This window comes from Trachurus japonicus, chromosome 3, assembly GCF_045865225.1.
Source record: "Trachurus japonicus isolate A0001 chromosome 3, Traja_1.0".
In the NCBI taxonomy this organism is placed as follows: domain Eukaryota; kingdom Metazoa; phylum Chordata; class Actinopteri; order Carangiformes; family Carangidae; genus Trachurus; species Trachurus japonicus.
In genome coordinates this window covers 6379630-6450495 of record NC_140909.1, presented here as the reverse complement: position 1 = coordinate 6450495, position 70866 = coordinate 6379630, and the positions used below count along the sequence as shown (strand labels likewise).

The 70866-nt window shown below is 40.3% G+C and overlaps 5 protein-coding genes across 6 annotated transcripts in view; 4 read left to right on the top strand and 1 right to left on the bottom strand.

The window, feature by feature from the left end:
* tgfbrap1 (transforming growth factor, beta receptor associated protein 1) overlaps positions 1-13923 on the top strand; it is a 24943-nt gene extending 11020 nt beyond the window's left edge. Inside the window, exons 5-13 of the mRNA XM_085773014.1 lie at positions 126-208; positions 629-809; positions 2020-2180; positions 2722-2779; positions 3641-3788; positions 4950-5089; positions 7806-7965; positions 9215-9708; positions 10839-13923. Coding sequence (XP_085629140.1) covers positions 126-208; positions 629-809; positions 2020-2180; positions 2722-2779; positions 3641-3788; positions 4950-5089; positions 7806-7965; positions 9215-9708; positions 10839-11030 — 1617 coding nt within the window. The 3' untranslated portion in view covers positions 11031-13923. The remainder of the gene's footprint in view (positions 1-125; positions 209-628; positions 810-2019; positions 2181-2721; positions 2780-3640; positions 3789-4949; positions 5090-7805; positions 7966-9214; positions 9709-10838) is intronic.
* Positions 13924-14731: 808 nt separating this feature from the next.
* On the top strand, positions 14732-18180 carry LOC146989468 (uncharacterized). The gene is made up of 4 exons (XM_085773013.1): positions 14732-14794; positions 15205-15999; positions 16135-16603; positions 17321-18180. The coding sequence occupies exons 1-4, from the start codon at positions 14766-14768 to the stop codon at positions 18107-18109; spliced, it is 2082 nt and encodes a 693-aa protein (XP_085629139.1). The 5' UTR covers positions 14732-14765; the 3' UTR covers positions 18110-18180.
* Positions 18181-20018: 1838 nt separating this feature from the next.
* LOC146989467 (F-box/LRR-repeat protein 3-like) lies at positions 20019-27570 on the top strand. Its single transcript, XM_085805793.1, has 6 exons — positions 20019-20285; positions 23105-23345; positions 24107-24271; positions 24378-24500; positions 25768-25939; positions 26757-27570. Exons 2-6 carry the CDS (start codon positions 23106-23108, stop codon positions 27395-27397), a joined length of 1341 nt encoding a protein of 446 aa, XP_085661919.1. The 5' UTR covers positions 20019-20285; position 23105; the 3' UTR covers positions 27398-27570.
* A 4792-nt stretch (positions 27571-32362) lies between these two features.
* LOC146989466 (LIM and senescent cell antigen-like-containing domain protein 1) lies at positions 32363-42803 on the top strand. Of its 2 annotated transcripts, none has more exons than XM_085805778.1 (10): positions 32363-32571; positions 34040-34196; positions 34360-34426; positions 36363-36483; positions 37467-37616; positions 37777-37927; positions 38938-39030; positions 40200-40248; positions 40350-40425; positions 40681-40837. In XM_085805778.1, the coding sequence occupies exons 1-10, from the start codon at positions 32543-32545 to the stop codon at positions 40817-40819; spliced, it is 1032 nt and encodes a 343-aa protein (XP_085661904.1). In that variant the 5' UTR covers positions 32363-32542; the 3' UTR covers positions 40820-40837. The 2 variants fall into 2 exon arrangements, with proteins under 2 accessions (XP_085661904.1, XP_085661894.1); XM_085805768.1 differs by lacking the exon at positions 40681-40837 and adding an exon at positions 41349-42803 and having other exon boundaries at positions 32364-32571.
* A 1882-nt stretch (positions 42804-44685) lies between these two features.
* On the bottom strand, positions 44686-57397 carry nkpd1 (NTPase, KAP family P-loop domain containing 1). Its single transcript, XM_085773078.1, has 6 exons — positions 57335-57397; positions 53208-53273; positions 49144-49260; positions 47145-47452; positions 45134-46573; positions 44686-45030 (listed from the first exon to the last, which is right to left on the bottom strand). The coding sequence occupies exons 2-6, from the start codon at positions 53224-53226 to the stop codon at positions 44728-44730; spliced, it is 2187 nt and encodes a 728-aa protein (XP_085629204.1). The 5' UTR covers positions 53227-53273; positions 57335-57397; the 3' UTR covers positions 44686-44727.
* Between the last annotated feature and the right edge of the window lie 13469 nt (positions 57398-70866).

The window sequence follows — 70866 nt, the reverse complement described above, 5'->3', positions numbered from 1 at the left end:
CTTTGTGAGGTTAAAAGTGCTATATAAATAATGATTATTATTATTTAAACAATAATATTGGTGTCATAGCAATTGATAATAACCTTTAACAATGAATGTTGTTGGTCTTATTTTGTCCCTGACAGGTTTTGCACAAAAGGATCCTCCAGCAGGCGGGGTTCATACACTTTGGCCAACTTGAGTTTCTAGAAGCAAAAGAACATTTCAGGTCAGAGTCGGAGACGCTGTTGGGTTGTTTTCCAATGTTTGGTCGACTCTGCAGCCGTGATATACTGTACAAGCTCGTTGTTTTCCTATGAATATGTTTTAGTATTTAATTCTGCTGTAGAGTCTTTATTTTTCCATTTATCCACCGTTACTGAGCGGCTTTTACCCTCACGTACTTGCACATTTTGAGCTTTGGTCGTTCAAAAATTTGAATTTAAATCATTGGTGAGATGAATTATAATAATATATTGCAATATATGATAATAATTGATGATATAATGAGGGAATTTGTTTTTGTTTAGCAATTTTAAGATGTTTTTTTTTAAAAGTATCAATGTATTTTCAAGGTTAAAATTATAACTAAAGGTGCCGTCCCTCCTCAGCAGCTTTTGTGACCTTTTTTTTCTCATTATATTTTCAGGAAGGGTCAACTGGATGTTCGGGAGTTGATATCTCTCTACCCGTTACTGCTGCCTGCTTCCTCCTCGTTCACGCGCTGTCACCCTCCTCTTCACGAGTTTGCAGATCTCAACCACCTGGCTCAGGGCGACCAGGAGAAAGTGCTGCGCTGCAAGAAATTCCTCATCAGCTACTTGGGAGAGGTAAATAGAGTAAAAAAAACAACAAAAAAACAGATTATTTATTTATTTATTTATTTATTTTTTGATCAAAATTTTATTTAATTCCTCAAAACATTAGGAAAGAAAACAAAAAACATAGTGAATAATACAGGGCACAAGGGAGTGTGATAGATAAACGATAGACAGTACTAACAAACAAGACCACAGTAAAAAAAATAAAAATAAGAAAGGGGAACAGAACCAGAGCAGATGCACACAGAACAAGATAAAAATAAATAAAGATAGAAAGAAATAAAAGAATAAGATAAATGAATAAATGTCAAAAATTGAATGAAGAATGATAACAATGATGACAGCAATAAAGTTGCAGTAAAATAATATAATAAAGTGTAAAAGAAAAAAAAGTCAGTCATATTAAAGCAGATATCAGTGGAATGTTTTTGTTAATATAAGTCCTAAATAGTCCTATTTTCCGTCAGCAATCACTTACATGAAGTATTTCAGCCTAAACACGAGTCTCTCCGTCACTCTGCTCTGCTGTAACCCGAGGAGAAAATTTTCCTTGTGGGATACAAGTGTTATCCAATGAGGGGAGAGAACGGCATGAAGGGCTGTGTGTGCAGCCAAGGGATGCGCGTGAATGTGGTGACGTAGCACGAGGACCAATTGATGCCTGACAAGGGCGGGGGCTGCTAACTCATGGTGCGTTCAAGGAAACTCGTACTTTGTGTTTTTCCTTCCTGTGAAGTCATACCAGTTCGATCTGGTACGAGTTCACGGGTCGGAAGTTACGAGTGGCCGTTATAGGGAACTTTCACAGACAACAGGACGGTAAAAACACGAGCTACGGGTTACCTGGAACGCTACCAAGTCGTAGTTGTGACTTGAAGCTGTAACTTACGGTTTCAAAAGCCTGCCTTGAACACAGCATTAGCCGAAACGGCCCTGCCACTGATATCTGCTTTAATTATATATTATAAATACACTAAAAAAAAAAAAAATTGTAAAAAGATGCTCTGATACCACACAGCAATAACAAATACTTCACAGACAAGACTCACATACACAAAAACAAAGACAACCACAGACAAACAAGACAAACAGGGCCTGTAGGGTTAGACAACCCTAGAATTTAGAGGAAGAGAGAGAGAGAGAAAAAAAAACAGATTATTTACATTGAATAAAACATTGTTTATGTATTTTTTTTAAATCTTTTTATCTCCACACACAGGTACGAAGCACAGAGGTGGCAAACGGCTGTAAAGAAGACGTGGACACGGCGCTGTTAAAGCTTTATGCTGAACAAGATCACGAGAGCCTTCTAGACCTGGTCGCTACGGACAACGCCTGCGTGCTGACAGACAGCGTCCCGTGGCTGGAAAAATACCACAAGTGAGGAAAATATCATCTTATGTCTTCTACAAGTCGGTAGAAAACAATTTAAATTGCTATTTTTCTACACGTTTACTGCAGCGGATAGATTTATACGTGTAAAGTGAAATAAAACGCACTCATTTTGAAACTGCGGCTTCATCATAAACGTGTTAAATATCTTAACATCTTTTAATGTTTGTATTTGCTTTGACTGATTAGACTTAATGTGTAGTTTCAGACCGGTCATGTCAGATCGTAGCCGCAGCTGTAATTAGAGGAGAAAATGAACGCTCTCGTGGGGATCGGTGTAATTTTCTCTGATTAACGTGGCCACAAAAATTTCCACAGGGACGACGGGGGGAAATGTTTTTCTCCTTTTCTCCTTTTCAGCCTCTTGTGGTTAATTACCACATTGTAAAGCCTTAATTTGGTGTCCAGTGTCATCAATGCAGTTTAATTATTTTGTCAAAAAAAAAAAAAATACATTATTGAGGGGAAGAAAAAAAAACAAACAAACCTTTTCTTCATTCAGTCTTTTTTTCTCCGTCTTTTTTTTTAGTTATTTTGCACTTGGGCTTCTGTATCACTACAACGGTCAGGACTCTGCAGCGCTTCAGGTACGTTCCACCTAAAAACTATCGACTCGCACGTACAGTAGGGATAATACGATAATAGATTTTTTTTGGTAGGATTATTGTCAGAGAAATAATCACGGTATTACAATTATCACGATTATTATGCATTAAATTCATTTTACAACACTATTAATGTGTAAAATCAAATATAGTTAAAATATACATTACTTTTTATTTTTTATTTTATTTGTGCAATACAAGTGACAGACATAAAGCAAACATAAAGACATGAGAAGACAAGCCATGACACAGCACTAGACGATTAAGAGTAGCTAATGAAAAAGAAGAAAGAAAAGGAAAGAGAGAGAGAAGGAAAAGGGGAAAAAAAGGGGGGTAGATATATTAAGGTAGCTTGTGATAAGAGAGAACAAAACACATGTCAATCAATCAATCAATCTTTATTTATATAGCACCTTTCATACATGGAAATGCAACACAAAGTGCAAAATATACGTTACTAAATATAAAATATTTTAAATATCTATTAAAATATGACCAATTATTGTTGTGTTTGAAATATTCAAGTCATTAATTGTCATTGATACCAAATGTTTAAGTTAATTTTAATCCTTTTTTTTAATTACAAATGACACTCTAGCATTTAAATTCCTACCAATTCAATGCTACGTTAGGTAAATGGACCATTATCTTGTGCATTTACCTTTACTTTGGCGCCACATCTGCCGATACGGTTCATACATAATCTCTTTTTTGGAAAGTGACGGTATTTAGGAATCTTTGCGATCAATTAATTGTGGCGTTTAATACCGCGATTAATTGTGAAAACAAGTAATTGTGACATCTCGAGCTGAACCTCTTAATGTCTTCATGTTTCTGTTGCAGCTGTGGATCCGTGTGGTGGACGGGGATCTGCAGGACAAGACGCGACCCGACCTCTACGAGTACATCGTGGACTTTCTCTGCTCCTGCTCCAGTCTGGACCTTGTATGGAAATATGCAGACTGGGCGCTGCAGAAAGATCCCACCGTAGGTTACCAGCACCTTAAATGGACCCATGAATGTAACTGCACTGGTCTGCCAGTCAAGGATTACTGGTGTCAGTCAGTCAGCGGGATGTGTTTTTATCAGCACTCAGGGCTCCGGACTGAGCCTAGAATTAGAATTTGAGACAGTGCAAGTAAATCTTTTCCTCTACTTGTGCATGTGCAAGCAGTAAATTTACCTTCTTTTCTTTTTAACACTGGTGAAATGTGGAAGGGGCAATTCATAAATCTGGTTTCTGTCATTATGGATGACAGGCCAATGTGTGTGAGGATCGTTAATGAAAAGTAAATGTGAATATTTGCCTATTTGCAAAGTTTTCTTTGAGCTCCTAGTAAAAAAAACATTATTCTGGAGCCGTAGAAAAGTGCTATAAAACATCTTTATTTTTAAATTTACATTTACAATTCACATCAGGTGACTGAGCAGACATCCAAAACAAGACAGTCTGGTTGGTGTCAAGATGCAATCTGCTATTTTCCAGTGCAAACAAGTCATTTCTTTAGTTCTGTATTTTTTTTTTCTGTATGTGTGTCTTGAATTTGAAAAGAAAAAATAGAAGAACTAAAATGTTCTTTAATGCAGATGATGATAATTATGATTTTTATTTATAAAACACATCAAAACAATGTTACAATGTTGCTTTACAAGACAATAAGTTTAGTTTAGTTTATTTATTTCATTCATTTATCGAGCATGAAAACAAAAAATAAAATAAAACTCATAAAAAATAATGACAATACTGTAACTCTAAGGGGGCAGAAAGAAGTGAACTTATATTGTCTACCCCTTGTTACAAAGAATTCATTCACAAATGAGATAATACCCATCCACAAAATAAATAACAAAGTAAGATAAAAAACAAAACAAAAACAAAGATCGTATCAACCAGGTAAAACAGAACAAAGCAAAAACAATCTAAGTCCAATGTAATGATGGCAAAACGAAAAGACGAAAAGAAAATAGAGGATAAAATTATTATGTATCATAGAAGGCCATTCAATAAAAGTGCTTTTTAGCAGAGTTTTAAAAGTAGACACTGATCAAAGTCTCTGTTTGTGTCGTATGTTTTCTTCATGCTTCAGTATTGATTTGTGTATTGATTTGATCAAAGTCTAAACCTCGTTTTTCTGGTTTTGTCTGCAGTTAGGCGTTCATATCTTCACGCGGCGGCCGCTCTGTAAGGATCTGTCGCAGCTGAAGCCCGACGACGTCATCACGTACCTGGGGAAGCACAGCCGGGCGCTGCTTCTCTACCTGGAGCACCTGGTGCTGGAGAGGAGGACACAGGTACGATGAGTCGACGAGGAGACACGAAGCCGTCGGCTGCTGTTGTGTAGAGCAGTGGTTCCCAACCTTTTTCTTAAAGGACAATTCCAGGCGAATTCAACTCTGGGGTGTATTTTCCTATCATTTTAGGTCTAAAAGAAGGAATCTGAAGATTTTCAGTTTAATCGCTCCTGTTTTGCGGTAGTTGTGTCTGTCCCCGCGTCGCCACGGCAGCAATGAATGGGAGTGGATGTAAGTTCCACTGTTTAGGCTGTTTCCATCCCTCAAAGCCGCAATTTTTTTCCACAGACAGCGTCAGATGGAGACTCAAACATGCACCGAGAAGTTTATTTACTTCAAGCAAGCCGACATGTTTGTAAAACTAGATCTTAATTCAAAGTCTCCCGGAGTCTCGCGCGAGACCCAGTTGCCGTGCTCGGTGTGTTCAGGTGCAGTGGGAAAAGCTACCGCTTGTGTCATAAACACAGGAATATCAACTCTTTACTTGCTTGAAGTGTACATTTTTTTCCACAGACAGCGTCAGATGGAGACTCAAACATGCACCGAGAAGTTTTTTTTACTTGAAGCAAGTAAAGAGTTGATATTCCTGTGTTTATGACACAAACGGGAGCTTTTCCCACTGCACCTGAACACACCGAGCGTCAACTTGGGTCTCGCGCGAGACTCCGGGAGACTTTGAATTAGATCTAGTTTTACAAACATGTCGGCTTGCTTGAAGTAAATAAACTTCTCGGTGCATGTTTGAGTCTCCATCTGACGCTGTCTGTGGAAAAAAATTGCGGCTTTGAGGGCTGGAAACAGCCTAAACAGCAGAACTTACATCCACTCCCATTCATTGCTGCCGTGGCGATGCGGGGACAGACACAACTACCGCAAAACAGGAGCGATTAAACTGAAAATCTTCAGATTCCTTCTTTTAGACCTAAAATGTTAGAAAAATACACCCCCGAGTTCGCTTGGAATTGTCCTTTAAGGGACCCATATTTTTACCATTGTAAACTTTGGTGACCCCCCCCCGATGAAAAATAAAATAAAATAAGGAACATCATAACTTCTTTTACATGAAATACTTTATTATATTTCAGTAATTTAATAACAGCATGGAACAATGAGGAGAACCTGTGTATGATTACAACATACAGTATTTCTTCAAAAACTTGTTCTTTTAAAAACAATTTTTTTTTAAACATTTTTCAATACATTACCTGCTTAAATGAATTTGAAAACCAAATAAGTTATAGACCTATATCACGAGGAACAGAGCGTGTGTGGAACAATGAGAAAAACCTGTGTAAAATTACAACATATTCTTTAGAACTTGTACTTTTAAAAACACAATTGTGAATTGTGAATATGTTGTAATTTTACACAGGTTTTTCTCATTGTTCCACACACGCTCTGTTCCTCGTGATATAGGCCTATAACTTATTTATCTATTTAAATACACAAATAAATGTTTAATGTGGCCCTTGAATTTAGTTGATTTTGTCACATATGAAGTAAATGCTTAGTCTACTCATTTATTTAACATTTTAATTACATTAAAATTATGAAACCCCTTAAAATCAAGAGGGCTTTGCGACCCCCCCTGGATCTTTGGCGCCCCCCAGGTTGGGAACCACTGGTGTAGAGAGAAGTGGGACCGAGAAACTGGAAGAAGAACTGGAAGTTGTTCAAATGTCGTCGGATCAAATCACTAAATCTGTGCCAGAGAGAATTAAAACGTGGTTTCCTACGTCAAACTTTGTGCTGCTGCGTCCATCCCAGAATATGTAGTAACAGCAGTTGTGGCACTACATTAAACTGGGTGGTGTCTGAAATAGAAAAACCTCCAAAGAAAGAGCATCTGTTCATTCAGACTGTGGCCGTTTGGTGGCTGCTGAAACAGATGTTCACTTTCTCTAAGGTTCCCTCCAATAACGTTACACTTCAATCACTGATCAGAGAGAAAGAACAGAACTGATTATTATAGGCAGTTTAAAAAAAAAAAGACACTTTAAACTACCTGATGTTTGATTATACTGCTCCGGAGACCTGGAATAATTGAAATCTGTGTATTTCAGATATAATCAGCCCAGATAAAGACAAACAATCACAAAAGGAAAAACAAGCCACATTCCTCAGGTGTCTGAAGAATAACTAAAAAGTTAGTTTGAGTCGGCACAGGATCAGGATCCAAACACAAAACCTGTGTGCAGGACAGGAAGCGTCATTACAGGAGTTTTTACTGCAGTTTCACTTCTCTAAAGTACCAAAAATACATTAACATGAACTGCAGCAGTCTGACGATTGACCACGTTTTAAAGATGAAAGTATTTTTTGATGAAGCCGACCACATGAGACGTTACAACTGCTCCGAGATTTACTCTAAAAAATATGAGACTTTAAAGGCCACGCACACTTTTTCATTTCATCGGTTTCTTCAGTTTTTAAATCTTAATTTAACCGGGATATTTTCACTTGGAGCAGAGCTGTTTTACAGACACTTTATTTATTAGACGCTCCACAGAGGCGGCTGGGAAATAAGAGCTGCTTGTCAGTCATCGTCAGTTACGAGTTGTTATGTTTGCAAACTGAATCAAGCTAAAATCAGGATATTACAATTCCCAGTCGGTGTTATTCAAAAGTTTTAAAGCCTAATGTCTTGTTTTAGAGGATGTTGTGCACTCTGTCAAGGAAAATAGTGAATGTGGAACTGTTTTTTTTTCTCTTGCAGAAAGAGAAGTTTCACACGCACCTGGCTGTGCTTTACCTGGAGAGGGTGATGTCGCTGCTGTCACCGTCGCCCACAGATGAGAAGAAGCTCAACAGAGCGAGAGAGCGGCTGCAGGCTCTGCTCAGGGAGTCCGACCTGTACCGGGTGCAGTTTCTTTTAGGTGAGGCGACGCTGATCTTTGCGTGTGTTTGTGTCTAAACGTACATAAATATTGTTGTTTTGCACTATTTCAACCAGATGCTTTGTAGTAGATGTACAGCGGGGAAAATAAGTATTGAACGCGTCAAGATTTTTCTCAGAAAATATCTTTCTAATAGAGCTATTGACATGATCTTTTTTACCAGATGTGGGCAACAATCAATCAATCAATCAATCAATCAATCAATCAATCAATCAATCAATCAATCAATCAATCAATCAATCAATCAATCAATCAATCAATCAAAATGTATTTGTATAGCACTTTACAATAGCCGGACGGTACCCAAAGCAGTAAGATAATACATGAAAACAATACATGAAAACACAAGAAAGTGCCACAGTGCTGCAAGAAGACACAAGAAAGTGCTACTAGTGCTGCAGGGTGTTAAAGGTCTAAAAGTGCATACAGCAAAATAAAAACAGGCAAAATAGGTACATATTAAGAACAGGACTTCCCTAGTCAGAGTTAAAAGCTAATCTAAAAAAGTGCGTCTTTACCTTCGATTTAAAAAGACTGAGGTCACAACCGAAGTAATGCACACATACAAAGAAATCCAAACATTTATGTCCATAAATTAAGTAATGTTTAATAAAGTGAAATGACACAGGGAATAAGTATTGAACACAGGAAGAAAAAGAGGCGCAAAAAGGTTTGGAAAGCCAAGAAAGCAGCTGGAGTCTGTCGGTATTTAGAAAGTAATCCTATCTCCTATCAGTGCAAAGTTATATCAGATGGTTTAGTCCAGTTGGCGCCTATAAAACGGTTTCTCATCACCAAGGTTTCACACAAGAGGCGTCTCATGACGGGGAAAAGCAAAGAGCTTCTCCAGACCTTCAGAAACCGATGTTGCAGAACAGACTGATGGCATCGGTTACAAACGTGTCTGAATGCACCGTTTTATCCGTTAGTGCCGTTAATCTGCAACTAAAAAGAACAACATTGAACCATAAACTGGCCTCAACCAGGTCCTCACAAGATTTCTGACAGAGTCAAAGGAAAACTAAGAAGAGTGGTCCAAGGATCACTGACAGAGAGCTTTAGACTGACCTGCAATTAGCAGATAGAGTTGTAAAAAAACAAAACAGTGAGTAATGCATTTAACCACCATGGCCCATGCAGTTCATTCAATACTTATTTTCCCCGCTGTATGTATCTATGTATTTGGTGCAGTGTTTTGACAGTTGGTGTTTTGTGTTGTGTTGTTCAGGTAAGATGGAGAACTGTGAACAACTGCTGCTAGAGCGAGCAACACTACATGGAAAACTGGAGGAGCACGACAAGGCGCTGCACATTTTGGTTCACCAGCTCAGAGACTTCCCGTCCGCGGAGGCGTTCTGCTTGTGGGCCTCGTCGTCTCGGGACTCTGCGTACCGGCAGAAGCTCTTCCACCTGCTGCTGGGAGTTTATCTAGACGGGAACCATCCTGGAAAGTCTCCGACGGGAACAGCAGCAGGAGGAGGAAGTGGCGGCAGCAGCAGCAGCGGGGGGGATCTGGAGATGGCAGCGGTGGACCTCCTGAACCGGCACGGAGAGGTGTTCGATGCCGTGCGAGTCCTCCGCATGCTCCCGGAGGGCTGGTCGCTGCAGCTGCTGAGGCCGTTCCTCGGCCGCGCGGTCAGGGCCAGCATGCACGGCTGCCGCACCTCCCAGATCGCTCTCGGCCTCGCTCACTCGGAAAACCTTCAGCTGCTGCACGACAGGGTGAGAAACGCACAGAGAAATAAAAGAAAAACGGGCAATTACGCCGGATACAAAGTCCTTATTTACTAGATTATGTCTTCTTTGTTTTCATTTTAATTTACTGCACAAAGCAGCATCAGTCTTAAGTAATAATAATGATAACATAAAGAGATTCTTATTATTATTTCTCGTGGAAAAATCCTATATAAATAATAATAAAACAGTTATAAATAGCAAAAACTGAAACAAAGCTGCAAATATTGGACATTAAACAATTGGTAGTCTGGAATTTTTTTTTTTTTTTTTGTATTGATTAATGGTTTGGTTTATTATACCAAATATTTGCTGGTTCCAGCTTCTCAAATGTGAGTTGATATTTTCCACTGTGATGTATTTGTATTTCTTTAGGAACGATAGATACAACATGGGAAAATGTGATGCATCTAGTATAAGACATCTAGCTATAGATAAAAGCGATAAATTGAGAAAATAATCAGCCTATGAATTGACAATGAAAATAATATTTAGGTGCAGTCATCAACAAAACCAGGTCAAATTTTCTAAAATTGAAAGTTTCAAAAGTTTTAAGCCAATTTTAGTTGATTTATTTGCACAAATAAACAATAAATGGTTCTTTATTTATCTTAAAGTAAAGTAAAGTGCCTTTATTTATCCCACGGTGGGGAAATTCACAGGGTTACAGCAGTAGTACATACATATAAACACATTCACACATGCCGTGCACACTGTGGTGGACTGGTAAAAAAAATATAAATATAGGGCAAACAAGATATTAAAAAGAGATATAAAAAATATATAGATATAAATATATAGTGCAGTTGTGGGTAGGGGTGGGTTATTGCACATAGAGACCTTAAAGCTTGAAAATGAACCATTTAAACCAGTAGATTTAGATATGAATATGATTTCCGTGCCTTTTGTCAAATTAACTTTATAAATAGCAAATATAATCACATTTCTCAAAAAGTTAAACTAATTGACTCTACAATAGAAAAATGCCTCCTGTCTACATAACTGTATAATCAATTACTCCATTTGCATATCGTGTCATCTTAAAGCTTCATCACTCCTTTAACTCGTCTCTTTCTCCTCTGTCCTGTTTTTTTCTTTTTTTTCTTTTCTCCCTGCAGCTGAAAGAGCGTAAGAAACCCGTCTTTGTGTCTGAAAAGAAGGGATGCCACCTGTGCCACAACACCTTCAGCGAGCCCGACGTGGTGTGTCTTCCAGGTGGAGTCCCTGTCCACACTCACTGTGTCGCCCAGAGAGTAAGAGACTCTCCCACTAAGAGACAATTAACTAATAGCAGCAGTAACCACACGTGAGACTCGAGTCGACCCCCCCCTTAAAACTCATGTCATGTGATCTGTGATGATCGGAGGCGCCCAGACTAAAAGCAGGACGTGCTGAGATTTTGGATGGATGATGAGGACTGAGGAGGGTGGGAAGAAGAAGAAGAAGGAAAAAGAAAAAAAAAAAAAAGCACAGAGCACACATTACCATAGTAGAAGCTGCTATGGAGTTAATGAGAAACACAAACAAAGCTGAGTGTGTATGTGTGAAAGTGAGTGTGTATGTGTGCGTGTGTGTGTGAGAGAGAGAGGGATGATTTCAGCTATTTATTGCAGCAGTTATTCCACACTTTCAGACTGCGAGTTTTTATAGAAGTTAAAAAAGCAACAGCTAAGTCACCCTGCCCTTTAATCCATTTAAAGTGAGAATTAATTAAAGCCCTGTGTCCTTCTCTGTGGGTTGAATACTGAGCCTGTCCTTGTCTCCTCCTCCGCTCGTCGTCGTACACACACACTTTTGAAACCTAAATGAGAAACTGCTCAGACTACAGAACACACACACACACACACACACACACACACACACACACACACACACACACACACACACACACACACACACACCACCACCCATACTTGAATTCTGGTGCGTTTCTGAAGCACCACTAAAACATAACTCGCTCGTTGTGGCAGTGTTGGGTTTTAATGTGAAAGGAAACTTTTTAATGTCTGTCTCTGAGATCTGGTCTCACTGCTGCTGCTTTATCCCCCCCCCCCCCATCAGTTATTAGGGTTGTAATAGTGATTTATTAATTCAGCAATTTGATACAAACTTCAGCGATTCTGAATGTCCTGACATTGGGGTGATTGTCTGTGTTAAAACACTGTATGAAATCTAACTAATCATCATCAACAAGAAGTGTAACTGTGGAGACTTTGATCAATACAATTCAAGCTGCATCAGGGATCAATCTGATTCGCCTTGCTCAAATTAAGATTATCAATAATATGTCAGTATACAAGAGCAAATGTTATGTTTAAAGTCTCATCAAAGATGTGTGTGGAAATGTGAAATCGACTACTGGTCATGAAATAAATCAAGAGGGACCTTCGCTGCCCCTCCTGCCATCATGGATTAATCTTCTTTGTTTGTCTGGAGCACACACAGTAGTAATTTAGATGAACTGGATTTAAATCCAGAACAAATGTTAATCCCAGTCAACATGAGCTGCTGGAAAACTTAAATAACATTTAGGGCGGCCACATAAAGATGTTTTCGGAGGGAAATTGTTCCAGTGAGAAGAATAAACATGAACATGAAATAATCATATTTTATCTCCATTATTACTATCTATGAGTAGTTCAAAGGGAGATTTTTGTTTTATCCGGACAAAAATATCTGTAACCACCAGATGGCGGTGCTGTGCAAACTTTTTGAAACGAATGTTATGAACTACAGGTGGAGCATTTTTGGAAATGAATTGTATTCTTTGCTTTCATTGGACTCAGTGCCCTGAATATGCCTTTTAATGCCTAATGTGGAAAACACTGAACAAATTCTCCGAGCGTTTTTATTATTTTTTTTCCTGCACAGTCCATTAGCACAGACCTTGGTTGTGGTCAGAGGGAGATGCCTTGACAGTCGATAGAGCTGTGCAATTAAAATAGTTTCCTTGAATTAATAATGGAAACCTGCAAAACTGAAAAGCAAAACTATGGCTGTGATGAAGCCTTCAGATAAAATGTTCCATGTGGACGCATATATGCATTTCTTCCACAGTCTTCACAAAGATGAAATTGCTTTTCCAACAATGTCTTGTAACTGCACATGACACTTAAAACCTTTTATTAATGTTTGGGATGAAAAAATGTTCCCTCTTCTATCGTAATGAAGCCCCATATTCTTCACAGAGCTCTGCTTTTAGTGCTTTTAGTGCTTTACAAATATTGTGTTTGCCTCAGATGACATTTAAGTGCAGCCTGGACCTCTCAGACAGACATAACTGGTGGCAGGTGCATCGTGTTTGTGTAGCTCAGTTGTACGAACAGTAAAAACAAAAAAGAAAAGTAAATCCTGAATGTCTTGTTGGAGGTGAAGTCAAACTATTTCACACAAGGTGGCAGACGGAGTGAGTGGTGAGCATTGTTATGTAAAGCTGCTGTTCATGGATCAATACACTTTCTAAATCAGTGCAGCTCCATGTTTTCTTTTTCATATGTAACACTTGTCTCTCCTGTCCTTTTTTAAATGTGCCCCTGAAGACGCCCAATTTAAAAAAAGTTGAGTCCTCTAAGATCAGGAGACATAAATACAAATCACACTACAAAACTCTCTGCAAGATATTCATCATAATTAGACAGAAACTGTTCAGGATTCAGATCAGATACTGTGTTTACCCCCCTAATGTTTATTTTTTATCCTGTATTCAGTCGTCCAACCGATCAAAACATCACTGTTGTGGGATTTGCTTGTTTCTCTGGTGCCTGTGCTGTTGATGCTTGCCTTCTGTAATTGCAAACAAAAACAAAAACAAATACTTTTGGGGACTTTGTGCAAACATGGGACTATTTTTCTAACATGGAGATCTGAACCTTGTACATAAACTGTAGGTTGACTCGCTTTCCATGACAGAAACTCACAGCTTATGCACAGCATTTTTCTGTCCAAACAATTTGTGTGTAGCTTGCTTAAAAGTCCTCCTAACAATGACTTCAAATAATGGTAATAATAATAACTACTAAATAAAAAAAAATACAGTACATTTGTGTGAAAAAAAATGCTATTGTATTTTATAAATATATGTATACTGATATGTATATACTGCATTTGTACCTGTTTGTTGCTTTCTTAATCAATGCCAATGTGGATGGAGTGTACAACCTGTAAAATCCGTCCCATTTTAATAAACATCAAACGGTATATCAATTCAGGGAGTGTCAATTCACTTTTCACATCTAAATGAAGTTTATGTTCATGTTTTTTGAGATGATTATAGTCAGACCGAATCTTAAAATCTAGTTGTAAGACCTGTACTAAGTTCTGTAGACTGAAATATATTCATTTTATTAATACTGTAGATCAATTAGTGGTTATCTATAAATCATGGAGCCTGGGGAATGTTAAATCTATTTGGCCTCTGATGAACTGCTGATATCCAAAACATTACGGTATGCACAATAATAATAATAACATACAATGTAATTGTTGATCAGTTACGGGGCATTTCTCTGAGCAATCTTAGTACTTTCCTCTTCATGCTAATTACGTTTACGTTGTAAATATGGGGCTTTTACTGTGAGTAAAAGTCATGCAGCAGCTTTTCTGCTTCACTGAATGTGATTTTTTTTTTGCGGGAAATTTGTAAATTACACAAACAAAACAAAAAATAAGCAAAAGAAAACTTATGACGCTGTACTGGAGTGAAATAAAGTGAGAAAAATCGAAGAAAACCGAGTAGCTAGCCTAAATAATCACAACATAGTCGAAATCTCGCGTAATGTATCGTAGTCTCGCGTAACGTCAGCACACATCGCGGTATTTCCACTTTCTTTCGCCAGTTGCCATGGAAGCCGGATTCGGAAATCTGAGCAGAGCCGAAACTCTTCATGTTTATGTCGTGTTTTTTTGTTTCTTTTTTCGTTTGCGTGTTTGTTTTGTTCTGTGGCGCTGCTCCACACGATATTTTAGCTCCATGCAGTTAACAAACGGGAAGAAGTTATCTGAAAACCAGAAAATCTAGAGGAAAACCACGGTAACGTGAGGACGTTATGGTTGACGCGGAGGAGATCCAAGTGAGGTAACGTAGTAATTAAAACCAGGAACACAGACTTTTCAGACGGCTGGTTTAAAGAAAAATATAATGTATTATATTTTTATTAATGTACAAGACACAAGATACTCTGGGTGGGAGCATTGGGAGATAATAAATAACATTAATTAATCAGTCATGTGATGAAGTGATGTAGCCTAATGTTAGCCACCTGTCTGTTAGCAAAGAGACAAAAACTACAATCAAGAACATCCAAACTGAAACAGGAAATTAAAAGGATGTGATGAGAAGCTATAATAGCAATAAAATGTGAAACTAGCCTGATATATTTTCAATTTTTTGACCAAATGTGGTGTTTATTTTCTTGGCAGTGTAAACATCTTCTTTACAGTACATCTTCTATTTACACATCTGTTTTTGTGTTGTTGTTTTTTTAGTTTTCCTGGTGAATACTCTGGTGAAGATCCAGAAAACCCTACCTCACAAGAAAAAGATGAGGAAGATGAAGAAAAAGAAGAAAAAGATACTCGGACAAACGGCTGCATGAACAAACTCAAATCCTGGTGGCAAACCATTGTGAACGTTGTTTTGCTGGTGCTTTTATGTGCAGTGACTGGCGCTCTCTTTGCTGTGATGGGTAAAACCCAAAGTGCGACAACTGAGTTACAGTATGTGTCAAATGAGGTATTGGACCTGTGGAACATCACTGAACAGTTGCAAATAGAAAACACTAAGCTGAAGAAATGCCTGAACACGTCTTTGGAAGAGGAAAACAGAAACCTGACCCAGCGTCTGAATGAAATACTGAGCATCATCTCTTCAGAAACGGCAGAAAAAGAGTGGCTGCGCCAGCTGTTAATCAGCGAACAGCAAACCTCCACGTCTTTGGAAGAGGAGAACAGGAACCTGACCCAGCGTCTGAGCAAAGCTCTGAGCATCATCTCTTCAGAAACAGCAGCAAACGAGGGGCTGCGCAAGCTGTTAAACAGCGAACAGCAAACCTCTAAGTCTTTGGAAGAGGAGAACAGGAACCTGACCCAGCATCTGAGCGAAGCTCTGAGCATCATCTCTTCAGAAACAGCAGCAAACGAGGGGCTGCGTAAGCTGTTAAACAGCGAACAGCAAACCTCTACGTCTTTCCTAGAGGAGAACAGGAACCTGACCCAGCATCTAAACGAAGCTCTGAGCACCATCTCTTCAGAAACAGCAGCAAACGAGGGGCTGCGCAACCTGTTAATCAGCGAACAGCAAACCTCCACGTCTGTCCTAGAGGAGAACAGGAACCTGACCCAGCATCTGAGCGAAGCACGGAGCATCATCTCTTCAGAAACAGCAGCAAACGAGGGGCTGCGTAAGCTGTTAAACAGCGAACAGCAAACCTCCACGTCTTTGGAAGAGGAGAACAGGAACCTGACCCAGCATCTAAACGAAGCTCTGAGCATCATCTCTTCAGAAACGGCAGCAAACGAGGGGCTGCGCAAGCTGTTAAACAACGACCAGCAAACCTCCATGTCTTTCGTAGACGAGATCAAGAACCTGACCCAGCGTCTGAACAAAGCACGGAGCATCATCTCTTCAGAAACGGCAAAAAACAAGGGGCTGCGCAACCTGTTAAACAGCGAACAGCAAACCTCCACGTCTTTAGAAGAGGAGAACAGGAACCTGACCCAGCATCTGAGCGAAGCACGGAGCATCATCTCTTCAGAAACGGCAGCAAACGAGCGGCTGCGCAAGCTGTTAAACAGCGAACAGCAAACCTCCACGTCTTTGGAAGAGGAGAACAGGAACCTGACCCAGCATCTGAGCGAAGCACGGAGCATCATCTCTTCAGAAACGGTAAAAAACGAGCGGCTGCTCAAGCTGTTAAACAGCGTACAGCAAACCTCTACGTCTGTCCTAGAAGAGAACAGAAACCTGACCCAGCATCTGAACGAAGCTCTGAGCACCATCTCTTCAGAAACAGCAGCAAACGAGGGGCTGCGTAAGCTGTTAAACAGCGAACAGCAAACCTCTACGTCTTTGGAAGAGGAGAACAGGAACCTGACCCAGCGTCTGAGCGAAGCTCTAAGCATCATCTCTTCAGAAACAGCAGCAAACGAGGGGCTGCGTAAGCTGTTAAACAGCGAACAGCAAACCTCTACGTCTTTGGAAGAGGAGAACAGGAACCTGACCCAGCATCTAAACGAAGCTCTGAGCATCATCTCTTCAGAAACAGCAGCAAACGAGGGGCTGCGCCAGCAGTTAATCAGCGAACAGCAAACCTCTAAGTCTTTGGAAGAGGAGAACAGGAACCTGACCCAGCATCTGAGCGAAGCACGGAGCATCATCTCTTCAGAAACAGCAGCAAACGAGGGGCTGCGTAAGCTGTTAAACAGCGAACAGCAAACCTCCACGTCTTTGGAAGAGGAGAACAGGAACCTGACCCAGCATCTAAACGAAGCACGGAGCATCATCTCTTCAGAAACGGTAAAAAACGAGCGGCTGCTCAAGCTGTTAAACAGCGAACAGCAAACCTCTACGTCTTTGGAAGAGGAGAACAGGAACCTGACCCAGCATCTAAACGGAGCACGGAGCATCATCTCTTCAGAAACGGTAAAAAACGAGCGGCTGCTCAAGCTGTTAAACAGCGTACAGCAAACCTCCACGTCTGTCCTAGAGGAGAACAGAAACCTGACCCAGCATCTGAACAAAGCCCTGAGCACCATCTCTTCAGAAACGGCAGCAAACGAGGGGCTGCGCAAGCTGTTAATCAGCGAACAGCAAACCTCCATGCAGCTGGAGGCACAAAGTCAAAAGCAGCGTTCAATCCTGTTCTCCAACCAGCTGACCTTTCTCTGGAGATTCTGCAACAAAACCACGCTGAATTGTACACGCTGCCTACCGGGCTGGACCGAGCACGCCGCACGCTGCTTCTACCTGTCCCCAGTCATAGAGAAGTGGGAAGATGCTCGCCGGGTGTGCCGCAGAAAGGGCGGCGATTTGGCCATGGTTTACAATGCCAAAGACCAGGCGTTCCTGACCAACATGACTTATCAGTTCTCACACGCTCACCCCAAACAAAATTTTCACTCAGCGTGGATCGGGCTACAGGACATGGTGAAGGAGGGCACTCATTTCTGGCTCAATGGCGACACAGTAAAGTGGAACGTCAGCTACTGGAAGCCTAATGAGCCGAACAATGCCATTCCTGACTGGGACGTGGACTTGGCAGGACAGGACTGCGTTGCTATCGTGCCACCAGATCGACCTGGAGCGAAGGGCTGGTTAGACTCCTGGGATGACATTGTTTGTGCTGGCAAACGTCACTTCCTGTGCGAAACCCTGGCTCTTCAATTGGTCTAAATGACAAAGCTGGGGTCCAGATCTCCTGATGTTTGCTGGACTGTGTCTTCTCTATTACTGAGTAAACTGTGCTACACAAATAGGTGTGCTATTGTTGAAATGTGAATGTAACTGAAAGCTCAAGATTTAAAGCTTAAGATGTGGTCTTGAAAACACAGCACCACACGACCAGTTTCATTGTTTTCATTTGTCGTGTGCACGTGTTCCCAAAATGCAGTAAAATCTTAGGTTTAGGTAGCAATGCATCTAGATTCACACAGTTGTTTTTTTCCTGTACATTTAAAGTCAAAGTTACAGTGTTGTTGGTGGTGGCTCAGAGTAACGTACACTTTTTCCTCACACAATCTAACTGATGTTGCCACATTTTGCAAATCCAATGGGGACAGTGTTTGATGAATGTGAAGAATGTTTTACAAAAAGAGTTGATAAATAATCTCCTCATATTAAATTATTATTATTATTATTATTAAAATACTGTATAATAGTTGCATTGTAAGAAAATGTATGTGATGTTCGTATCAAAGATGACAATATGAAACTGATTTCTGGTCTGACAACTCAAGATTTATGGTTTATTATGTCCTGATATGCAAACATAAGAACGGCTACTGTGACAAGTATAACCAGAAAATCTGCCTTTGATCACCAGTAAATAAATGAATATTCTTCTTATGTGCCCACCTAATCTCACTTTAGACCAAGACACCTAAAAACACTTATACAAAAATCAATTAAAGTTCAGTTATTCTTTGATTTACTAAGTTATTTCTTACATTTATTTTCTGTTACATTTTTTCCCTGTATATCTATACATAAACAAGGGTGAGTATAAGTATGGTACAAGTAAGTATACACAAAGAACAAACATGCATAGGTATGCATTAAAAAAAAGTTTGTGTCAAATGTACAATTGCAAGAAATGCAGTAATGTTTCAGTAATATTATCTGACACAAAAAGTTCAAAAAAAGTATTTTGCATTTTATTTATTCATGTTATATTTTGTCTTTCACATTAAAGCTGAGGCTCCTGATTTGTGGATAATTATTCTGTCCTAACTATATCTATTCATTATGTGAGACAATAAATTATATAACAGAAAATATATCTAAAAAAAGGGTAAATAAACAAATAAGCAAAGCAACAAACATGCAGAAATGTGGAAATAAATAAGTAAAAACAAAATGTTTTAGTTTAGTTTATTATAACAGGACAGTGTATAATGCCATTAGTCACTTGTAAAACAATGAAAAGATGGTTGAACCAGATTTAGCCTCAATACAAAACACAATAAAATACAGATTGCAAAAAAATACACATCACAGTGAAATACAGAAGAAGCCCAAGACATAAAACGAAATAAATAAAGGCATAAATTAGGAAATGAAAATATACAAAAATAGACTATTTTTGTCCTCCATTCCATAGTATAATATAGATAGCATGTACTGTATTTCACAAATGGAAATGGTCCTGAAAAGACAGAAAAGATTCAGAAATTTAGAATAGAAATCACTAAATTCAAACATTACTGTACAGTATGAAAGATTGAAAAGCTATAAAAAATATCACACGAATAAATGAATAAAAAAATATATAGATAGATGGTATGTAATCTATGTAATATGTAATAACAGTCTGAAACAACTGAAACCTGAGCCCTAATGTAAAGTGATGGGGAACCCCTCCAGAGCGCCATGGCAACGCCCCCTGCCGACCAGAGCGCCATGGCAACGCCCCCTGCCGACCAGAGCGCCATGGCAACGCCCCCTGCCGACCAGAGCGCCATGGCAACGCCCCCTGCCGACCGGCCGCTGTCACCGCAGACTGAGCTCCGCCGACACAACAACACCAGCCAACCACCGCCATCTTTTTATCTGACGGAGCAAAACTACCGAGGAGGCAGCAGCAGCAGCAGAGTTGTTGTGAGGAGCTGGAGAAACTAGGTCAGGAGAAAACTCTTATTTAAAAAAAAAAAAAAAAAAAGCCATTGTTTGCTGGACTGGTGAAGTCGGTGTCTGTCTGTCTCGGCTCCCTCGCGCTGCTGTCCTATGGTCCAATGTGTTTGATCGTTCCGCCAGCTCGAACCCAGTTTTCTTGTGTCGGTCCCGGTTGACGTTGACTGATCGATTGATTTTCCTCCTGACGAACATCCGAAGAAGGAACGAGAAACCAAAGGTGAGTAAAGCGCTGCTAACTGCGGCGGTGGATACCTGGTTGACCAGTTGTCTTCTACATAACCGTTAACGTCAGTTTAAACTGTAACGTTCAACACAAGTTGTTTGCTAAGTTAGCCACCAAGATGCTAAACTCATATAAACTGTGGTCGGCTAGGCTAAGCTAAGCTAAACACATAGTAAACTGTGTTCGGTGCGGCTAAGCTAAGCTAAGCTAAACACATGTAAACTGTGGTCGGTTCGGCTAAACTAAGCTAAGCTAAGTTTTCCTGTCAGCAGCGATCAGACTCTTTCTTTAATACTGAAAAATAAGGAGTAACACACCTGCACTTGTATATTACATTACATTATAATGCACAATTGTTCATCCTGCGCGAACTTAATGACTGTAAATATGTTTTTTTAGTGTCTCCTTATTATGTATACAGATTGTGTAAGTGTTACTGTCCTCTATCTAATCCTCTATTATTGCTATAGCCTAAGTTATTTTATTCTCCTAATTATGGCATCTGTATGTTTTATTCTATTTTATCGCAGGGATAAGAGAGGATTAGAAAAGTACTTTACTTTTCTATTCTGGTCTATTCAAAGCTAAGCTCTTACAAACTGGTCGGTTCGTTTTGGCTCGTGATATAAATAAACAGGTAATACAGGTGGATAAACATCACGCAGTTTATGTGTGGGGGAAAAATGACAAATAATAGAGTCTATTGTTGGAGAGAGGGAAACTTTGTTATGGTGAGACGGAGACAGACAGGCAGAGGGGGGCGTGTCCTCCTCGGTCACTGACTCAGGTGAGCAGCAGCAGACACACCTGGTTATGGACAGATTTGCCGCGTTGCAGGTTTTTACAGTTTGTGGTGCAGGTCTGGGCAACACAGGATAAACACCACCTTTAAAACAATGACTGACTGCCCTCTCAGACAGACAGACAGCTATAGGGATGTTTTATTTATTTTATAAGAAAGGTGTTATAAGACTTTTTTTTTTCTTAGAATATTTATAAAGTGAAATTGAACATTTTAAGCTGCTACTGTCAAAAAATATTTATCAATTTTAACCATTACCAAAAAAAAGGATGTTAAGTGAATAAGTCACTGTAATCAAGATTGATAAGAGGGTGGCAGGTAGAGAACGACAGACAGACAGACAGACAGACACGTTATTCCCCAAGGGAAACTAATGATCCTTTAGCTATTATCATGTAATATTAGTAGTAATAATAAAAATAATAATAGTGAATAATAAAGTAAAAGTTTGGTATTATAAAAAGTATGATTTGTAATAAGATGTTTATTATGAGCTTTTAAAAAAAAAAAATGGAATTCATAATGAGAAATTAGACATTTTAAGTCGGTACTCCTAAATAATAAAATAATAAATGATATTGATTAAATAATATGTATCTGTATGGACTATTACTACCTAAACACTTGCCTAACAACACTTATTGGCTTCCAAAGAAAATGTGAATTTGTTCCTAAAATTAAAATAAATCACAGACTTCATTCAGTCTTAGTTTTTAATGTACTGATTACTATAACTTCATTCATCAAGCCTAAGTTAACAGACATCTGTAACAGACAACAACAGTTACATCAACTGCAACATCTTTGAGACTTGAATGTCCCTCTCTCTGAATGTGTGTCTTTATCAAGTGAATATAACTAACAATAGGCAACTACAGCCAGGAATGAAAAATAAAAAATAAAATAACTGTGTAGTATACACACATACAGTATATCTAGATAGCTGCATAGACATGAAAGCGCGGAGTTTGCGCGGAGTTTTCCCCCCAGAGTCAAAGAGAAAAAGGACACAGCGTCCATGAACACATCAGGAGGCGACGCCTCAGGCAGCAGCAGGAGGAGGAGACGGGGGTTTGATGAGCAGGAGGTGAAACATCATGGAGGACAAAATCCCTCCATGGGATGTATCACAGGCAGATAGAGGAAGAAATCCTGAGGCTACCGCAGCGCAGACGTGACGGCACCCAAGGTTCCCTGAGACCGTCTGCTGGTGTCAACACGGTGGAAGACGTGAATCTAAAGTACCTCAGTGATTAGTGAACATCAAAATCAATGAGGGACTGTGACAGAAAATATGTTAAACCTGTCACTAATACAAGGACGAGCATCTCCGCTCTGCATCACATCATTGAAAAATTACTAAATTCAATTATTTTAATATTTAATTAATCCATAAATTATGAATAGATCACCCACTAATTAAAACAGTTGCAGCTCTACGTCCATGTATCATATGACATACTCCCCCATTAAGTTCACTTATCCCGACCACCTGTGTCTCTTTCAGCTATAGAATAGATTTTAAAGTTCTGCTCCTGGTCCACAAATCACTGAATGGTTTAAGGTCCAGAATACATGAATGACATGTGAGTAGAGTATAAACCCAGCAGAGCTCTGAGATCTACTGACTCAGGTCAGATAGTGGAGCTCAGAGTTCAAACCAGACATGGTGAAGCAGCATTTAGCTGTTCACAACTGGAACAAACTACCAGCAGAACTGAGATCAGCCCCAACTGTAAGAACTTTTAAATCCAAAACATTTCTCTTTTCATGTGCTTATAGCTGAGCTCTTTTTAAGAACTTTAAACGTTATCTGTTTTATTTTATTTTACTTATTTATTCTTCTTTTGCTCCTTCTTTTAACTCTGTTTTTTTGTTTTTATGCTGTTTTATGCTACTTTTTTTTTTTTTTTTAAATGTTTTGTCTTTATGAGTTGCCTTGGTATGAAATGCGCTATATAAATAAAGATGCCTTGCCTTGCCTTTAACTCCTCCTCCTCTGTTTATCCAGGATGAAACGAGTTCTCCAGGGGAACGAGCAGGAGGACGGAGGCGGCACCAGCGGCGGCGGCGGCGAGTGCGACTCCCGGCAGACTCTCAAACGTCCCTGTAAGCAGAGGAGGGAGAAGGATCAGAAGGAGGAGGAGGAGGAGGAGGAGGAGCGGGGCGCCCACTGGGAGTGTCTGCCTCAGGAGATCCTGCTGCACATCTTCCAGTATCTGCCTCTGCTGGACCGGGCCTACGCCTCCCAGGTACACATGTGTGGTTTTATTATCTATCACTGATATTTATTATTTCTGTAATATAAGGGTAGCCAGCTCAATAACCAATTAAAAACTACAAGTTATACATTTTATTTTGTTCTTTTTGTGGCTTTTTATCCTGTAATGTATTCTCAATATCATGGGCCACATGATTTTACTTATCTTCCTTTACTTTTTTACTATTTCTATTTTTTCATTTTATTGTTTTGTTCGATGTTTTTCTCCTCTTGTCTTATGAAAATAGAGTTTATTATCATTGTTGTAATTTTTATTATGTGGCAGTCAGCAGTTGTTTAAGTTGTAGTTGCAAGTGTCACGTGTGGATTTTATTTAACACTGCAGAGTCTGCACATAAAGATTATTGCAGTATGACATTGTTTTACCAGTGGCAATGCAGAGCTGTGGTAAAAGATTATTCACCACCTTAGTTTGAACAAAGGCAGCACTCATTGGAATTAATTTTACTCAGAAAAAACTTGAATAAACCTGGTTTTTGTTTCCTAAAATACATAACATCATAACACTGAGGTTAATATGGTGAAATTGTTCCTAATTTTGTCCGTTGAACTTGTATTTTCAAGCTTTATCTGCAATAAAACTGTGCTTTTATTGGAGCGTTGCCACCGTGTCAGCTGCAGAAAAGCTGCAGACTCGGAGTAAATGGTCCTTGAAATTCAGAGAGGCTACAAACACTACAAAGCTCCTGCTGCCTTCAAGCGCAGGTTTTGATTTTAATGATGTCACCACAGGTGTGTCGAGGCTGGAACCAGGCGTTTCACATGCCGGAGCTGTGGCGGTGTTTTGAGTTCGAGTTGAACCAGCCAGCCAGCTCGTACCTGAAGGCCACACACCCGGACCTCATCAAACAGATAATCAAAAGGCACTCCAACCACCTGCAGTATGTCAGCTTCAAGGTACGAACTGTTAGCGAGAAGCGGGCGAGGAGGAGTGTGCGGCTGAAGTGACTTCTCACGTTCTTTTCAGATTAAAGTTTCACAGAGTTTTTTTTGTTCTCTTCAGGTGGACAGCAGCCGAGAGTCTGCAGAGGCGGCGTGCGACATCCTCTCTCAGCTCGTCAACTGCTCTTTGAAAACACTGGGGCTCATCTCCACGGCCAGGCCCAGTTTCATGGAGCTGCCCAAAGTAAGACGCAGAAAGATTATAATTAAATAATCTGTGCATGATCTCTATCTGCACAACTGTCACACACCACACAATTCACCATCTGATAGCTGTAATCTAACATGCAGCTGGTTTGATTAACGTCAAGCGCCTGTGGGAAGGTCTGTAATTTAAGATCGCTGAGCTAATTCTCACTAACAGTTGGTCTTTTGTGTCGCATTCACATTTGCATGTTTGTTTTTCTGATCCATGTGCAGAACATTTACAGTCATGGTCAAAAATATTGGCCCCCCTGCACTTTTTTTTTCAAATAATGCCGCAATTTCTCCCTGGAAATTGTTGCAACTACAAATGTTTTGGTTTTCAGAAGTGTATTTCTTTAGTTTGCAATGGAACAGCACAAAAAAACAGAGGGAAAAAGAAAAGGAAAATCTGACATTTGGGCTGTAGAAAAATGTTGGTACCTTTTCAACAGAAAGAAGTCTTTGGCTGTCAAGCGTGTGATGCTCCTTTAAATCGTAGTTTAAAGAGGAACTATGTAAGTCCCGTCGCTTTTCCACTGTGTTGCCAACCCTCCTCCTGGCCATGTGCATTTGTTTACAACAAAGCCGGCAAGAAATCGGGTCGGAGGCTCTGATCCTACAAGTTTGGTTTTCAGCCAAGAGACATTAGGTGGAAGGCAGAGAGCTTCCATTCTCCCTGGAACAAGTTACATGTCAGTTTTCTAACTATCATATTTACTCCAAAGCTGCTTAAAAAGGTAAAATGTAGCATAGTTAAGCTACAAATCCTGCATAGTTCCTCTTTAACTCACCTTTGACAATTAACAGGTGATGGCAATGTAGGAATCACACTTGCAAACCAACGATTTTCATCCCAGTTCATTTTTTTCCCTCAGTTTTTTGTGTTGTTCCATCACAAACCAAAGAAATATACACGTCTAAATACCAAAACATCTGTAGTTGCAAAGATTTTCAGGGAGAAATTGGGATATTATCTGATAATAGTGCAGGGCTGCCAATATTTTTGGGTGTGAACGGACCAAAGATGCACCTACATTAAGACGAGAGTGATGTGATGAAAACTTTCTTCCCACTGCAGAGGGCAGTGATGGAATCGTGTCGTGGCGGTGGATGGCTGCATCTGTCTGTCACAGAGCTAAATGTCCTTGTTGATATAAAACCAGCGTCTGGTGCTGCCTCAGAAGACCGACTGTGTTTACTGAGAGGATAAAAAATAAATAAATAAAGGATGACGAAATGTTTCTATCTCTCCCCCCGTTCTCCAGTCTCACTTCATCTCAGCGCTGACGGTGGTTTTCGTCAACTCCAAATCCTTATCCTCACTGAAGATCGATGACACGCCCGTCGACGACCCCTCCCTCAAAGTCCTGGTGGCCAATAACAGCGACACGCTCAAACTGCTGAAAATGAGCAGCTGCCCTCACGTTTCACCTGCAGGTAACAGACGATAGAAAAGAAAGACATGGTAATGAGCAGTTATAGCTGACATCATGCAGCGTAATACTTTTTTTAATTAATTTTTTTATTTGCACATAATAAAAAATATATATATGCATAAAACAGCATGATAAAAGGTTTAGGTTTGGTTTTAGGTTTTAGGTTGATTTATTTAGCACACATTTATATTCGATGGTGCAAGGAGGGAACGAATTGGCTGATTGGCTTGTACATAAGTTCCACCCCTGTCACTAATTACAACAAAACAAATTTCTATGGCTAACAATAAACATAGACAAAAAAAGGAGATGAAGTGCATACATAATCAACGTTATATGAGCAAAAAAGAGTAGAGCAACACCAAAAAATATACAATATATAGAATAGATAGAACAAATGTGCAGGAGAAACCAAAAAAAACCCCAAGGTCTGGTCAAGTGGTTCTCCTAGAGACAAACATTCAACATAAAAAAATAAGATTGACTATAATGTGAAGAAAAAAACAATATCAAAGAACAATATAGTGATGTAGAGGACAAACCTTTTGTTTATCTCTGAAACATCTGATGTGATGTTTTTACCAGCAAAAATAAAATAAAAGCAGCTTTATTTATACTCGCTGAGATAACAGGGTAGGAATAACTTGGAATAGATATTGAAATACAGATATTTCAGGCTTTTAATCATAATATTATGATGCAGCAGCTCAACAGATCAGTGTGACTAAGTCTGAAACCTTTATATAAAACCAGTGTTGAGTCACGTCGCTTCTTCTTTCCCGGCGCCGCGTTGATCTGTGTGTTTCCCTCCGTCCCAGGCATCCTGTGCGTGGCCGACCAGTGCCACGGCCTCAGAGAACTCGCTCTCAACTACCACCTGCTGAGCGACGAGCTCCTCATCGCCCTGTCCTCGGAGAAGCACGTCCACCTGGAGCACCTCCGCATCGACGTGGTCAGCGAGAACCCGGGCCAGCAGTTCCACACCATCAAGAAGAGCAGCTGGGACGCCATGGTGCGCCACTCGCCCAAGTTCAACCTGGTCATGTACTTCTTCCTCTACGAGGACGAGTTCGGCCCTTTCTTCCGCGACGAGATCCCCGTGACGCACCTGTACTTCGGCCGCTCCGTCAGCAAGGACGTGCTGGGCCGCGTGGGGCTGAACTGCCCCCGCCTGGTGGAGCTGGTGGTGTGCGCCAACGGGCTGCGGCCGCTGGACGAGGAGCTGATCCGCATCGCCCAGCGCTGCACGCAGCTGTCGGCCATCGGCCTCGGGGAGTGCGAGGTGTCCTGCAGCGCCTTCGTGGAGTTCGTCAAGATGTGCGGAGACAGACTGACGCAGCTGTCCATCATGGAGGAAGTGCTGGTGCCAGATCACCGCTACGGGCTGGACGACATCCACTGGGAGGTGTCGAAGCATCTGGGCCGCGTTTGGTTCCCAGACATGATGCCCACCTGGTAGAAGTCCACAGTCTGTATGAGTGTGTGTGTGTGTGTCCTCATCTTTTCCCTTTCGTTGACTCATATTTACCACTTCTCCTCTGAAAACAGGAAGAAACGAGTGACGTCTCTTTGATAAATTACAATTATTGATTTAAACTCCACCATATTTTTCCATGTATACCTTTTTTTTAATATTTAAATCTATATTTAAATCTAAATCTTATTGTCACTCACAACATTTAGCACCTTGTTCTTCGAGCCATTTTCCTTTGGCAGTCAAACCCTGCAGATTGGCCACGTGTACTTTATTCACAAGTGACACTTTCTCATGGGAATTAACAGGAATTAATGGGAAAGTTGGCTGTAATTAGTGTTTTTATCTGCAGACAGATTCAAAAACATTTTTTATCATACGACGAGCGGACATGAGCACAAATCCCTCGGATGGAAATAAGACTCTTTGAGACCTGATGCAGTTTAAATTCAACAGATTGTCGTCATCACACTGCTCTGCTAAATGTCTCCCAGGTCCAGACATTGTAGTAGTTTTCACGTGTGATGAAAAAAAAAAAAGCACATTAGATGGGGATGATTTTTCACCGTTATAAGCTAACATGTTTTGTTTTTACTCAGTTAAAATCACCACAGCCCAACTAACGCCACGCTGTGACTGTGCAAGTATAAGAAAAAAAGAAAAATCTTTATTCTGAAGGGACGGTCGTCAGTCGGTTGGAGTTTTGATGTGGTCGTGGTCGATCATGTGACCGCGTTCCCTACGTTTTTGTTTGGGTTGGGTCTCTGTGTGTGTCATTGTCTGTTGTCGAGTCTCTATTTAATGTTGTTGAATGTTTTCTCTGAGTCGTTGCATCTCATGTAGAACAAGAGAACTGCGTCGTTCTCCGTTAACGGGGCTGAAGACGGTTCAATCTCCTTTTTTTTTTTTTTTAAGGACAGTTATTTGTGAAGGTGGTGCTTTTTAAGTGACTTTGGCCATAATCATATTAGTCTGTATATGCTGTAGATATATATCTTTATATATAAATACATAAAAATATAAATATATAAGTGATGTTTGAGCATATTTTGTGTTTAATGTACAGTAGCTATGTTTCTGCATTGCCTGACATATGTTCCTATTGTTATTGTAAATATCAAAGTGTTTATTTGCAAAACAAATGTAGGGGGGGGGGGGGGCTTTTAATTGTCAACATCTTATATCTTTACATTTACTGTATCCTACTGATGCACTTTTACTTTAATGAAGGACGCAAGACGAACTACAATCTCATTAGGGCATGAAATTAACAGATTTTTGCAGCTAAGTGATGAAAATGTTTTGGTAAAACCTGCCTGTAGTTTTTATGGAGTTGTTTTCTATTCTAACAAGTTGTAATAAATGAAAGTGGCAGGTGGAATTGTTCAGTTATTGACATTTGGCGCGCAAAAAAAAAAAAAAAAATTCTGGAAAGTTTTCTCAGAAAGGGACAAAACTGAGCTGCTCGACAGCACGATCACTCACCGTCGCTAATGATCTGTACCGTCTGTAGTCTGCCTAAGAACAATATATCCCGGCTTCGCATTTATAAAAACATACTTTAGAGATAAATGTACATGAAAGTTGCAAAACAGAAGCGTCCTCAAATGAACTGACAGATCTCCATGGATTTAGTAACGTGTTAAAACGTATACATGAGCAGAGAAGAGGCCTGTATTTTTAAAAAAATTGAATTTAAAATTATGATCATTGGATAAATCGACAAAAAAACAGTTTTTGTGTATATGAACTGAACTCCAGTATACATATATGAAAGATTGAGGGGTTTAAGCTGACACAGGGCTGCACAGTTACAACCGAGGCTTTACAGTGAAGTCGCATGGAAACGGGTGATGGGCCTAAAATAAGAACTTTTTTTCTTTATTTCTTCTTTAAACAACTCATATTGATGACGGTACCTTCTGTTTTGTCCTATATCATAAAAACATGGAAGGGATGTGGTGGCTGTAACTGATAGAAATGTGAAAATGGTGATTTTATTGTATTTATTTTGGGTTTTTTTTACTGTGCAGCCCTGACGTCCGGACACTGTGGCAGCTGAATGTTGATGAAACTGAATGTGTGGAAGAATGTGTCAGATTGAAATATTTATATTTTGCTATTATTGTTTTGTTTGCAATGGAGAGACAGAGAGAGAGAGAGAGAAAGCGTAACGGAGGGAATAATTGTCTTAAGGTGGATTTATTTCTGGATGTTGACAGAGACCTGTAAATCATTGTGTTCAGTTGAAATGGATAATTATTTCAGGTTACAGGTTTGATATGTCTTGTGTATTTCATTTGAACATGGTAAATTTGAAAGAAAAGCGAGAAAACAACGTCACATTTAATATTTCTTCAGGTGTTCATGATCATGTCTTAACTTTTATCTCTTTTTTTTGTTTGTTTGTTTGTTTCTTGAGGCCAACACGTTTTTGGCGACGGACTTCATCCTTTACTGACTTTACAGTACATTTTATTGTGTATTTATAAAAAGAAAAACGAGAGAAAAAAAACATGCCATCTGCTGGTTATTATTAACTGCGTTTGTATCCAGTGCTTATAGATGATTATTGTAATACTCAACTATAGGCCGAGTAAGGGCTGCAGTTTTTTATAGTGTACAGTGACGGTGTGTTGTTTTTATTTTAGCGAAACAAGGCTGCGTTGTACGGAGTTTATTGGAAGGTATCCTCTTATACTTTCCCCAAAGATATGTAATATTTAAGTAAAGTTCATAGCCGCATTAAAAAAAATGTCTGTTTGAATATGTATAGTCCATCTTTTTTCTTTTTTTCTAAGATGCCTCATAAGTTTAGTAACAAACCATTTAGTAAAACAGTCACGCGAAGTGTTTTTGGGAAGGGAAAACATTAAATTACTCATCAGAAATTAATTATGTTCAGTCGCCCTCAATAGTATGGTTCATGGTAAACGTTAATTAATGTACATCAGTGTGATTATACAAGAGAGTAAAGAATCTTCTTCCATCAGCAAGTCCATTAGTCGACTCTGCAGCCTGTTGTGTCGTGCGGCTATATGCTAACACCATATTATGTTTATCTTGTTCACCATCTGCAGTGGGAACATTTTATAATTGGTATTAGACAGAAAGAACGTCCAAGGTGACGCGAGTGTCATTAGTTTTGCAGGGATGTGTGGTCATAAATCAAAGAACTGTAGGTAGATTAAAAGCTGCGACCTCTTGATGATGGCACCAGATGAAAAGTCGAAAGGGACGATCACCAGAGTGATTGTGAGTCCAGATTTGAACATGAACAAGTAGCCGCTGCCGGTGTATTTCACTCAAAACCATAAAACCTCCTCATGTTGAGTCGACAGCCGAGGAAAAAAGTGAACCGATCAGCAGCGTCGGGAGGATTCGTCCTCTGGAGACAGACAGAAATTGAAATTCATGAAACCAGGGTAACGTACAGGTCAGCTCAGTTGTTTTTCCCTCCTCAGTGAAATATGATTTTGTCTAGTGAAAATCTATCTGACTTGTTTTTTTAATCTTTCAGTCAGGATTTTCCTTATTTATAAATCCAAGCCTCAGTTGGTTTCCATGTCACCAAACCCTGCTGCAGTTTTTAAGCCATCAGTATTATCTCTGCTCCGGGCAAAACATCCCTAAACTAACCCAGACTTATACAGACGGTAACTGTCAGAGTGAAACTCAAGACTGTCACAGTGGTTCAATAAAACAGAAATAAACAAATCATCAATAGAGCACCATTTGTTGTATTGTTTATAGATCAAACAGGCTTAATCCCAGTATTTGTTTGATCATATGAATATATAATATGGTCATTTCTATCCTTTTGTACATGGTCATAATATTACCCAGTGTAGTTTATTACTTCTAGTAGTTAGCTTAGATTTCTTCCAAAAAATTGACTTTGCTTGTTATTTTTTCATACATATTGTTTTGTACTCTCCTATATAATTCCTCTCTAACCCTGAATAACCCCCCTGTGAGTCTCCTGCAGAGCTCCTGTGCTGTTTGTTTCCTCTAACTAACTCCTAATGGATCTAAGGGAACATTATATTAGACAAACTGTGCAAAACATCTTGTGTAATATACAGTTGAACATTAGGCTAAAAATACACAGTGTCCAGTCAACGGGGGTTAAATTAACTTTCTAACATTACAGATGAAGTGAGTCCATAACACAGGTAAATGTAGGCCTACTTTTACGCAGTTACTGTATTAGCTAAAAACAGAGCATTTTCCAAGAATGTAAAGAAAAAAGACAGCCAGACACAAGCAGGAGAAGATGAATTAAAATAATAATACTCCATACAAAAAATGAAATCAGATATAGATAAGCATCTAAAGAAAAAAAACATAATTTAGTTTTGGTAACACTTTATAATAAGTACACACTATTAAGCATTAGTTAAGCATTAAATACTGAATTCATCATTTATAACACATGCATACACATTTTATGTAGTTTATAAACACTGTTAAAAATGATTGATAAGCAGCACTAACTGTATTTATAAACCATATACTAATGAGTATTCATGCATTATAAATAAAGAATTCCGTATTTATTAATGCTTAACTAATGCTTAATAGTGTGTTCTTATTATAAAGTGTTACCCGTACTTTTTCTTCCGGTTTTTAGATTTAAAAAACAAAAACAAAAAGTGATTTATTTATTTTTTAAATCAGGAAGCAATGTGCCCCACTACTTGTCTGGACTGAAAGTAATGAAGTCGATCTACTTTTTGACATTAGTTTCATAAACCCTGCAAACTGCAAATAAGAGACAGTTATTTAAACAAACCTGTAGTATATCAGAGTTTTTATAAAACTAATCACATCAATAATCCACCGGGATGATGAGCCTCTTGTGGACTCGGAAGACCACGGACACTCCCTGCGTGGGTGTACGGACTGAGGCCGCCCCCTCCCCGCCTGTCTGCCAGCTCAGCCCGGCCTGACTCACTCAGTCAGTCCGTCTGGGAGGGGACGGACGACCGACGTGGTGCGAATCGACTCTGGAGAAACTTTTTCACCCAGCGAGACCGAGACACATTTAGCAGCAACAGTTTGTGCCACATAGCTAATTAGCTCCTGAGCTAAAAACAAAACACCTCAAACCGTCGGTGCTAAGAGGTGATGCTGGGGGTGGCAGGGATGACGGGCAGGTAAGATTAATTATTTATTTTATTTTTTATCTTATTTTTCATCATCCTCCCCCTTTCCTCTTTTAGCTCAGGTAGAAACAACATAAACAAACCAGTCTCAACTCATTTAGCGTTAGCAGGCTAAAGCTAACGGTAACTTACATTAGCGCTGCCAACGTAGCTCAACGGCTGCATTAAAGTTAGCCGTTAGCCCGTTAAGTTACCCGAGATTAGCTTCCCCAACTTTTTAAACATACTTGCAAAAAAACAAAAGTTATGTCAATACCAACGTGGGTTCAGAGCAACAGTGATGTGTGATTGTCTACTATCACCGATGTATCGTTAGTTTTTTTTTTTAGCTCTTATTGCTGCCCAGGTTAGCATGCTAGCTGGGTTAGCTACCAGAATTAGCATCCGAACTTTAATGGCTTTTTATATTTGGAGGAGCCGTGACGTCACGACTCATAGTTTATATGAAGCCAGTTGCACAAAGTTTAGTTGTTTTTGTTTTGCTCTTAATGTGTTTTGTGCTGCTTCTTGGGGGCAGAAAATGATAAACTGTCAAGGAAGCTATGTTGGGCTGTTGTGTTAAATTCATATTGCAAGTCTATAGTAAAGATACTGTATTTTGTTTTGTTTTTTAAATGAAGCCTCAGTCAAAATTGGCCTTAACTGGACTAATGACATAGTTAACCTACACATTAACATATTTATATAATAATATACTACATATTAATAAGCAAATATTATACAGGGCCCCAGACTGCCCATAAATAGGGACATTTTGCATTTTGTGCAACCAGTAAATTAACTGGGTTTTTGTTTCTTTGTTTTGAAACACTGGTGGAAACATGAAGAGGGACAACTCAAAGAATCTGTCATTACTGGTGTTAGGTCAATGTGTGTGAGGATCATGAATGAAAAGGAAATGTGAATATTTGCTTACTTTACGGTGTGCACCCCTTAATTTTCTGATTGTGCTCCTGAAATTTTTAGTTAGGGGGCAACTGTGTTCCTGCCTGGTGAGAAATGTTAGTCTGGAAGTATGCTATAATTTCTAAAAGGCCACTATATAGGCTATTCAGACTGTTAATTTTATTCTCCACATTTACCCCAAATGCAAAAAATAATGTGTTTACAGTAAAATGGGATATAGATAGATGATTATCATGCACTAGTGTCAGTAGTTTGGGAGTGAATATGTGTAAATATGGAGGGAAACGCTGCACTTGGCCTCTCAGCTGGGTTTCACTGCCTCTATTCTGTTACCAAATTAGGTGGTTAGGAGTTTCCCCAACTGATTCACATATTATTTCCAATCCCTGCGCCTGTGACAGCTGCTGAAACAAGCTCAGCAGTTAGTGTAGGAGTTATGTGAGAAATGATAAACACTGGAGTCCAAGCCCTGCCTGCGTCCCAGTTACACATGACACACACTGGGACTGTGGGGAAGTGAATTACTCATATGTGTTTTCTTGTTTCACAACAGCATGGCTAATGCCCTGGCCCATGCGGCTTGTGAGCGATGTAAGAGTGGCTTTGCTGCGACTGAGAAGATCGTCAACAGTAATGGGGAGCTGTACCATGAGCACTGCTTCGTGTGCGCCCAGTGCTTCCAGCAGTTTCCAGAGGGACTCTTCTACGAGGTAGTGCGCTGAAATGTACCGGTTACCAATATTTCACACAATAGTCAACACAATAATTAGCCACAGTTGTTGGTGTGTGCTGCATGTGGTTCCTTTGATATGTTTATATACTGTATAGAAAACATTTTGAATGAGTCTATTTCAACTTTCTTTCTTCTCACAGTTTGAAGGAAGAAAATATTGTGAACACGACTTCCAGATGCTCTTTGCTCCTTGCTGTCACCAGTGCGGTGAGTGTTGCCGGGTCTCGTTCCTCGAGGACCCGTCCACATCTCGTGTATGATGTGAATGTGTGTGGAAAAAGATGGGTGACCATAATAGGGACTGAGATAAAAAAAAAATAAGACATGTTGTATTCAGATATATTCAGAGCACACTGCAGATTAAAAGTCGTCATAGTTCGACAGTTTCCGCAGCTCAAGTCCAAAGACGTTCAATGACAAGTAGTTTAGATAAATGTTAAAGGACAATTCAACCCCGGGCTATAGTTTCCTAATATTTCACGAGACTTTGTATTACAGCTACCTTTAAAAACATAAACTTTAAGGTAACTTAAAAGTTAACTTTAAAGTAACCCAAAACTGAGAAATCATGTATATTTTCATAGAAAACTGGTAGTACAGTGTCTGTACAAATGCAGTGTTGTTACTACACTCTCTGATGTACAGTACTGGGACATATTACTGTATACTGTACTGCTGTAAGAGCGGTGAGAAAACCCCAAGTACCAAAGAAAGACAGAGTGGACGTAGGTTCATCCTAGTGGACGATAAAGAAAAGACACAGGTGAGGACTTAACATGATAGAAGAGCAGCACAGGCTCCAGACTTAAACCCAGTGGAGCTGGTTTGGGATGAACAGGACACAAGGTGACAGCAAAGCTCTCCAAGCAGTTGTTCTAAAAAGTATTTAAGATTTAATAATTCAGTCCATATTGTGTTCAGTGTCGTTACTTTTTCAGATGGGAAAGAAAGGTATGAAAACAGGCTGATTCCATCTATTGCTTAAGCAAGTTCCAGTCAGTAAATACCCTACATGTGAATTTTGAAGCTTTTACGTGTGGTAAAAAAGGCGGTTGCTAACAAGTTGCTCAATACGACTACAAACCCTGTCGGGGACCATTAAACGCCATCACCCCCAACAGGCCAGAGTGTTCTTATGGATGTTATTTTATATTATTTATGGGTCTTCAACAAGTAAAAACAGTCTAATTTCCCCTTTATACAATGTTTTTAAAATAAAGCGGGTGAAATCAGTGGAAAGCTTAGTGGTGGTGACGTCATCAGTCATGTGACCGTGTAGTAGTCTGTTAAAGCCTAACGTTAGCTTTTTTTTCTTCTGGCCATCGCATTTAAGCTTCAAATACGGTATAAAAGGAGTTCATATGTGAAGATTGTCTCACTGAACAAAACTTGTAAGTGTCATAAACTTGTGTTTTAGCCACAGAGCTGATTTTCTGACATAATCCAAAACGCAATGAAAAGATCCCATTCACTTTCTTTTCCGGGAACCAGCGCCATGATAAACTTTCCTGGCACACTCTTATGTGCTTGAATTTCACTACAGCACCACATAAATCTTAGTAATACAGAAAAAATGAAAGTGTTATAAAGGTACTAATATGCCTTTAACTACTTTAAATAGTAGACTACATTGGTCCCAGTACGTCAAGTGTTTACATGTGATCAGACTTGACTTCGTTTAGACAGAAACAGCTTTGTAAACCCGCTGTAGGAACCGCTACGCTACAGTTGTGGAGTTCAGAGTCCTTGACCTTCATATGGTGCTGGAGAGATCAGATCCAAGTCTTTTATACTTTAATTTAAAACTTCCCACTTGTCTGTAGATGACCCATAATGCACTTTAGTGCCACATAAGATTCATTTAAATCCTGCTGGAGTGTGTCTGGGGAGGGATAGACGTGCGATAATTTAATTAAATGGACAATTAAAATGCTTTAAAAAATTCAAGTGTCACTTTGAGAACACTATAATAAGCACAGCGGTGTATTGTTCTAACATTAAGACTCCACAGTGGAGAAATTAGTCTGAACTCCTGAACAGTATCCAAAATAAGAAATAAAAAATCCTCCACTCCCAATAAAAGAGGAGAAAACGAGACGTGCCTCCATCTGACCTCTGACCTCTGACCTATTGTGCCTCTCAGGAGAGTTCATCATCGGCCGCGTGATTAAAGCCATGAACAACAGTTGGCACCCCGACTGCTTCTGCTGCGACATTTGCCAGGCCGTGCTCGCAGACGTGGGATTCGTCAAGAACGCTGGCAGGCGAGTATCCGTCGTATTACACTCAGAATACAACAACAACTGTGACGGTTTGTGACACAGGTGGCTACACACACACACACACACACACAACAAAGCTGGTGACTATTTTACATTACATGATGTATTTTTATTTTGCGATTACAACTAGTACAGAACTCAGCAGCGAGGCTTTTATCTGGTACCAAGAAATACAAACACTTTTCACCATTTTAGCGACTTTACACCGGCTCCCTGATTGTTTTAGGATTGATTTTAAGATTTTATTGATTACTTTTAAAGCTCTTCATGGTCTGGCTCCAGATCACATCTCTGAACTCTTAGATCCTTATGTATGTATATGTACTGTATGTATTTTTAAACTCGTCTTAAAACCCATTTTTATCTTTCAACCCAGCATGAGACTCTGCTCTTGTTTTAGTGTTTTATTAACATTGTTTTTAAGTTTTATGTCTTATGTTCTATTCTTATTTATGTACAGCACTTTGTTCCAGCTGTGGCTGCATTTAAAGTGCTTTATAGATAAAGTTGAGTTGAGTACTCGGGCAGTGGTCTTCTGTCTATTCCAGAGGCCAGGGTAAAAACTAAAGGGGACAAAGCTTTTTGCTGTGGGAGCTCAAAGGCTCTGGAACGACCTGCATGAGGAAATGAGGTGTCCGGAGTCAGTGTCGTCTTTTAAGTCTCTACTTGAAACACATTTCTTTCATTTAGCATTTCCTGATTTTATCTGAGTTGCTGATTTCCTCTGTTTCCCGCTGTCTTTACCTGTTTGTTTTTATACAGCCCTGCTAGTTTTATTGTCATTTTAATGTTTAATTTGATCCGCTGTGATTTTAATTTCTTGTTTTAACTGTTAAGCACTTTGTACTTTCGTTAGATAAGGGCTCTATAAATAAATACAGTTTATTATTTATATATTATTATTATTTCAATCTCCGAGCAGCTTTGGCTAAAGTGTTTTCTCCCTCTACTGTGTTTCTTTTCAGACACCTGTGTCGCCCGTGCCATAACCGTGAGAAAGCTCGCGGCCTGGGCAAGTACATCTGCCAGAAGTGTCACGCCATCATCGAAGAGCAGCCACTGATCTTTAAGAACGACCCCTATCATCCAGACCACTTCAACTGCAACAACTGTGGGTCAGTCTGCACCACTATTTAGCACAGATAACAGCATCCTCTTCAGGCTTCAGAGTATATGTTCCAGCGCCGCATGAATATTATCTGTAACGGAGATCTTGCAAGCCCGTGTTCCTCTCGTTCTCTTTTTATGTGTCTCAATGTGTTTCTTTGTCCACAGGAAAGAACTGACAGCAGATGCCAGGGAGCTGAAGGGAGAGCTCTTCTGTTTGCCGTGCCACGATAAGATGGGTGTACCAATCTGTGGCGCCTGCAGGAGACCCATCGAGGGGCGTGTTGTCAATGCCATGGGCAAGCAGTGGCATGTGGAGGTTTGTGAACAAAAGATGAGGCTTGTTTGCTCTTTGTTTATCAAGACACAAGACAGAAAATAGACTTCTTTGGTTATGTTTTGTTTCTCAGTGGTCAGGGAAATACAACTGATACATGCATTCAGCTGCCAGCGTGACGTCCAAAAGTTACACAAAGAAAGGCCATTAAAGATGAAAAAAAAACTAAGCAATAACTAAAACATGTGGGTTTTTTTGAAAAACCACTGCAGGGAATAGACTTCAAAAAGACTCCAGATGCATTAATGATACAGACACACGTCTTGCTGCCCATTGTTTTATACATTTATAATGTTTCCCTCAAACAAAAGCAGAATACATTTTACATTCAGTTACCATTACTTATGCACAGGAAAATTAAATTCATTAAATAGACCACTTAACAGCCCAAACAGCGTAAATCGGCTCATTTGAGGCAGTAGGAGAGATATGAGCCCTTTTTAAGAAAAGATTATTTCTCCTGAGGCAGAGATAAGATAGGACGTACTTTCACTGATCCCCCGCGGGGAAAATTCAATTTGACACAGCGGCACAAAGGGATGTAGTTGTGCTTAAGAAAGACATTTTCCATGAATACCTATACATCAGGAAAAAGTAAATAATGAAATAAAAGGGGAATAACAATAAGATTTGTGTGTGTGTGTGTGTGTGTCTAAGTTGTGTGTTCATCTGTCTGGAGGCTGCTTAATTTTATAATATCCCAAAAGTTCAAAGACTATCAGCAGTGTATTGAAGCTGGTGTGATGCTAAAGACGGTCATTAGCTGGAATTAATTTTGTAACTAGCTACTTAATGAACTTTATCTGACAGGCAATAAAAACATAGCAGTTTTTTTATGGCTGCAAGGCCTCAATGTAATCAAAAGTGAAACTAAAAGGATCACTACAGTAATTTGTCTCCATCGGTGAAGTCTGGAGGTTTATAAACACGTCTAATTAGGTAAAGAGCAACATTTGTTTTATGTGTTTGTTTGTTTTTTTTTTTGTCGACAGCATTTCGTGTGCGCCAAGTGTGAGAAGCCTTTCCTCGGTCATCGCCATTACGAGAGGAAGGGGCTGGCGTACTGCGAGACTCACTACAACCAGGTAGGAACACACAGAGCCGAGTAGGGATGGGTACCTTTTTACATTTGAACCGGTACCGGTATACAACAGTACTTTTTGTGTGTATGTGTGGTAATTTTAAAGGTTCAGAGTGTAATAATTGGCAAGGTTTATTGGCAAAATCTGAATATACGACCCATGATTATATTTGTATAAGTGTATAATTGCTATAAAATAAAATTTGTTTGGTTTTCGTAGCCTTATATATACTTCTTTTATATATACATATAGCAATGGTCTTGCTTTAGAGAGTGTCGCCATCTTGCGCCGCCATGTTTGTACGAGTTTCACGTTCATAAACAAACCAATGAAGAAGAAGGCGTAAGAAAAGAAGGAGTAGGAAACACCAGTAGGCCACCGTCACTTGCTGACGGGAGGGGTGAGTGCGAATGAGCGAGAATCTACAATCTGAACGCTAGATGTCACGGTTTTCCCCCCATTTTACACACTGGACCTTTAAGTTATTTTGTCTGTAAAGAAAAAACTTTACAGACTTCTGCAATTTTGATATTTATTTCTCAGCAACATCACAACTCTTCAGCCTTTAAGAGTATTTCATGTTTTAGGGATGGGCAATGATTTTCGAATTATCGAATAGACGAGTCATTCAATGGAAAAAAAAAGTTTTTACCGTCACAGAAAGAGAAACATGAAAAGACGACTTCAGCCGTCAGAAAGTTCTGTGTCGAAACTCTGTCAAATAAAAAACAAATAAAACGGAGGTGCAGATCAAATTCTGCGAGGTGCCGACTTTGATGAGAAGCGGTGCCAGAGAATATTTGACGTATTGACAAGAGGAGACTTTGTCCTCGTTTAGATGCGCTCTCGTTCTGTAATGAGGACTTAATTGAACGGTACCGCTGTGATTACAAGAGACGCAGTAACGCAGTGTGGTACCGTTTGACTTAACGTGAATCGATACTCGGTACTTTGGTGGGAATTCGTTGGGCACCAATAAAAGTACAGAATCCGGTACCTGAGTGAAAAGCGGAGTTAAAGTGACGGCTCCTGTGGGTCACAGTGTTGGTAAATGAGACGACACCACCAACCACTTATCACCTCACCAAATGAATGAGTCTGTGTGTTATAGCTGCGTGTGTGTGTGTGTGTGTGTGTGTGTTGACACCTCATCTTGTTTCTCTGTCATTAAGCTCTTCGGCGACGTGTGTTATCACTGCAACCGTGTGATTGAAGGTGATGGTGAGTATCCACATGACATTACAGAGCTCATATTCAGTGTTTAAGTCATTTGTACCAAATGTGTGTTTATAATTTTCTTTTTTTTTTCTGCCCCTCCTCAGTCGTGTCTGCTCTCAACAAGGCCTGGTGTGTCAGTTGTTTCTCCTGCTCCACCTGCAACACAAAACTCACTCTCAAGTAAGTGACGGTGCACGTTCACAGCTTCTACGAACAGATAGAGTCTAGCACTAACAGCTGGTTGCTGTCGTCCTCTGTTTTCTCTAATACTCCTACTTAACACGTCGTCCCGTCTTAACACTTGTATCTGTGTATTTCACTCTCTCTCTCTCTCTCTGGCTCTTTTTCCTTTCCTCCCCTCTCCTTCCTCTTCCTCCTATTTTCCTCCAATTTCTCTTTTTACATGCTTCACTTGCTGCGTCTGCGGTAACTCAGAGATAAGTTTGTTGAAATTGACCTGAGGCCAGTGTGCAAGCACTGCTATGAGCACATGCCCGAGGAGCTGAAACGGCGCCTGGCTCGACGTGAGCGCGATGCCAAAGACCGCAAGAAAAAGCCCGCTGTGTGTCTGTAGAGTTATCATTCTTTACAACTCACCTCTCCATCTGTCGGTTGGTGCTCTATCTCTGCCCTCCTCTTATTTTCTGTGGTGTTTCTTGTTTACTGTTTTTGCCGTGTTGCATGATATCACTTTTTCTTTTATGTTTTAAAGTTGTTTTGTGCCGGTGATTACTGTGGAAACCCTTTTGAAGTATACGCAAATGTATATGATGATGTGCATGGAGATTAACATTTTTATTATTGTTTGATGAGGATAAAGTATTTGCTGCTTTGCAGTAAAGGGCACGGTGCAGTTTCCATAATAAGGTGATATTAGAAGATGGTGTTAACAGCTGAAAATACGTCCTTAATGCTGATATAATTTAAAGTGAGGCTTGAAATAAATTTTAACCTACAGTGATAATAATGTTTCAGTAACAGGTATGCAGATTGCGCAGGTGGGAGGTAAATCTGCAAAGGTTAATGTAAGCAGGAGACGAGTCATTATTGTTGACATATTTATTATATTTAAATTAACTTTTCTCTCTGTTTTTTTTCCGCAGAAACAAGTTTGTTGAGTTTGACATGAAGCCCGTCTGTAAAAAGTGTTACGAGAAGTTTCCCCTGGAGCTCAAGAAACGGCTCAAGAAGCTGGCGGAGTCTTTGGGACGCAAGTGAGCTGCTTCACGCCAAAACAAACCTGCAAGTACTGTAATCCTGCTCCTGTCTGAAACGGTAAAAAACACCAGGAAGCTGCGTGAGAGCCTGGCGTCACACCAGTACCATCAAATTACAAATGCAAATCAGGGATTCATTTTAGATTATAAACATAACCACTGTGCTCTTCTCATCAATGTGCCTATTAGCAGCTTTTATTTCTTGCTGTTTCTTTTTTTTAAAATGATATTTGGATGTTTTTTTTTTAAATACATTCCTAAATCGTCCAAAATTGTTACTCACAGTGATGTCTGAGTTTATTATAACTTTACTATGAGCATAATTTCTAACTGCTGTGTCTAAAACTTTCTTGAATTTGAAAAGACTGTCTTAGAATTACACTTGTACCCTGAATATATGAACCGTGTGTCTTAAAAATGATAATAATAACCCAAATAATGGTGAAAATGTAACTTCAATATAGTTATGATCCAGTTATGCCTTAGTATAGCGTGATTAGACAAAATATCTACTGTAAGAGGAATTCTACTAAAAACCTATCGCCTTTTTATACCTCAGTGCTAATTTCAAGGAAAACTTAAAATGAGCTAAAAGGCTCAAAAACCGCCGTGAATTGTGAATGACAATATGTATTAAAATGGAAATGTTAAATATATGTCAGACGTTATTATATAATGTTCAGATCTGTTTGCTTCTGGTACTGTACTTCACTCCTCATCGAGCCGGTAGAGAGTTTATTCAAAGAATTATTAATTTGTCCAGTCGGCAGGTTAATTAACAGAAAATTGGGAGAAAATACACGAGATCAGAAGGTACTGTTATGATTGTGAAAACCAGAAGATCAGTGATATCCTGTAAATTAACCTCGAGTGTGTACTGTATGCTTTCAGCGCGTATGGAAGTGTAATGTTGTTGCTTGCACTGTAAATGTTTGGGGGCTTTTTGTCGGTTTGATATTTTTAGCCAAACTAACGGGAGGGAAACAGTTCAAAGGAATCTAGATGAAATGAACCTTATGCTGATTATTTAACATGAGAAGACTTTGATGTTTAAATATCATTAATGAGTCAGCAGCACGTTTGCTTCGGCTGTTCGCAGACGGGCAAAATGTATCACGAAAAAATGGGAAGTGACATTCAACAGAAAATTTTATTTGCTTGGATGAGCTTCTTTCTTTTTTTTTTATTTTTTTTTATTATGGAACGCCTTTGCATACATTTCATTTGTCAGAGTTTACATTTTATTGATTTGCATGAAATGGCAAATTGCGGTTCGCTGCAGCACACAACACTGTACTTGGTTTTTCTGCTGAATGGTCAATAAAGTTTTTCCTAAACGCATCACAGTGAATTTCAGTTGATAAAATGCCAAATATACTTTTTGTGTCTGTGTGAAACAGACAAAAGCCTAAAGTCAAGTTCACATCCTTAACTTTGCCTAAATATTCTCTAAACACATTATACAAACATTCAATAGTAAAGTCACACTACATACTACACAATCACAGTACGAACAACATGAAAAACATGCACTAAAAAACTAGAAAAAATGTTAAACCTTACAGCTTATCAATTAATACCCATTAGTTCAGATAAATATCTTCATTTGCATGTCACAGTTAGGTGTTATACAGTAGCACAGGCACAGGTAGTGTAATATGTAACTATACATTCAGATATAGAAGGGAACTGCTGTGTAAACGCACAATGGCTGCTTTTATATGTATTTTTTTTTAGTTTCACAGCTTTTTTAATCTTCCTCGTTCTCTTCTGTTTTCCGCCTTTAGGTCTGTGACACATTGACACAGAGAACTCACAGTGTTGTTTCATAATAATCCATTTTCGCAGGATTTTGACTCGTTGAACTAGAAAGACCACAAGGTGTATTATTAACACAAAACAAAACAATAGCTGTGTTGTGTTCACTTGTTCCAGTGAGCCATGGCAGTGTGACAGTGACTGAACATGAGCAACATCTTGACTGTCACATGTCAAGATGTCCCCACTGGAGGAAAAAAAAAAAGCTTATGTGTACAAAGATGTCAACTAGGTTTGAATTATAAATAACTGGACATGGAGGTAACACCACAGCTATCACTGTTAACATGACCTACATGATAAATCCATTATTTAAGAAAGTTACAGGAGATTAAATGTTGATTTTAGCTGACATTTCACAAAAACATGTTCACGTTCATGCTTCATAATTACTGAATTGATGCATTTTTAATTACAATATCTATCTAATCTCGTATGTGATTTCTCCACACTTGCTCTTTAACAGAACATGAAAAATATTGAAATGAGCTGTAGACCAGTTTGACTGACAAACGCTGAGATCAATGCATTCAGAGCCACATCACAATGTCATAAACTTGAAATCTTTTTTTCTTTGCTTCTCTTATTCGTCCAATACTATATAAACTTCTTAATTAGGTTAACTGAATGTTTACTTGGGATTAAAACTGAGATGAACCAGTTCAGTTAGACAAATCTTTAGAAATAAATGAGTAAAAGTCCCTCAAAGGGATCTAACAGAGGTATATGAGTGGAGAAAGGAGTGGATACAATAGTTCAGCAATGGCGTCATTAGTTATTTGCCGGACCTAACTTGCAGGCACCACCTTAAATAATGAGAAAGCAATAATGTATTCACAGTGAGCTGGATTACAGGTATATTGATGACAAAGTTTTAGTTAAGTCGTGTTTAAACTGTGAAATTAAACATTGAGCAATCACATAAGCTAACAGTGACTTAAAGGACATGCTTGTCATTTTGGGAAACACACTTTATTTACGTTCCTGTTGAGGGTGAGATGATAAAGCACCGCTCTTTGTGTGTTTGAAATATATGGAGCCAGGAAGCAATTAGCTTAGTTTAGCAGAAAGACGTGGGCAAACATCTCCACTGGCTCGGCCCAAAGTTTGAGTCTGAACTTCTAAAGGCGTCTAATTAACAGGCTGTATCTCGCTCCGTTAATCCACACATCAGAGCCGAGACTAGCTGTTTTCCTCTGCTCCCGCTCTTCATGCTAAGATAAGATTCATGTTGAGCTCAGAAACATGAAAGTGGTTAATTATCTTATCATCCAACTCAAGGCAAGAAACTGATTAATCAACAATACTCAAACATTTTTGCATAAACTTTTCATTATCATGCATATTTTTCAGCACAACATTTCATGTTTTGTTACTGTCAAATATTGTTAATGTGTCACATTTAGTTATTTCAGTGTAATCAGACATGCAAGAAACAGACGTGATCCTACATAGGGCTGTTAACCAGACTGGGATTAGATGAGTATTGATTGGCAGCATGTTGTGCCTTCAATCTCAGGAGGCTCTGAGGGTGTCGAGCTTCCTGCATGTGCATGTTCATGTTCTTGTACTGAGGTCGGAGATGTGAAGGTAAACCCAGGAAGTGCAGGCTGAAAGTTGCCCATTCACCGAAGGTCATATCCAGGAGCTCTTTGAGGTCCTCAGCGTTACCAAAGAGCAGCGCCGAACCATTGAGGTCATTGCTTTTCACCTTATCAATGTACTTGCTGGGAAATTCCATTCTCTCCAACTAGGAAAACAAAGAAAGTTCAATTATTACAAAGACAAAAATATCTACAGACCATTTCTGTCGCATTTGCAAGAATCTAAACAGTTAAGTTGAAGTTTCTAACCTCATCGCAAACATCTTCCTTCGTCATATTGATGATTTTCGCAATCGGCAGAGGAGCCAGGTCCCTCATCCAGCCAGAGTCCTTCAGCCTGGAGGTCCCTCTGATCTGAGCCAGCTCCTTCCTGATCGAATGATCCAGGTTCACCGTGGTCCCTTCGAATGTCTTCAGGTCCTTGACGGTAAATTTGAAGTCTATATCGAGGAGCCTTTCGAACATCTCCGGATCTCCGTCCTGCTCTAGGAGATCTTCAATCTGGGCGCTCATCACGTACAACTCAGCCTTGGACTCACTGAAGACTTCCCATAAGGTCTTCGAATCATTAGTGATAGCCACGTTGTTACGATCGATGTCCGCTCTTTGCTGAGCATCTTCTACACACTGGATGATCCAGCTGAGTCGGCAGGGCCACTGATTGGCTAAGACCACCCAAGCTGCGATGTGTCCTGGCGGTGGTAACTCTTTGTCCAAGGCCATCATGATGATCACAGTCACTCGAACTGAGTTGATCACCCTCCTCATGGACATGGCGTCATCCAACATGTACTGGTTTATATTTGTTCCACTGGTCAGGATGCTCTTCACCCGGGTCTCCACTTCTTTTTCATCTACCTCTGGTTCTGCTATAGCTTCTTCCGGCTTAATCAGTTTCTCCATTTCAATTACGCTTGAGTCACCTGAGGAAGATTTCCTCTTGGAATCATTGACTTCATTTCCATTTTTCATATCGTCTGTGGATTCTGGATTGCCTTTAAGGCTGTAAAATAAACGACGCCTCATATCATCATCCAGTGGAGGGAGCGTGAAGGCCAGAGTCACGATGTGGTTCAGCAGCGCGTAGGCCCGGTCCTCTTCGCTGAAGTAGCCATCGGCGAAGTTCACTTTCTCTACGATGACGTCGGGGTTTGTGGCCAGAATGGAAATAAACGGACTGTCCTCATCCGAAAGCAAAATGTTAATGGCATCCAGAGCTGCGACGATCTTCTTGGGGTCGCACCGGTCCAGATTGGTGATCTTCAGCACCACCCGAATCCTTCTCCTCTCAAATATTTCCATAAACTGGATATAGCGAGACAGGAACCAGAGTTCCCTCCTCACCTCGTTCATGAAGCCCAGTTTTTGGCTGACCCGATCGTTGTCCATACCCTTCTTAATGGTGCTTTCCTGGCTGAAGATGAGGTTCTTTACCATGTGGAAGATAAACCTCAGTGCGCTCGCTGCAGGGACTCCTACTGCAGCAATGAACATACCCTCCACCACGCCCACCTGGCCTTTTTCTTCTGGCTCCTCCGGATCTAGTTCCACCTCAGGTTTGGGAAATTCAAGGGTCAACCATAATATCAGGGCAATAACTGGCAGCAAAATAATGGTCAGGACGAAAAACCAGAGGGGGCAGCAGCAAATCTTCTTGGATCTCCAATAGTTTCTACTGTTCTCCACTATCTGAAATAAAAACAACACAAAACACAGACCAAACAAGAATCTGGTGAATCTGGAGATCTTGTTCAGCCGTTTTAGTAGAGACTGAAATAACTTGACAATTATTAGATCGCTCTGAAATGTAGTATTCAGACATTCATGGTTCCCAATAACTTCTAATGACTTTAGTGATCCCCCGACTTTTCATCTACAGCCATCAGCAGCTTAATTGATCATTTATTCATTGTCATCTGATGGATTCGGAGATGGATTTTGTACAGACGTTCGTGACCCTCAAAGGATAAATCTTAATGACTTTGTGTTGATTTTCAGTGTGTCTTCTCCTTCTTAAGTTGGATCTGTCACTTAAGCTGCCAGTCCAGGGAGGGTTTTCTGTTTCTGATGTGCAAAGCATTAAAAAGCTCAATTGTAATGTGTCTTTGCAGAAACACAGCAGATGTTGCGCCGATCAGTTCCCAGTGAACACAATCTGCTACGCCTCAGTATGTGCAGTAAATGCTGTTATCGTTATAGCATTTAGCTTTGGCTGTGATTTGGTGTTTGATAATAAATACAGTTGACATAACTCACAAACCTTCGTCTTGACTTCATCCTCTTCATCGTATTGAGCCACACGGTAGAGAACCAGCTGTAGTTTCCCAAAGTGCAGCTGCATGGCCTGAACCAGTCGAATGGCTAACCCGGCCCAAAGCAGGTCGCTGCCTGCAAAGTGCCAGGCACTGAAATGCACATAAATGAACCGGATGTTCTCCTGATTCTGGTTCTCCTTGGTCCAAACGGGCCTGAAGAAGAGCAGCCGCCCAATGAGCGCGAAAAAACCAGACGCTGAAGGTTTAACTGTACTTTTCTCCTCAATCCTCTTGGCCTCCTTGTCCGTGTACACTGAGGAGATACAAGCATTTGCAAAAGATGTGAATCTAAGGATTAATACAGAGAGCCTAAGCGGAAGCAGGAAGTAACGGTCGCCATGGCACCTCAATACGGAAAAAATCTCCATGTAAGTGAACGGGAGTCAACATTTTATTTTGTGATCCGATTGAATTGTGCCATGAGAAAAAAATATGACCTCTACCAGTTTAAAACATCGCATGTCATACCGAGAAATCAGCAGTTTGTAGTAAAACTATAGTAAAATACATGCGGCCCGTTCCCGTGTCAGTCGTAGAGCGGTCTTCACACAAAATACATTCTTCCGTTGCCGTTTTACAACAAACTGCTGATTTTTTTACATGAAACGCAATGTTTTAAGTAGGTTAAGGTCATATATTTTTCTCATGACACAATTCAATCGGATCACGAAATAAAATTTTGACTCCCAAGATTTTTTCCGAATTGAGGTCCCATGGCGACGTTACTTCCTGCTCCCGCTTAGGCTGTCTATTAAAAGTAAAGGTAGAGAGATAATCAAGAGCAACAGATCAACATCAAAGCAGCATGCTGGTTATTCGACTGTAGGCCTTAAAATGTAGACAATGAAAAGTTTTTAGGTTTCTTTATTTAAAGGAATAACTTGGTGAACTCATTTGACTCCTATGAACTAATACAGTGTGTGAAGTACTGCACTAAACTCAAAAGCTGTTCGAGGGAATAAATATCACCCTGACGTTTTTGCACAGATGCATAGTCATGCACAATATAAAATCATTATGCATCAAGCCTGGACCGACATCTGGAAAACTGTCTGCCAAGGTTTAAAAAAAAAAAAAAGATCATCATGACAACTCTGCTCTGCTAGACCTTCACAATAACACAAAGAAACAACCTCAAACTTGTTTTTTCTATTGAAGCTCTTTGCTGGAGCTGCACATGTTGCATTCAGGCTGCTCAGGGTCACACACACAAATATATTTATGTATATAAGAAATGTCCTATAATTGAGTAACAAAATGAATACCGTTGCAACTAAAAAATGTGATTTTTAGTTTTTACATTTTACATCTGAATAAAACCGTTTTCAGTATAAAAAACTAGATGTAAATCCAGAACAGAAGAGTTTTTGTTCTTCTTTTGTCAACTCTGTAAACACCACAGGCGACAGGTGTAAGATCTGATAACATTAGATCATTAACTTCACTCAGCATTGTGTTTTTATTAATTATTAACTCGGAGAGGTCGTTAGGTCGTAAAATTTCTACAGGGCACCAACAGACTTTAATGAATGCCACTGAGACATAAAGGAAAAAACCAAATGTAATAAGTTACATCCCTTTGATGAAGTGATTAAAATCGTTACTTTTAATGGAGTTAATATACGTAGTAATAATATAAGTTGGCAAAATGACTGTTCCTGGTGCTGCATCTAAATTAAATCTTGGTCCATCCCAGTTATAGCCTATGGCTGCACCGTGAACACTTGTAATAAAACTGAATAAAAAATATGAAGTAGTGATATGTAAAGAATAGGATAATAATATGTTGTGATGGCAGATGGGTTCCTATGCATCATTACGTGTAATTTCTTCCTATAGACTTTAACAGACTCTCGCAACACCTCCTATATACACTTGTATTCAGGTCTAACTGATTTTCCAAATAATAACAATAACAGTAATAATACAAATACAAATACATACCTTGCACCTTTTCAAGGATCCTGTTGATTCGGTCCTGACATGACGAGTAGAGCCCGACAGTTACAGGCGATGAAATCTTTGTCAGGGTCTTGGACAGGGCGTACGCATAGATGTCGTCTGAAAAGAAAAGAAAAGAAAAGAAAAGAAACAGCATGATAAACTCATTCATATTTACATTTCAGATTCACAAACAGTAGCCTACATTTAACTGATAATCCTCTCTTAGTCATACAAGAACATCGCATGTAATTGACAGTTGAAAGACGACACACCTGTTCAGAAGGTGTGTCGGAGTGAGTGCACCTTTTAAAAGGCCTTAAAGATACTGACAGTATTAATTACTGACGCTGCTTCTGATTAACAGTTAACGAGTTCTTCTTTACTTCCGCCACATGAGACCGGAGAAAATAGTGCGAAGACAGCTCGGGTACCTGACAGGCTCCTCCAGGTATTAATCAGTTGGATTCCCCACAGGTTTTAAGAAACTGTTAACGGCACCGACTTCACTTCACACCTCAGTGTCTACGACTGCGACTATGAGCATTTAAATTCTCACACACGCTCGCTGCTCGCTGCTCGCTGCCGTTTTTTGTATTCTCAGTACACAGCAGTCAGAGCTCAGTGTTATGTGCACTATATATCCTGTCACAGTTCATCCAGTCTGTTTCACTTTGCTTTTTGCCTTTAACTAAAAAAAGGAGAAAAAAAGAGAAAGAAAGAAAGAAAAAACCTCATATCACATTCAGCAGCTTCCTCCTGACCTGCTCTCACCTCCACCTTCCCTTCGTCAGCTGATTCACCTGTAAATCTGTTTCCTCCTTCCTCATTAGTCCCACGTCCTCCTCATCACTTCCTCCTCCTCTTCACCACATTTGTCTCCTGTGTCTTTCCGGCCGTTTTCCTGCCTGTGTTTGACCTCCGGACTGTTTCTCTCTCTCCTGTCCTCTTCGCATTGTTACCTGGCTGCTGCCCATCCCCTAGAACCTGACCTTTAATGTACAGCGGCAAGAAAAAGTACGTCAACCCTTTGGAATTTCTTAGTTTTCTGTATTTATTGGCCATTTAATGTGATCCGATCTACATCTAAGTCACAAGTATACTACTATAGTAGGGTTACTTCACCCAAAATCGATAATTCACCAATTTTATACTCACCGTCATGCCAAAGTAGGGTTTGGAGAACTTTAGGAGTCATCAAAACACTTTTCCAGGGGGGGGGTCCGGCTGGCAACGGATTTTCATATAATGGCGGTGGATAGAGTTCACTTTTGAATCGTCCAAAACACACACTATGAAACATCCAGATGCCTCCATACTGCTCGTCTGTACTGACCCAAGTGTCCTGAAGCCGCCACATGGAAAAGTTGTTCGGAAAAAATAATGTGATCTCTGTTTTTAGCCTTGATGTAGCAGTAGCTCCCAGTGGCTGCGTGAGATTTGCTGTGAGATGTTCTTCCGTGTTTACATCAAACATCCAGAGCGATAGATATAACAGAGTGGCGTCATCAAAGGCTGTCGCCACTCTGTTATATCTATCGCTCTGCAAACATCCAATGGTTTACAACGATGAACAAACATCTCACAGCAAATCTCGCGCATGTGCACAAACTTCAACAGAGCCACTAGGAGCTACTGCTACAAGAAGGCTAAAAACAGAGATCTAATTAATTTTTTTTTAACTGAACAACTTTTTCATGTGGCGGCTTCAGGACACTTGGGTCAGTACAGACGAGCAGTATGGAGGTATCTGGATGTTTCATAGTGTGTGTTTTGGACGATTCAAAAGTGAACTCTATCCACCGCCATTATATGAAAATCAGCCCTGGAACTCCTAAAGCGTTTTGATGATTTCAAAAGTTCTCCAAACCCTTCCTTGGTATGACGGTGAGTAGATGATTGGTGAATTATTGATTTTAGGTGAAGTATCCCTTTAGAAAACAAGGAAATTCCAAAGGGTTCAGATACTTTTTCTTACCACTGTATCTCTGCGACTAAAGGGGGAACTCTCTGAACTTTTTGCACAGTGTCTCCTTGAGTCCTACTACAGTACAACTCTGATTATATATTAATCTTAAAGACTATATACACCTGGCTATCGCTTCAGCAATTACCGAAATCATCATGAGCTGCATCAATAATTCAGATGGATGAAGACTCGCTCGCAGCTCTTCGCCCTCGGCGGCAGCAGTGTGACCATCTGCAGCAGCGACGCTATTTGGTTTTTATAACAGCAATTCAATCTGCTCTCATAGTAAATTTCATTCGGCCCGTAGGAAATTGAAATGTTCAACTGCTCCACAGGTTTGGATGTGACTCCAATCAGAGCAGCAGGAGGAGGAGGAGGTCAAGAGAGGAGACGTCGGTGGACTTTGTTTTAGAGAGTTAAAGGGATAGTAGCATTTTTTTTTTAAAGTGAGGTTGTATGATCTACAAATAGCGCCTAAGTACTTTAATTGCAGTAGAAGACTCTCTGCACTCCTCCCGTTAGCAACGCCAGCCCATAATAGCCCTGCCCATGGATTTACAACATACATTGTTGTGAATGGACCCAAAGAAACGGCCTATTTTCACGGCCTAAAAGAGGTTTTATGTGAAAAAAAAATACACAGTTCCATTGTTCGCTATAATATAATTTTTTCCAGCCCCTCAAAGTGCAGGAAAAACGCAGTTTTTATTTGGACCAAACCAACTGCTGATCGACCCTGGGCGGAGGGATACGTGAGTTGGTTAGGTCCAAATAAAAACAGTGTTTTTCCTGCACTTTGAAGGGCTGGAAAAAATTATATTATAGCGAACAATGGAACTGTGTTTTTTTTTTTCAGGTAAAACCTCTTTTAGGCCACGAAAATAGGCCGTTTCTTTGGGTCCATTCACAACAATGTATGTTGTAAATCTCTGGGCAGGGCTATTATGGGCTGGCGTTGCTAACGGGAGGAGTGCAGAGAGTCTTCTACTGCAATTAAAGTACTTAGGCGCTATTTGTAGATCATACAACCCCACTTTTAAAAAATGCTACTATCCCTTTAAACCTGCATGCATGTGTGTTTATGTGTGTGTGTGTGTGCAACAAGAGATCAGGGTTTCAATTTACCACTCTGGTGAAACGATGAGCACCAGGTGCAGTGAGACGAAACCAGTAATAAACAAATGACACTAAGGAGGTAACGAGCTGAGGGAGACTCGTCTTCAGGCCTCCGACAGTCACAGCTCGCCCTGATCTCTAACAGCCAATCACGTCATCTTCACACCACATCATAATAAGATCTGCAGCCCCCTCCTCTCCTCTCCTCTTCCCATCCACACCCAACAAAAACTGTAACATCATTCACTTTCTCTCTCTCTCTCTCTCTCTGTTGTTTTGCTCTTGGCAATAAAAAGTATTCATTCGTTTACTCAGATGACGTCTCTGCTGATTTAAATATCAGTTAGTTCGGACATAAATACTTGCAAAATGCTGATTAGAAATTAGAATTAGAATTAGAATTAGAAATACTTCTATTCTATACTATTTAATCAACGAGGGGAAATTTAAAATGTCACAGAGCAGCAGCAAGACAATACTACAGACAACAACACAGATCACAAACACTGAGTAAAAATACATGAAGACATAAAAACACATAGATCTTATAAAAAAAACACACAAATGAATGAGATGCAATATGTAAGTCTGAGTCTAAAGTAAAGCATCCATATAATCACTGCTGTCTGGATCACAATAACATAATATTCACTTGTAAATGAAAAAATATATCAGTTTTGCTGTGACCAAAAATAACCACAGAGATGATAATGATGCTTCTACTATCAATAGGAAGAAGAAAAATAATAACAATGAAGAAATGATTTAGTGTTTTTTTTTCAGTGTTAATATTATTATTTAATGAATATATTCCACAGAGACTCAGAGTTTCTGAAGCCAATTAGTCGATGGAAAGATTCACAGAGGCTGAGAGAGATTTTCATTAACAATGTGAAAGTGAAAGTAAAATGAAAGCTGCATTGCAGAGGAGGAAGAGAGAAGAGAAGAGAAGAGAGGATGAACACACACACATGTCACTTACCTTTTGTTGTTTTAGTCATGACGACTGTGGTGAGACGCTCGGCTTTCACAGAAAACACCTGTTGACCTGTGACGAACAAGAAAACAGCAGAGATGTCAGAGTCCAGCAGGGAGAAGTGGAGTGTGTGTCTGTCTGTGTGTGTGTGTGTTGTATGTCTGTGTGTTTGTGGGAGGGTCTAGTTTTTGTTGAGCTGCTGCCCCCTCCTCACTTTGTCATGTGAGACCGGAGCAATCGAAATAACCAAACGATATTATCATTAATAAATCCTTTTAACTGTATAGGAAAAATAAATATCTTACAGAATAACAGTAAAACAATGGTCACTACTTGTTGCATAATTATGCTGCTGCTGCACTATGATGTCTTTGTTTTACAGTTTTTCTTTCGCTTTCAGTGCAAAACTAAAATGAGCGATGACGTACACTGATAGACGATCCTGTTGCAGTTTTTCTGAAATGCTAAAACAAAACACTAAACTCCACTCAGGGTCTCTGCACAAGTTGCAAAACTGCAAACACATTTTCCGTGTCTACAACAACACACTCCTGATGTATATCGGTAAACACAAGCTGTAGAAGTCAAACACACAGGCCGGCGTCACATTTTTTACACAAAACAACTCAAAACTGAACTTCAAACGTTATGTAAATGATGTAACACAAAGTAGGTCAGAGGTCACAGGTTGTTGAAGGAAACAATGGAGGAAAATAAACCGAGAAGCACGAGAGGAAGATGAAATATGAAACAACATGAACATTTCTGTAGCTACAAACTCAGTTTTTGAGTTTGCTTCTGGGCTCAGATAAAACTGCTCTGATGTGTTTGATTCTGGTGAGTAAAGTTGGACGTCTGAGTTTTCTTGTTTACAGAAAAAAGCAAAGAAAGTTAAGAAAGAAAAAAAGAAGTGTTTTATCTCTTGTGTAAAACTGTAAATGTGTTGCTGACAGCTGAGAGACTGTGTGTCCGACGTGTGAAGAGTTTCAGTCGATGCACAGAGGAGCAGATTGACGACTTGCTCATAATTTTCCCCCTAGAAAACAATTAAACAGGCCCAGATCAGGTCACGTGTGGCCGATCAATTACACTGATTGAAACTGAGCTCTCCATGTTGAAGCTGCACTTGTTTCTAATGAGCTTTTTTGTTATTTATTTATATATATATATATATATTTTTTTTTTTTTTGCATTAATGCAGTAAATATCCGGTGTGTGCTGTGTTTTGATGATAACATTATGAATCTAATGAGAGCACACGAGGCCTCTTCACCTCTGCAGCATGCTAACACCAGGCTGTTGGATTTATGCTAATGTGAAAGTCTCCGTGTCTTTGAGGTCAAACGCTGCCGTCAGTCGACGTGTCTGGACACACACAGGTCGTTCCTCCTTCACCTGTGGACTCGACTCTGTGCACACAGGTGTGTTTTTGGCATTGTCGCCGCTGCTAAGCTAACTGAGCTGTCCTCTGCTCTGAAAAGCTTTATCAGTAGGGGAGACCGGGGATGGCTGTAACATTTCTGACATTTCTGTCTATGTCTTGGAGCGATTTTAAGCCACTGGTTGCATGGTTTAGTCTCCAACACAAGGAGTGAAATGTTACAGTTCACTCTGGGTTAGTTGTAAAAAAGGTTTTATGACAAAATCTTGATATTGAAAGCTTTCTATTCGACACTTAAAGGGATAGTAGGTTCAGCCTTTTGGCGAATTGGCCCATTGTCATAATCCCTATAGTTATAGCAGTAGGCTCCTTTAATTGTCGGTGCAAGCTGTTTTTAGAACGGTGGAGCAGAGCCGCGAGCTGCTCAGAGCTACGCTACGGAGGCTAATGGGATTTCTTGGTTTCCCTCATCAAACTCATCAAATACACAATCCAACAACTCCAAAACGCTCTGGTGGACAAGTTGTGACCTGCACATTCACCACGCTATGAGATAATAACACAACGTTACCACACAGAGTTGTTTTAGAGGGAAATTCATGCAAAACCGCTGATGCGCGTTCCCGTCTGGGGCAGTTTTTCAGCAAACAGTCTCTGTATTTCCCTCTAAAACAACTCTGTGTGGTAACGTTGTGTTATTATCTCATAGCGTGGTGAATGTGCAGGTCACAACTTGTCCACCAGAGCGTTTTGGAGTTGTTGGATTGTGTATTTGATGAGGGAGCGTAGCTCTGAGCAGCTCACGGCTCTGCTCCGCCGTTCTAAAAATAGCTTGCACTGACAATTAAAGGTAACGAACCTACTGCTAAGACTATATGGCAATGGGCCAATTTGCCAAAATGTTGAACTATCCCTTAAATTACTTATTACATAACTGTGTGTGTGTGTGTGTGTGTGTGAAGGTGTGTGCGTGCATGTCTCAAGTAGGTTAGTCTGAACCAAACCTTAACCTCAACCCTTTCGTTTCTTTTTCAAGACCTTGGCTACTGAAGTTCAAAGAATGCAAGTAAAACCTGGGTTGGAGGTTAACAGACAAACTAACCCAGACTCTTGTAGCCATGAACCTTCTTACCTTACAGCTAACAACTAAAACATTAGCGCTAAAAACCTGCATGATGAAATATATCTACATAGATAGACACACAACAACCGTGATGTAAGTTTAACAACGAGGCAGGCAATGCTACAAAAATAAATGGAGGGAAAAAAAGACTTTCTTACATTACAAAACTAGTTTTTTTCCTTCTAAAATTGGCTGTGTGCCACAGGCTGCTACTTTACTTTTTCACATATGGAAGAAGGATTACACTGAGCATATACAGAGTGAAACAGATGATTCACTGGCTGGAGAAATTGGAAGTGTTACAACTGACCCATATTACAACCATCGCCGGTCTCCCCTACAGACAAACAGTTAAAATGAGGAAACCCTGTTCTGCATGTACAGACACAACTGTGTGTGAAAAGGGGAAACCAGTGTGAAACATGAAAAGAAAAAGAAAACAAATCTGTTTACTAAGGGACAGAGGAGGCCGAGAGGTCGGCTCAGTGTCCAGGCCACATCTGGGAAACTAAACCAACCCAAGGACGAAGTTGCGATAATGTGAAGAAAGAAATACTCGAATGATTCAAATCAATTTGTTCAGAGCAGTTCAGAGAAAGATTAAAAAAAGAAAAATCATTACTGCTGTTCAACCAGGAATTTTTCCACATTATTATTCATAGTTTTGTGATACTGAGGCTGTCTGTCTTTAGTTCAGTCTCTCCCAGGGTCAGACTACTTCTCTTTGTCTGTCCTTCAGCTCAACAGACCTGTTGGCGCTACAGTTTGGTTTACTAACTAATGATATATATGTGCAACAGGTGTTGTGTGTGAATAATGACATGCAGCTCCTTCTGGTTTCATCTGGTGTCATCATTTGGCATTTGTGGAAGTTAAATTAACTTTACCTCCAATGAGAGAAGCGTCACATCATGCTTTGTTGTTTGTTTAGTTCACTTTTGACCTGGTAGTGAGTGAGCTGTTATTAATCACATCTGACGTCAGTGCTTCAGGCGCTAATGAGGGAAACTCCTTCACAAAAAAAACCTGCCAAACTGGACAGCAAATGTCACCTCAGTTTAAAACAGGAGGATATACAGTATATCTATTTTTCTTTCTTTTTTTATCAAAGATTTGTTTTGCTAACAGACCGAACACCTCTTCAGCTCAGCGGGGGAGCGCCACGACGTGGGAGATGAAAGTCCTCGAGAGCGCTGACATGGCAGAAGCAGAAACTCACAACAAAAACAGCCCACGGTGGAGTGACTGACAGGTGTTTTTAAAAAGTGAATTGTTCTGAGACGACATCCTGACACCGGCGTGCAGTGCAACACACACGGGAACGCCAACACACTTTTCTTGCTGTGTCAATGATTGCCTCACATTACCCAGTAGTGCAAGTGCCTTTCCCCCTCTCTGCAGTCTGTATTTACCCCCGGCTTTGTTCGTCTCTCTCTTCGTCTGCCCTCACATTACCTGATAGATACACAAACAGCCTGACAGAACAAAGAGTTCATGTTTAACTTTGAAATCTGATCAGTGTGGACAAAAAAAGACTAAACTACAGCTGGAAAACTTTGTTAGTTCTTCCATAAGCTCCTACTAATGAGTTATTTCTAGGCAGATGTATTACAGGTGGATCAATCTTACCTGGTTGTGCTTCCAGATGTGACTCCTAATCTTTGTTTCAATCATTTAAATCAGTAGTTTTTTTTCTCCCAGAAAACAAAGAGGACCAGCCACACAGCCACGGCCGGCAGAAGGCGTGGTGAACCGAGAGCTGTAAAACTTTACCACACTGATAAGAGAGAGAGTGCACACCTGGAAACACACAGGTCATGTGTGTAATACAAGCAGAGGGAAAACTCCAGGAAGTGAGGTCACATACAAGATGAAATTATTTCTGAAGGCCGCACATTTTCCTCCTCCTCCTCCTCCTCCTCTTCTATTCTCCTTTTTCCAATCTGTTACCCACAACACTCCTCCTGCTCCCAATCTTCTCTCTATTCACAGAATCTGAGTGAAGTGGGTATACTGTAGTAGTTCCTGAAAGCATTACGAGGCAGAAGAGAGAGAGAGAGAGTGGAAAAAAGGAAAAAAAAATCCCTATTCTTGCGGTAGCTCCTGGCGACGACTGTCCAACTTTCTCAGTCCATGGAAAAATGGAACAAATGAGTGATTTCATGTTGGGAGCCGTGGGTCTGCATGATTCATGTGGCTGCATTCCTAGTTTGGAGACCCCTCAGGTGGAGAAGGGGCTGGATCGCCGTGCTTGGCCTGTGCAGACATGCAGAGCAGTGGAGATGCCAAAGCTGCTGCAGCTACCAAAGTCTCTTTTAGCTCAGAGCAGGATTTGTTATATGATTTGACATAACTGGTTAGTCAAGCTTTGAAAAAAAACAACAACAAAAAAACAAAACAAGCTAGAAGCCTAATTTTCTTTGGCATATTTACTTACTTTACTTATTTATTTACTTATTTATTGCATTAGCCCTAGTTTTACCATCTGTTGTGTCGCTAAAACTACTGATAAACTTTGCAAAGTAAGTCATGTCAACATTGTGAATTTATTTTTTTTTCGCAATAATGCACTGCAAAAACTCAAAATCTTACCTAGAATATTTGTTTCATTTCAAGTCAAAAATGTCATTTCTAGTCAAAACAAATCTCATTCTACTTAAAATAAGACTCATCACATAAAAAGTAGCTTGTTTTTAGACACTTTTTACTTCTTTCAAGCAGATTTTCACTTGAAATAAGTAGAAAAATCTGATAGTGGAGCAAGTTTTTCTCTCTTATTACAAACACAAAAAAACCTGCTTTCACTGGCAGATTTTTCTACTTATTTCAAGTGAAAATTTGTTTGAAACAAGTGAAAATTATCTAAAAACAAGTATATTTTTAGGTGATGAGTCTTAGTTTAAGTGAAAATAGATTAGTTTTGACTAGAAATGAGACATTTTGACAAGAAATAAGACAAATATTCTTGGAAAGATTTTGAGTTTTTGCAGTGTGCATTTAAAGAACATGCGACAGCTGCTTTTTCATGCACATGACGGCTAAAAAATGTAAAGACGACACGACGCAAGCACATGTGGTGATTGTCAGAACTTGTCTTCATGTGTAATTACAGGTATGTACACAACACAAACTCTCTCTGACACACACACATATATAGTACACACACACATAACCAACATCATGAGAGCAAAAAATCTCAAGTTTTTAGGTGAGCTGCTGAAATGAAGTTTAATTAGTGCACTTCTGATTAAGATTTAAAGTGCTTGGCCTGAGGGCGACTAATTCTGTCTTTACTCTGAGTACCTGATTGTTCAACTACTTTAATTAACTTGATTGTCAGAGAGAGAGCGCTTGTGTGTGTGTGTGTGTGTGTGTGTGTGTGAGGTGTTCAGTTATTGCTTGGCCAGAGGTCTTTTCTTTTTTTTCTTTTTTGCAAATCAATACAGAATGAATTGGATTGTATCTCTCCTCCTATGAACTCTCATCACCGCACCTCGCCCCCTTTTTTGCACCACATAAACCGTGCAATTAAGGTTAATGAATTCACCTTCATGATTAATCCAAGACAGATGTGAAGAAGATGAACACAGATGAATTATTTTTCACGATTGGCGGCGGGGGGAGTGAAATTTTTTATTTTTTGGTGCTCGAGGCAAAAGGGAAATTGTAAGATGTTACGTTCAGGTGGAGGACAATTGTTTTCTGTCAGGAGCTGCTGGAAAATGTGCTTTGAGTGAACTGTGATGAAGCATGAACAGCAAGTCAAGTTTTTTTCTCTTTTTTTTTGCTCCTCCAGTCGCCAACAGAGGGCGCTGAAGTATTGTGCATGGGAGCAGGACAATGACATCTGATCAGCAGCTTCCTCCTCTCCTCTCCTCCCATCACCACCATCACCACCACCTTCATCACACGGCTCTGCTCTACTTGGTATGTAGGAGCAGAGCCGACGGTGAAGGAGGCATTTATTGAAAATGGGGCGCGGCCGGTTCGAGGGGCTTAAGATGTACTAGAACTTCTCCAGGATGGGCCGATGATCATTTAATGTAAATCGGTAACTGTAGCACACACACATTTAGAGAAAGACACACACACATAGAGAGTCACAGAGCAAAAAATATCTATCTGCCTTTATTCCTTATCCATTATTCCTAAGGGCAGACAAGGTTCAGTATTGACACGTATAGCCTGACACCGGCCTGGCCCCGGTCCAGCTTCGCCTTGGCACTAATTGGCCTGGAGACCTGTTGTTGGTGTGATCTATTGATCAGCCTCGTTGCCTCGTTGCTGCTGCTGCTGCTGCTGCTGCTGCTGCTGCTGCTGCTGCTGCTGTTAATGCTGCTGCTGCTGCTGCTGCTGCTGCTGCTGCTGCTGCTGCTGCTGCTGCTGCTGTTAATGCTGCTGCTGCTGTTAATGCTGCTGCTGCTGCTGCTGCTGCTGCTGCTGCTGCTGCTGCTACTGCTGCTGCTGCTGCTGCTGCTAAGTCACCGGGAGAGGACGGAGGAAGCAGCCGGATGCACCAGGAAGTAAAAGCACTGCCAGGTCTGAGCACCATGTCTTCACCCTCCGGTCCGGTCCTGTCGTCCTTCTGGGTCAGACTGACACAATCTGTTCCCTTCCTTCCTCCATCCTTCCTTCCTTCCTTCCTTCCTTCCTTCCTTCCTTCCTTCCTTCCTTCCTTCCTTCCTTCCTTCCTTCCTTCCTTCCTTCCGTTCTCCTTTCCACAATCCTTTTCCCTTCCTTCGTCCTTACTTCTTCTTCCTTCCTCTTTTGATCAAATTGACCTGATGTGTTCCCTCCCTCCTTCTATCTTTCCTTCCTTTTCCCCTTCCCTCTTTCCTTCCTTTCTCCCTTCCTTCTTTCCTTCCTTTCTCCCTTCCTTCTTTCCACAATCCTTTTTTCCTTCCTTCCTTCCTTCCTTCCTTCCTTTCTCCCTTCCTTCTTTCCTTCCTTTTCCCTTCCTTCTTTCCTTCCTTTCTCCCTTCCTTCTTTCCACAATCCTTTTCCCCTTCCCTCCTTCCCTTCTTCCTTACTTCTTCTTCCTTCCTCTTTTGATCAAATTAATCTGATCTGTTCCCTATCCCTCCCTCTTTCTTTCTTTCCTTCCTTCTTTCCCTTCGTCCTTACTTCTGCTTTCCTTTTGAACCCAGTCTGTTCCCTCCCTCCACCTATCTCTCCTTCCTTTTCCCCTTCTTTTCTCCATTCCTTCTTTCCACAATCCTTTTCCCCCTCCCTTCCTTCCCTTCTTCCTTACTTCTTCCTTCTTTTTTGACCCAATTGACCCAATCTGTTCCCTCCCTCCTTCTATCTCTCCTTCCTTTTCTCCTCCCTTCTTTCCTTCCTTTCTCCCTTCCTTCTTTCCACAATCCTTTTTCCCTTCCTTCCTTCCTTTCCTTCATCCTTACTTCTTCTTCCTTCCTCTTTTGATCAAATTGACCGAATCTGTTCCCTAACCCTCCATCTTTCTTTCTTTCTTTCCTTCCCCTTCCCCTTCCTTCTTCCCTCCCTTTCTCCCCTTCTTCCTTCCATCTTCTTCCTTCCCTGAACGAATCTGTTCCCTCCCTCCATCTTTCTTGCCTTCCCTTCCCTTCCTTCTTTCCACAATCCTTTTTCCCTCCCTCCCTTCCTTCCTTCCCTTCGGCCTTACTTCTTCCTTCCTTTTTGACCCAATCTGTTCCCTCCCTCCTTCTATCTTTCCTTCCCTTTTCCCTTCCTTCTTTCCACAATCATTTTTCCCTTCCTTCCTTCCCTCCTTCCTTCCTTCTTTCCCTTCTTTCGTCTTTACTTCTTCCTTCCTTTTTGACCCAATTGACCCAATCTGTTCCCTCCCTCCTTCCTTCCTTCCTTCCTTCCTTCCCTTCGGCCTTACTTCTTCCTTCCTTCCTTCCTTCCTTCCTTCCTTCCTTCCTTCCTTCCTTCCTTCCTTCCTTCCTTCCCTTCGTCCTTACTTCTTCCTTCTTTTTTGACCCAATTGACCCAATCTGTTCCCTCCCTCCCTCCCTCCTTCCTTCCTTCCTTCCTTCCTTCCTTCCTTCCTTCCTTCCTTCCTTCCTTCCTTCCTTCCTTCCTTCCTTCCTTCCCTTCATCCTTACTTCTTCCTTCTTTTCTTCTTTTGACCCAATTGGCCCAATCTGTTCCCTCCCTCCTTCTATCTTTCCTCCCTTTTCCCTTCCTGCTGCTGCTGTTGCCCCTCAGAGCGGCGGCAGCAGCACAGATGATGATGATGATGATGATGATGATGATGATGATGATGATGATGATGATGATGGTGGTAGGGGTCTTCTTCTTCGCCCTCGAGGTGCAGGAGCTCCAGCTCTCGGGGGTCACGAGCTGATTCACACACACAGATTGTCCTTTATCGTTACCGAGGGGATGATGGCGCCAACAAATGAAGGTTTCTGAATGCTGTGACCCTCCTAAAAAAAAAAAGATTCTGCTTTAACAATCCCAACAGCGAGATGAAAACTCCTCCACTCTCTCAAGAAGACCCACTTTTTTTTGTAGTTTTTTTGTTTGATGCCTCTGTGGCAAATATTAGGAGGAAAGGGGAAGGGAAAAAAGAAAAAGAAAAAGAAAAGAAACCGGCAGCTGTGAGATTGCAGCTAAAAGAGCCCTTCAGGGGGCAGGGGGGTGAGTGAAATGGTATGCATGCTGATCTTGTATCTATCAGCACAAACATCCTATACATGATTATTTTTGCCCGTGCCCCTCAACCTCCCCCCTCCCCTCCCTCCTCCCCCTCTCCATTCACATTCACACCCCAGATCACATCATCTCATTCTCATTTATTTCCAATCTGACTTCTTCTCATCATCCCTCCCCCCTCTTCTCCGTCGTCGTCGTCTTCTTCGTCGTCTTCGTCTTCCTCTCCAAGGCAGTACAGGTGTTTCAGTGTAAATAGCATCTGTGCTCATCTTCCTTTTAATCCCCTTCCCCCTCCCCTCCTCTTCCCCTCTGTCTTTGTTTCTTTCCGTCTTCACATCACAGCCTCACTTCCCTTCAGATCACAGAAAAACTCATAAGAGAAACATGCGTATGTTTATGGGGGCCCGCCACGCACTATGTCCTTTGCTGCCTCGTAAAAGGCGATACATTCTTCTTTATGGGATGCACAAATTTCCTTTTCTCTATTGTGTATGTGTATGTATGTATGTGTGTGTGTGTGTGTGTGTGTGTGTGTGTGTGTGTGTGAGAGAGCTTCATTCCCATATGGTATTACATTTATTTATGATGCATGACAGGGCTTACAGTTCTCCATCTCCTCTGCAGCTACACTGTGAGTAACCAGAGCTGTCCAGAAGTCACGTCTGTAACAACGTGGATCATTATACATTTGTCTTTGTGTGTGTGTGTGTGTGTGTGTGTGTGGCGGCTGGCTGCTGCCTCTTTGTATTCCCCTCCACGCCACGCCGCCGCCTGTCTTTCACCCCCGCTGAGCCACAGAGAGTATATAGCGACCAGGTGCACGCCAGCCGGCTTCTTCTCCTTCTCCTTCTTCCTTTTCCCTGGTTGTCGTCGGAGCGAGTGTCCTATAGCTATCCACTCATGGACCTTTTCACCAGCACGCAAAAACCTACACGCATGTGTGCACACATTCACGCCGACCCGCTGATCCTGCCTCCTGTTTTATTGTCAATATCGGGCGGCTCAGGGGTCGCCGGGGTCGACGGCTGTTGACAGGCGGCTGGATTGTGGAGGTAAAGATGATGGCAGCTCTCGCAGAGATAGAATAGCTGTATCTTGAGACCTCTTGGAGGGTGGTATTAGGCTGTTATGAAGTCTGCTCCCTATCAGACCCTCGCTGCAGCGTGGTGGGGGGCTGAGGGGGGGGTAGGGGGGTAGGGGGGGTATATCCGATGCAGTACGAGCAGAAATGTTGACCCTCTCTCTCTATTCCTCTTACAGCTTCCTCTCGTCATCTGCCTCCTATACACTTCCTGCTCCAAAGCTGCGAGCGACAAAACTGCATTCACTCTCTTTTTCTGTTAACAAAGATGTTTTTTAAATCTCTTTTCCAAAATCAATCATCTAATTAAAGCAGAAGTAAGACAGCAATCACTTATATAGAGTGTTTGGTCTGAAACACGGGTCTGTCAGTCACTCTGCTCTGAGCCCAGGAGAAAACTTTCCTTGTATCCTACAACCTTTATCCAATGAGGAGAGAGAACGGCATAAAGGGGCAGTCCTCTCTGTGTGTGCAGCCAAGGGATGCACGTGAATGTGGTGATGTAGGGACGAGGGCGGGGACTGCTAACTCCATCTGCTGACAGGAAGTTAGCCAAAACCACCGGATCGCTTACTTCTGCTTTAAGTGCAATAAAAAATGACAAAAATAGCAGGATAATGAGTTACAGAGTAAAAACAAATATCAGATGATGAAGTTATGATTAAGAGGAGAGAATGAGAAGATGAAGGAAGCAGCTGCAACAGAGACGAAGAACTGCAAGTCTCCATCACACACGGTCAAAGGACCGACTCAGACTGCCGGTTCACCCTGTTCACACTGAATTTGGAAAGTCCAGTTTTTCTTACTGTGCACCTGCAACCTGGAACAATCTGCAAAACCATCTGAAACTTACCACACTTTTATCATGAGGACAATTTAAATCTATAACTGCATCTTATTTTACCTCCAATTGCTCCTGGTTTTTAACTGGACTTCTCTGTTTTCAATTTATCTTTGTCACTTTACTTTTTTGGTATTTCGGATATGCTTGTGTGTTTCAAATGTTTTGTGTTTTGTCTTGGCTATATATTGTAAATGAGGTTGCTCCTCAATATATTTCCGAGTTTAAATAAAGGTTATAACATAACATAAATGCTAAATGCTAAAATCCATCAGCTGTGATTTCTGTGTTCTGCACCATCTTCCTGCTGGTTTTGATGGTTCCTGTTGTAGCTGCGGAGCTCGTTCAGCTCAGTTTTGCATATTCTGCGCTATAAAACTATTTTCTTGTCTGGATCTATTGCACGTCTGCCCGTCCTGGGTGAGAGATCCCTCCTCTGTTGCTCACCCTGAGGTTTCTCTGATTTTTTTTCCTTTTAAAAGGGTTTCTGGGAGTTTTTCCTCAGTGGATGTGAGGGTCTAAGGCCAGAGGATGTTGTTATGATGCCATGTGAAGCCCTTTGAGACAAACTGTTTGTAAAAAATTGACTATACAAATAAAATTGCCTTGCTTTGCCAGTCAGTATGTTTTCATGACAGTTGAAAAAAACTAAATATTTATTGCCTTAATCCGACTTTAACCCTCTATGGTACGCATTATGATGCCAGTGGGGAAAAAAATGTTTGGAGTGTTTTTATGTCTCAAAATAGACTAAATAAACATAATCTAAAGACATTTTTAAAAATTATTTATTTTTGGAAGTTTTTGGGATTTTTTGCCTGTAGGCAACATTGTACCATTACGGTTCATCATCTACTGTATTAGAAACACCAGTCTCTGTAGACTTTCACCTTCACTGGCCTCATCCGAATTCTCATTCTCATCTTCCTCATCATCATCATAATAGCCTGATGTTTACTTTACTGCATCCAAAACCAAATTTATTAAGGATAAAAAACAAAATTATGATGAATTATATGTTTTTGAACATTATATTTACACCTAAACACACACTACCATAGTCTCATAATGCAATTTTGATTCCATAATGGTCCACTGTCGCCTCAAGGCAACATTGCAATTTTCTATAATGGTACGTTGTTGCTTTCGGGCAACAGGTGCATTTTAACAAGTTTCCATTATTTAATAAGTAAATAAATTGCATGGAACTATTAAAAATTAAACTTTACTAATCTATTAGTGTAAATATATTTTTTTCCAGATGAAAAAGGGCCAGGAAGTTACTGTATGTTTTCAGGCCGTTTTAGTGGAGCGAAATGGCAAACCTGTTTCCTTTGAAAAAGTCTGCAAAAATTGGTTTCAGTGGCTTCTTGAAAGTCATGTGGTAAATTAAAGCATTGTTATTGGTTCTCTAAGGTCTCCTCTCTTTTTTAAAGTATTACAGCATTAAATGGGATGAATTGTGGAGATGTGACAGGCCAAAAAGTGGTATGTTGCCTGAGGGCAACATGGTACCATAGAGGGTTAAGTGCATGTAAACACATTAGTCCGACTAATACCGGACTTTATTCAAATCCGACTAAAACACCCAGATGATGCGATTGGAAACCAGTTTTCTTCTGCATGTATACGACTTAATCTGGCTGAAACTGGACAGTGCATGTGTAGGCTACATGCTTCACAACAGTAGAGACGGCACAAAGTTTAGCACAGAAAAACACCTCTGTTGATGCATTTCACACAGTGCAACCAGCAAGAATGTTTTTTTTAATTTTTATTTTTACAGAAAATCCAACAGAACAGGGGTCTGTATTAACCCGCTGAAACTATGTTGAGGAGGTGGACACTGTCAATTATTCGATTTTCAAGGACAAGGACAAGGACAGAACTCTGATGAGACGCTCAAATGGAGCTCTGAGCGTAGCCTGACTGATCTGTGCATGTAGACGGAGGACAAGTGGACTGGTTGGTTGGTTGGTTGGTTGGTGACGGTTTGTTTTGAGAGCGTCTGAGCAAGAGGAGTTGGATTTGCAGGAGATTGTGCAGGACTTTGTGGCGCCCGAGACCCAAACGGTGACACTCCGACGTCTGAGTGCAACAAATGAGTGATTGTTGCATCTCACTGTGCAACATCAACAACGGCTGTGTCTCCTAGAAATGTGGATGTTTTTTGTCTTTTGTTTTTCCGCCACAGCTGCTGTGTGATTTAAGTTGTTTATACATCTCCACATTTATTCTGCTGCTGTTTGATTTATAGCTCAATATGGCTCCGTGCGGACTCGTCTGTGGACACTCTGGTGTCCTGGTTTGTTCTTATTTTGTCGGGCTAAATAGCAGAAGCACCTCAGAGCAGAGCAGAGCAGCCCAACAGCAGCACACACGAGCTCTGAAATCATCATGAATCTGACCAGACTGTATTAACCAGCTATGCCTGAGTATGTTTGTAGTCACCAGTCGTGCACACAGGCTGCAGACGACCTGAGTGCTTTTTATGTTTTGCTTTCAAATCTCTGCAACAAGCTGCAACAACATATTAATTATCCACTTTTAATTGTCTGTGTTCAAGTGGTTTCTGACTTTTGGACCCCATTGCTCTGTATTTAATCGTTCCATATGAAATATCCCACCATAGCTGTGTTTCCATCCACATGTCTTTTTTTTATGTGTATTAAGATATATTGAATTAAAAATGCCTTTTGGAAACAGTAACATTAGATTAAATGTCATGAAGGTAGACAAAAAGTTTGTTCTGTCGATCTCTTTAGATTTTCTCTTGATCTATAAAAGGCTTATAATTATTGTGATTAATGCTGATGGAAACAGTTCTTTGCCGGATAAATGTGAATTGCGATCACATTTTACATCAGTTCTGTATTTCCGGCTTCTCAAAAACGGGATTAAACCTTTTTACAGTCTATGGATTAAACAAAGAGAGATGCTAGTGGACAGACAGACATCCTAAACCACAGATCACCTCTGTCGTGTAGCATTTAGCTAACGCTAGCTGCAGCTGCATTTGCTTTGTCAAACTAGTGTTTTCACGCCGCATCATCTTCTGATGATAACATGTTATGTGTTGCAATTAATTGGCACATAACTTGTGCAATATTTACCATGTTTGAGGAAAAAGCTAAATTAATGGAATGGAAACACCTTTGTAGCCTATTCGATACACCAATTGATAGATCGCAGAACAGTGTGTGATGTCATAATGCACTGATTTTTATTTTATTCAAAGCTCATAGTTCGGGGCGGTGCGTGGCGCAGTGGGTAGAGCGGCCGCCCCATGTAGAGGCTACAGTCCTCGCCGCAGGCGTCCCCGGTTCGAATCCCGCGTCGGGCAGACCTTTCCTGCGTGTCATTCCCCCTCTCTCTGCCTCCCCATTTCCTGTCTATCTCTACTGTCATCACTATCAAATAAAGGCAAAAAGCCGAAAAAAATATACTTAAAAAAAAAAAAAAAAAAAGCTCATAGTTCAACATTTTGGCAAATTATTCATGCAAAACCGCTGATGCGCGATGGCAGTTTTTCGCTAAGCAGTCTCTGTATTTACCTCTAAAACAACTCTGTTTGGTAACGTTGTGTTATTATCTCATAGCGTGGTGAATGTGCAGGTCACAACTTGTCCACCAGAGCGTTTTGGAGTTGTTGGATTGTGTATTTGATGAGTTTGATGAGGGAAACCAAGAAATCCCATGAGCCTCCGTAGCGTAGCTCGGAGCAGCTCACAGCTCTGCTCCACCGTTCTAAAAATAGCTTGCAACGACAATTAAAGATAACAAACCTACTGCTGTGACTGTAGGGATTATGGCAATGGGACAACTTGCCAAAATGTTAAACTATCCCTTTAAATGGAAAGGCACTTTCACTGACTTTATTCGCATTCATATTTTTAGCGATCTTCAGATGGAGTGTATATAGACCCCCTCCTCTTCCCTCTTAAAATGTACCATACATTGCCAACGTACACTTTGACTGACTTCCTGTGTACTTTTATCCGAGTAGTTTTACACTAAGTAAAACTTTCCACCCCCCGCTCGGTTTCTTTCTTTTGTAGATGGAGCTGCTTTGTTCCTCAGCGCAGCCTCTGTACTTCCACAAAGGAATTGTGTTTTCACATGAGGGAGGGCAGTGATCTTATTTGTTTTATATTTCATAAACATACACACCTCAAGGCTGGAAACATGCACCGCATCATGACAGAGGAACCTGCTCTGAATCTCCCACTCATCATCATCCTACTACTACACCGTCAGAATATTGTGTTGTTGTGTTATTGTAGATGTTTGCACGACTGCAGTGCAGAGTTTGGAGGGAGAGCTTGTGAAACACGTGGTCGACACTTGAACAACATTTTCGTGGATCCATCAAGTCGGTGAGATCAAAACAAAAAATAAATGTGTTATGTAGCAGCAACATTGATCTTCTGAGTGCATCTGTATCTGAGAGGAACAAAAGTCAACATTCAGGCTGTTTCACTTAGTCTGAATGTGTTTGCTTTGATGGTGCTTTACTTTACAACACAACTCTGTTTTCTCTGCCTCAGTCTTTTTTCTCCAGTAATGATCACACATCAGATTTTTTTTCGGTGAAAAGTTTGACCCATCTCTTCTGTCCAGACTGAAACATCTCAATCAGTGTTGGACGTGTTGCTGTAAACACTGGTACAGATATTCGTGGCCCTCAGAAGATGAATCCTAACGACTTTGGTCCCTCTTTTTTATTTTAAGGTGGCCTCGAAGTTGACACGTGATTTTGAGTGAAATAATTGGTAGAATTGGGCATCATCTGAATTTTAGTGTTTCTCGTATCCAATTCTTTTAAGGGGGGGGAGTCAAAAAAGTTTTCATTGTTCTGTTTGGATGAAATCACACGGTCCATGATTGCACATGCTGCGTGCACGCCGTGTGTGGGTTGTCCGTGCAGCCAAAAATGACCTTTTCTTTCCTGTTTTTCTGGCGGTCGGTGGATTGCAAACCAAAGATGAAGCACGCTTGAAAATTGTTTAGGAACCGTGTAGGAGAATTGAAATTAAAACTTCTTCCTAATCTTTCCTATGGAATTGAAATGTTGGAACCGATTCTCTTCGATTCTCAATTCTTGATGCCAAACCCTATAAATATACATGATGACTCATTTTCCCGGAGGATCAGTTGCATTAACTTTGGTAGATGATAAAAGTTATTGATATATAGTAATTATTTAATATTATTTACGATTTGCTTACTTTAGGTTGTCTTTGTTTTTCATAATTTTTATGTTATCAAAGGGGCACCGTCCTATCTTTAATTCATGAGTTTAGGTGAGCTGGGCATTATAAAATGTTGGGTAACCCTTTAATTTACAGGCCGTTAAATACATGATAATGTCAAGAAATAGCCCAAAAAAAAAAATTATTTGCGTGGTTATGTCAAGAAATAGCCTAGAAATAATGGTAAATATCATGTTGTTCATAAAGGCAAAAGATTACACATGGTTTTTATGCTTTGAATTTTTTGAGACAGGCCAGAATTTTTCTCCACCAAGTCCTTGCAATAGAACGATATTTTTGGGCTATTTCTATGCAATCAATTGTTATTTCTTGACTATTTCTTAATATTATCACATAATTAACAGCCTGTTACATTAATTAAAGGGTTACCGAATGTTGGCACATGCAGGTCAAAAGTCTTAAGACTCGGTTTCATTTTTTATTTTTTTTTACATGTATGGATTTTTCATTTTGTTGCTTCATGAAATTAATTTGGAGAGTTCTTTGGAAGCCTACCTTCACCCACAGCGCCACCATCTGGCCAGATTAGTTTGGTTTATGACCAAAAGGTCTGTAAACTTTACCTCAGTCCCTGTCTCAGCTTGTGTTTGTGATCATTTTAGCATTTAGCACAGCTCAAAGCGTCAATATATCCAGGTACAACCCTGGCAGAGCTGCTGGGTTGGAGCTGGACACTTAGTCTTGCTCTGATCCATAAAGACGCCTCTGAGGGGCAGGTAGGATGTTTTAAAGATCTCGCCTGGGGAAGCGGTGACACGATGCTTCGGGTTTGGATCAAAAATGAACCAAATCAATGTGTGAACAGCAACAGCACATGAAATAAATGTTGCCGCTGCTGCAGTGTTGTACTGTAGATGACTTTGATGTATTGTCTGCTGTATTTTTCCCCCTTTGTATTCTCCCAAATTGCAATAAAAAGTACACAACATTGTCCACATGTGGTTAGTTACATGATTGAAATTGACCAGCTGGGGCCTGCGGTGAGTCTCCTGACAAAGACATATTTTGAAATAAAAGAATAAGTGTCGGTGTAGCAGCGGTCTCTGCTGAGTCTGCGATGTTTGTGTAACCGAAAGTAATAATTTTGCATTCACTGTGAAAAGGTTGTCAGGTTGCAATTATACCTATTAGGATTTTCTAAAGGAAACTGTAGGAATAATCTGATTCTACACTTGAATAGTTAAAATGCAGCTTTGAAAAACCATGTACGTCATTCAGCGAGTACCACACACACGCACACACACACAATGAGGTGTAAATGAGATTTGAAATACTAGTGACATGTGGGAGTGACACAGGTTTTCATGTCTCCTTTTGACAGGAG

Excerpts from the sequence above, each read along its gene's own strand:
- LOC146989468 (XM_085773013.1), top strand. The coding sequence starts at position 14,766 with ATGGTTGACGCGGAGGAGATCCAAGTGAG. Across the intron at positions 16,000-16,134 it reads AACGAGGGGCTGCGCAACCT|CGAACAGCAAACCTCCACGT; the intron begins GTTAATCAGCGA and ends GCTGTTAAACAG. Across the intron at positions 16,604-17,320 it reads GCATCATCTCTTCAGAAACG|CATCTAAACGGAGCACGGAG; the intron begins GTAAAAAACGAG and ends AACCTGACCCAG.
- LOC146989467 (XM_085805793.1), top strand. The coding sequence starts at position 23,106 with ATGAAACGAGTTCTCCAGGGGAACGAGCAGGAGGACGGAGGCGGCACC. Across the intron at positions 23,346-24,106 it reads ACCGGGCCTACGCCTCCCAG|GTGTGTCGAGGCTGGAACCA; the intron begins GTACACATGTGT and ends ATGTCACCACAG. Across the intron at positions 25,940-26,756 it reads CCCTCACGTTTCACCTGCAG|GCATCCTGTGCGTGGCCGAC; the intron begins GTAACAGACGAT and ends CCTCCGTCCCAG.
- LOC146989466 (XM_085805778.1), top strand. The coding sequence starts at position 32,543 with ATGCTGGGGGTGGCAGGGATGACGGGCAG. Across the intron at positions 34,427-36,362 it reads TCCTTGCTGTCACCAGTGCG|GAGAGTTCATCATCGGCCGC; the intron begins GTGAGTGTTGCC and ends TGTGCCTCTCAG. Across the intron at positions 40,426-40,680 it reads AACACAAAACTCACTCTCAA|AGATAAGTTTGTTGAAATTG; the intron begins GTAAGTGACGGT and ends GCGGTAACTCAG.
- nkpd1 (XM_085773078.1), bottom strand. Across the intron at positions 47,453-49,143 it reads GATCCTTGAAAAGGTGCAAG|TGTACACGGACAAGGAGGCC; the intron begins GTATGTATTTGT and ends GTATCTCCTCAG. Across the intron at positions 45,031-45,133 it reads AGGAAGATGTTTGCGATGAG|TTGGAGAGAATGGAATTTCC; the intron begins GTTAGAAACTTC and ends TTGTTTTCCTAG.